General features: G+C 37.8%; 1 long non-coding RNA gene across 4 annotated transcripts; it reads right to left on the reverse strand.

Moving 5' to 3' along the window:
* Window positions 1-6,369: 6,369 nt before the first annotated feature.
* Window positions 6,370-22,642, reverse strand: LOC141278811 (uncharacterized). 4 transcript variants are annotated; one of them, XR_012332118.1, is made up of 5 exons: window positions 17,756-22,642; window positions 8,303-8,383; window positions 7,765-7,955; window positions 7,482-7,545; window positions 6,370-6,879 (listed from the first exon to the last, which is right to left on the reverse strand). It is a non-coding gene; the product is annotated as an uncharacterized lncRNA (long non-coding RNA). The 4 variants fall into 4 exon arrangements; XR_012332116.1 differs by having other exon boundaries at window positions 7,464-7,545; XR_012332119.1 differs by lacking the exon at window positions 7,765-7,955 and having other exon boundaries at window positions 7,464-7,545.
* Between the last annotated feature and the right edge of the window lie 49,447 nt (window positions 22,643-72,089).

Consider the following 72,089-nt stretch of genomic DNA (forward strand, 5'->3'; position numbering starts at 1 on the left):
TATGGGATATTTCTTTTTCAAAATTTTTGAGATATGTCCTCTAATTTTCATCCTAGCTATTTTGTATGTATGTGTCCTAAATTCTCTAGGTCAGTGTTTTCAAACCTGAATGAGTGTCAGAATCACATGAAGTGTGTCATGGACAAACTCTAATCCAGTCCCCAATTTTTCCTACATCCTGGTATTCAATCCCTTGTGTAATACGCTACTCTTGAGTGTGGGTAACATGTGAATTCTTCTAATCAGTAAAAGAAGGCAAAGGTGATGGGAGCTTTCTCCCATAAATCATAACTTCCTTCTTGCTAGCAGATGCTCTCCCTTACTAAATTTGATGAAGTAAACTTCCACGTAGAGAGGCCCATGTAAAAAGAGAGATAGAGGGAAGCTTCCAGGCAACAGCTAGCAAGGAGCTGCGCTCTCAGTTCCACAACCCACAAGGAATTGAATCCTGCTAACAACCAGCTGAATTTAAAAGTTGATCCTTTTCTGGTCGAGCCTCAGATGAAACCACAGCCCTGGCCAAGGTCTTGATTGTTGCCTTGTTAGAGAACTTGAAGCAAAAGACCTGACTAAATCATGCTACAATTCTTGACCCACAGAAACTGAGATAATAGATGTCTGTTGTGTTAGCTGCAAAGTTTGCAGTAATTTCTTATGCAGAAATATATAACTAATAAGGGAGATTGTTTAAAATATAGATTCTCAGTTTCAAGTCCCATGTGATTCTTTAAATTTAGGGTGGTAACCAGATATCTGTGGAGTATTTTAAAGCTATCTGTGTAATTCTCTCATTACGATCTGTCTGGACTGTGTATAACTGCTCTAGGTTGCACTCTTCCTTCCCCCCAAAACTTTTACATTGCTAACAGAATGTTCTTACTAAACTCAAAAATGACCACACTTTTTGTTGTTTTAAACCTTTCAATGACTACACATTATAAATACAATAAAATGCAACTACCTAACAGAGAGTTCAACACTCTAAATTATCTGGCTGCTATTTATCTCCCCATAAAATCTCCCAGTCACCCCACAAAAGGCATCTTAAACTATATGCAACTGGTCCTGCTTGTAGACCCTTTATTATCACCAAGCATTTGCTACTCTTGTTTCAACTACTTAGAATTTCGACCCTCTATTCTAACTTCCATCAAATTGTGAACTCCTCATCTACAAGATACAAATAAAATTTCATCTCCTCTGTGAATCACATATCTATTATGGGACATAAAACCTTGTGACATAATCAACTTTTATAATTTGTCTCTTGAGCAGTAAATTATGGGCTTTCACATGGCCTAGACCTGATTACATCAATCTTTGTTTACAGCAGCATTGTTAAAGATTAGATATCCATCATGTGCATAGAGCAAATTCATGCCACAAAATTGTTGTTCAATGAAATACAGAATGAATAAAAAATGTGTTCAGCCTTAGTTGCTCATAAAATGCTATACATACCCTTATTCTTAACATATATTTTTTCTTGTTAACTCAATATTTTATAAATCAAATAATATGGTTGACTTTCATTTAAAGGAATTCTTCAGTAACTCTTTTGTAAAGCAACAAATCCTTTTGAGAGCATAAAGTTATTTTCAATATTGCTTACACTTTCTTTCTCTTAAGTTATACTGAGCTATTTGTTTTTAAAGCAGAGCTCATGTGTATTTAGTCTTATCAAATTACATATTTAGACAAATGCTTTTTCTTTTATGTTAGACTCTGAATACACATCAGGGCCAATACTTCAATTTTTAATTCCCCAGAGGAAGAGAAGATACAGCTCAGGCCCATATGGAAATCGACATTTAAATATTTCTTGAAAACAATGCAATGACAATGTAAGAATTACATGGAAACACTTTAATTCAATAAAAATTTTAAAATCCTTATTTCAAGTTAAAGAAAAAGTTATCTTTCTGGCTCTCTTAACTGGTAGGGAAAAATGCTTTGAAAATTAAAGACTAGCACTCTAGTGCTTGGGGGTGGGTTAGATACCCATTTTCAAATATTATTTCCTTTAAGTGGAAGGGTCAAGAACATGGCTATTCAGATTTTTGAGGAAAGTATTGAAAACATGTTCTGTAATTATAAAGTAGATTAAATAACTGAGAGACTACTCAAGAATAAACAGGCAACATCTTTCATTGCCGCGGTCCTCTTATTTTTGGCCTTACCCTGCCTGTTTCCTATTGATGAAGAAGGAACAGATAAAGCTAAGTCAGATGGGGATGCTTGTTTTATGTATCTTTTCCTGTCTTAGATACTCCTATGTAGTTTTTAAATACACTTGAAATTCTTACTATCTATACAAAAGAATAGAGTTTAGGAATTAGGAAAATACAAAGAAACATTCCATGCATAATTAACCCAAAGATTCATTTAGTGATCTAAGCCTGGATTGCCAAATATCAATAGCAGTTTGACTGGAATTTACCTGAGTGCTTTTTCAGAATTTTAATATATGGGGTTATATCAACATTGATCAAATGAATAAAAGAAGCAGGTGGCTCAATATCAAAATGTCTTATTAAGGGAAAATGAAGCAAATTTGTATTTTTTCCCCCATATTGACTCTTTCATTGTTGTACAGAAATCATTAAAAAGTTATTATTGTTTGAATTTCTCACTAGATATTTCCATTTTGTGAACTTATTTCCATTTTCAGAATTTAAATCTTATATGTAAAAAGAATAATTGTTTCCTAATTATCACATAATTTTATAGCTAGAAGGGACTTTAAAAGTCATGTATTGCAGCGTTTCTCAACTAGGTAACTGTATATTCACTTGGGAGAGATAAAGCACCTTTGGTTTTACAGAAAACTTTAGAACGAGGGAGTAAAGGAACAAAAGGATGAGGCAAAGAAAAGAATGTAGATGCATCTCTCTGAAAGAAGTAGGAGGAAGGAGAAGGCATAGGGGTTTAAAACTGTGCCAAGTACACCATTAGAGGTAGATACTTGTGTTTTCTCTTCCCATGACTAATTGGCAAACTCTTACTCATTCTTCAAACCTTTGCTCAGATATTATCTCTAGTAAAGCACTTTTACTTTTCCCTGGGGAAATTAACCATGCATTTCTCTAGCTTTAATTTGTGGCTTGTGGACTTCTGGTACACTTATCACTTTGCAACCTAATTAATTTTTCATACAGTCAGCTCTTTAACTAGTTTATAAACCTTTTGGACAAGGATTGTAATTTTTTTATACTTTATTCCAGTGACTGGTAAGGTGACTGGCACACAGAACATACTCAGTAAATCTTTGCTAAACAAAACGTTGTTTGGTAATTTTTAGGGCTATTCCAGCAACCATTTATCTTTGATGAGTTTTAGAGTCATCATTTTATGCATAATAGGATGTAAGCCATCATAGTTAATTTTCTGGTGAGGCTTGTTAACTTTCATTTTGTATTTCCATGAATTCGTATTTCCAGCATTTTTCTTTAAGTTAAAGGTAACATTGGGCTCTCAAATTCATTGTGCATTAGTCATGAAATTGTGAAGTAATTTTGGATCACAAGTACTGTTGTTCAAAACAGGATTAATGTCATATTCAAGACAGCTGGCAGAGATGAATGCACTTGCTTTGCTTGGTAATATGACCCATAGATAAAACCTGTAATTTTATATTTAAAAGGCCATATAGAAAGCTTGAAAGTTTGTACCTCCTAGAACTTCTTAGAACTCCAAGAGTTTGCCAATTCTCTTTGAAATTATGCAAGGAGAAGTGTGTAAGACTACCACTTGCCTGATTTAGGGTGAATATATATATATATATATTCATGTTTGACAATTTTTATTATGAAGAATAAAATAAAGTTTAAATAATTTAAATTAAATTATAGTCCATAATGTTGTTGTATAGAGCTTTGCTATTCAGAGTTGTCCATGGACCAGCATTACCTGGAAGCCTGAAGAATAATCTCAGGCCTCACCCCAGATGCACTGAATCTAACATATATATATATATATATATTTTTTACATCTTTATTGGAGTATAATTGCTTTACAATGGTGTGTTAGTTTCTGCTTTATAACAAAGTGAATCAGTTATACATATGTTCCCATATCTCTTCCCTCTTGCATCTCCCTCCCTCCCAACCTCCTTATCCCACTCCTCCAGGTGGTCACAAAGCACTGAGCTGATCTCCCTGTGCTATGCGACTGCTTCCCACTAGCCATCTATTTTATGTTTGCTAGTGTATATATGTCCATGTCTCTCTCTCACTTTGTCACAGCTTACCCTTCCACCTCCCCATATCCTCAAGTCCATTCTCTAGTAGGTCTGTGTCTTTATTCCTGTCTTACCCCTAAGTTCTTCATGACATTTTTTTTCCTTAAATTCCATATATATGTGTTAGCATACGGTATTTGTCTTTCTTTTTCTGACTTACTTCACTCTGTATGACAGACTCTAGTTTTCCAGTTTAAGAATCCTTTTCAGAGGTCATGAAACAACAATTCTCCACTTCTTAAGAATAAATGAAAGTTGTTTGGACTTAGAGAGATTTTTTTCCCAAAAATAAATATTAGGAGATCATAGAGTAAAATATGGAATGAATGTGTAAGAGTATGTTTTTGAGAACTTATTTTTAAATGATATACTATCATTTATTTCAGAAACCTCAAGTAAGTAAAGGGTCTTACTTCCTGAGCATATGAAAAACTATAATTAATTCTATGGTATAATCTTCCTGAATAGGGTGAATATATATTAATAAAGACATTGTGAAAAAAATCCCAGTAGCTTGCTTGTGAACATGACAATCATTGCTTTGGATATTTGTAATACCCAATTTAATATTCTTGATCTTGATATTTCTGATAATTTTCTTTAAAAAATCCATTTTTATTCTTAAAGTCCTATGCACTTTTTCTGTAGATCTTGGTCCACTCTTAGTGTGTATTTGACATCTCACACACACACACACACACACACACACACACACACACACACCTCTTACATCTCAAAAATAATTGCTTTCATGTTTTTTATTGTTTGTTTTTTGAATTTCATTGAATTTATTTTTTATACAGCAGTTTTTTATTAGTTATCTATTTTATACATATCAGTTTATATATGTCAATCCCAAGCTCCCAATTCATCCCACCACCACCACCACCCCCGCCACTTTCTCCCCTTGGTGTCCATAGCTTTGATGTTTAATACTGTATCATTGTTTTTGAATATCCACCAGTAGGTAACCAGGTATCTAGTAAAGGTTTTAGGATACAGTATTGTCGATATCATCAGCACAGCAGACTTCACATGTTACATGATCTTGTCCTTGTTCTTTAGAATCGTGCTGATGGTTGAAGAATACATGTCATAAGAACAAGCAATGTCTACTATCTTTTTGCCTTGCTCCACTCTCTCAATTATTTTCACTTTTGTTTCCATCATTGTCACTTGACGTTTCTTAGCAGTACCAGCTACATCACCACTGCTTTTACGTTTGCTTCTGGACATCCTGGGCTTGAGATAAAGATACTGTACTACTGTACTCTATACAGTGCTGTACAGTAAAGTACACAAACACACAACCACTTGTAGAGGATGCACGCATGTGACAATGTACGCCAGACACATGAACTAACTTAGGTGATTGGACATGTGAACGCAGGTTTACATCTTTGAAAGTTCACAACTTGAAGGTTCGTATGTAGGAGACTTACTGTATAGGTCTCATACCTCTTTTATGTGTTAGGGGATCCCTACTTCACAGCTCAATGGAGGTCATTCTTGGCAGAAACAGTAAATACTTTGGATGATCTCTAGGAGAGAAAAATTCACCCAAATTTATGGATAGGTTGAGATAGTTTACCGGGCTTTGTTTCTTAGCCTTGAAATAAAATCAAATAACACAGCATCTTCAAAGTTCAACCAGAGATATCGTCAAACATTTCTAAGTAGAAGTTATTCCTCTGGCATCAGTAATCACTCAATACTCTATGGCTCTAATCTGGTAATAGATTCAAAGAACGACCTTTGGATTCTCAGGGTAAAGGAGACTTGAGAAAATGGGGGCAGCCACATTAAGCCATCTATCATGGGACTTAGCTGGGTATGAAAGGAGAAATATTGATTGGTGGCTAAAGGTGAGGTGCAGTGTTAAAAGAAGGTTTTTTTAAAGACTGATAGAACTTGACTGTAGTTAGGAAGGACCTGTAGAAAGGTCAAAAGGAATAATAGATGGAACCTGGTCTTAAATAAAATGGAACAAAATAGTCAAGAGCAGAGGAGAGGTATTATCCCTAAACTAGATGGACAGCTCTTAATCTAAGTCTCGAGTGGTGGCTAGAGGACGAAGGTTAACTTTATATATTTGTAGGTTACGGAGAGGATAGAATTCACTAAAGATACACCCTATAGTTTTTATTTTAATTGTGAAGTAAGGGGTGTGCTGATCTGTTTAGAGTGTAACTTAGGGGATTTGAGGATACAGTGTTTTGCAAAGGCAGTCTACATTGTTGAGTCCATGTGTAAATTTTATCCTTATAACTATTGGCATTTTGTTCATGAATCCAGTAAGTAAGCACTTTGCAGAGTATGCTTCTTATCACTTGATTATTGAGGGCCTTCAGGCTTTGAGAAAGTTTCACAAATGTCTTCAGTCCTGGCCCTTTCTGGAACATCCATGGATACCTTCCTCCTGCAAGCCTCCTTATCACCATTTCTATAGCTCCTTCAAAAAAATCATTAGAAATTGCCCACAAATATATGTAAGTCTATGATTTTGGCCATCTCTTCTTCCAGAAAAAACAGTGAAATCCAGATATTCCACTTGAATTGTGTCCGACTTGAGCAACTCATAGTTTTTATTCTCAGTCACATTGTCATAGAGAATTCCCACAAGAGGCTTTCAATGTGTCCTGAAAGAGAGGCATCAGTTTGTCAAAGTTGCAACAGCACATACAGAGTGCAAGCCAATTGCTTATGAAATGTGTATAGACATTACTTATTCAGGCAACAGGATTGCTTTTAACACATTTATTTGATGATGGAGTGCTACTAGGAAAATCTAACTTTGCGGTTTGGTAGATTAAGAACAAAAGACCTCATGATAGGAAGTTTGGATTGCATGTTCTCCTGGTGTGCCATGGTCAGATGGTCACTCTCTTCGTAGTTTCTATTGGAAACCAATGGGCTGTATCTCAAACAAAATTTTTTGACCAAAAAGACTTTTATTTAAAACCCAAAGGACTGTCATTGTGATTCTCCTGTTGGGGTTGTGAAAGGATCTGCATAGCATAGACACACCTAAAGCATCATTAGATCTGTTGGATCAACATTGCCAAGTGACATCAGTTTGTGGTGCTCTGTGATCAAGTCACAAATGCTTTTCTTTCCCTGGGCACGATTCAAATTGAATCCAGTTTCTGGATTGTTAGTATGTTAGCTGAGGGATATGACCAAATGCAGTTTTTTGTTACCTCTGAAATCCAAAGATACTCACAAATGATGAATCACTTACTCCTGAATAATTTTTCCATTTGATGGTGGCACTAATATCTGTGATTTCCTGGTGAAAGCAGTCACTTTGGACAAGAAAAGAAGGTCTCACACACTATTACTTAGCCCTTCAATATAGCCATCATTACACAGAAGGGACAGTCAATGTGGGGATTATGAGAGTTGCTGAGTAGACTAATTCTTACTGTACATTCAGGAATTGGGGTAATTGTTACATTTTGGAGTCATGGGCTATTACCTACATAGGCTATTACCTAAACTAAGTTACCCTAGTTAACCCTTACCGTGAATAATGGAACAGAGTGACTTCTGAGCCTCAGGGATCACTTTCTCTTCACTGAAGGAGTTATAGGTCTGTGAACTGACTCAGGTCCAAGAGATGAGAAAGAGTCTATGACTTTCTCTCATGATGACTAAAATCAGATCCAATCCAGCTTTCTTTTCCTTTCCTTCTTTTTTCTTTTTTTTTTTTCTCCTTTGGTGGTGGTGTTGGTGGGGTGGAAGCAGAGCAAGGTGACAGGAATCAAGAATTTATATGATTTAATTTAGACAGTAACTTAGAGGGAGGACAACTCTTTTGGTATTAAGTACCTCATGAGTAATTAACCATTAGCCATTAACTTATTAGGTGAATCAAATCATTCTGCTTATTATTCCAATTCTACTGCCTATTATGGAAAACATACCCACTTTTCCTCTGACAGTTAAATTTTATTTTTCAGCTTTCTTCCATTGGGGGTTCCATTATCTATTGAAACCAGGGAACCTGTTTTAATAGCAGCCTCTTCATATTTATCCTTGCTCTCAAAAAATATCCCTTACCATGTTTCTCAAAGAAGTTTGTGCTGTTCTCATCAAAGTTTTTCTCAATGTCCTGGTGAGGGAGGTTTTCTCTATGCTCTTCTAGGAAAGAGATTTAAGGGGATGGATGAATGGTTGGCACATTACACATGCACACTAACATTTATTTTTCCCTAACTCTGAATATTTCACACTGCTGGTAATACCATCCTAAACGGTATGTTTTGAAAATTTGTGAGGGATTTTCTGGAAGACACAAGGATGGGAGGATGCTACTACCATTTAGTGAGTGAGATCATGGGTAGAATTCTAGGCATCCTGAAGTATCAGAACAAGTCCTCAGTACAAAAAGTTATCCTGTGTACCATAGAGTTTCTGAATGTACTAAAGGCTAATTGTGAATGTAAAAACTTTGCTGAGCCTGGGAACTACCTCCATGTCATATAAAAATTAGAGTATTTTTTTTTTTGCAGTTTTAAAACATTCTGACTTTTCTAGTAATACAGAGACATAGAAGTTGAGGGAATACTTTAATTTGTTTATGTGCTCAACTTTATTGAGAGTTGCTCATCATTTTGGTAAGTTTCATCACCATTAGGCTGCTTATTTTATTTGAATTACCATAGCATAATTTTATCAGTTCAAATTTATAGGTGTTACTAAAACAGCACAACCCTGTGGGGATCCTGGGCACAAAAGACTTTCTGTGTCCCTCATTTCTTGATTACAGGAAATAAGCTTCATTCAGCCTCCATGACCTTCCCTGAGTTCCAACAGGCAGGTTCAAACAGTTGGTAATCGGGAAAGGGAGGGGATGCAGAGACAAGGGAAGATCAGTCAAGAAACAGTAGTGCAGCCTTGGGGCAGGGTCCTGGTTCCCTTGCAAGGGATACACATAACTATATCTTTGAGCTGTTCTGCATATACTGAAACCCCCACCAGATGAGAGAAGTTAACTGTATGCTGCCCACAGGCACATAGATCCCAGATAGGTTGGAACCAGAAGGTTGATGACGCTGACTCCTGATTACCTCCCCACCAACCAGTCAGAAGAATGTCCATGAGCTGATTATGCCCTCTTTGAACCATTACTATAACATCCCCTCCAGGTTGAGACACACAGTTTTGAGGTCATTAGCCTGCTGTGGCTCCATTTACCTGGCAAAGCAATAAAACTATTCTTTCCTACTTCACCCAAAACACTGTCTCCAAGATTTAATTCAGTGTTGGGGTACAGAGGCTAGATTCAGCTTCATTACTATCACAGATTATCTACTCTCTCTCTATCTACCTACCTATCTATCCATCCTTCTATCTATCTACCTGTCTGTCTATATCATATAATTTAAAATGTCAAATATAAAGAAAAATTGTCAATATTCAAGTGAATATTTAAAATTGGGTTTTCTAATTTTGCATAAAAATGGACAGGTACTAACATTCGTACTCTATTACCATGAGAACACAAAGCTTAATATTTTGCAAAGAAAAAATACTCATGAAAAATCAAATATGTGTATTGAAGTTCCCAGATTTAAAGACTTAGGAAGTAATTTTTCTCCCTAGAATATTAGAAATAAGCTTGTCAAAAGGATAAAGATTTCATTGTTTCTTAGAAAATAACAAAATCAGGAACTGTATAAACCATACAATTGGTGAAAAATTAATTTTGCCAGCTGTATGAGAAGTACAATGATGAAAGAAAAACCAAATAAAATAATTCTATCTACTCTAATGAGCAATTATATTGTTTCTAGATGAGGAAAAATGTAGAAAATCATCTGTGTAATGAATTGCATTCAAGCAAGTTTTCATGACAAGTGGATGTGAGCACCCTTTTTTGTTAAAAGAAAAAAAATACTTCCATATTGCACATGTAAGTCTTATAAGGAAGGTAACATTCATAGAGGAAATGTTATTTTCAAAATTACTGATAGCATTTCCATGTGAAAGTAGCAGAATTTGGAATTACCTTCCTGCTGTAAACAACTAGAAAATTAACCCCCCCCCCCCAAAAAAAGGGAAACAACTGTACTTACAGATTAAAAAATAGACAGTTCAGGACTGTGGTCCTTGATAGAAAGTGAACACAAAGGTAAGCACTGTGATCCCACCAACTTTCCTCCCAGAGAAAATTTCGACTGCTACAGAGGGAGTGAAATTGTTTTCACTGAGTTGAGAAGACAGTGATCAGGGTTTGGGGAAGCCAAGGGGTCAAGGATTTACAAGACAGAAAGTCATAAAAGAAGGAACATTGCAGTGAAAGAGTTATAAAATCTGCATAGGGACCTCTTGAGTCTATGAACACCAGTCTGTGTATGCATAGGGTGAGACCTCATCAGACTAGAAAAAGAACTTCTTTGGGAAGAACAATTACCAGAGAAATGAATCACTTGAGTTCCCACTAGTCAGAGTTGAGAGGACCCGCTAGATACACAGAGCAATCAATAGAGATCCTAAAATGGGTCATGTCTTAGAGGTGAGACTAAATTTACCCAAGAGTAGAGGATACTCTAGACAGGCCCCTAAAAAAAAGCATAAAAGTAAGTTTTAAATGACTCAGACTGTCCCACAAGTCACTCAACTACCTGCCAGAACAAACTCCAACAGTATTTAAAGGAATTCAACAAAATTAGGCACTCAACGATATAAAAATCATGATACCTGGCATGTAGTCAAATATAAGTAGCCAAAGAGATAGGAAAATGTGACCCACAAGCAGGAAACAAGTCAGTTAATATTAACAGACCCAGAAATGGCAAATATGATAGAATTAGCAGACAAGATTGTTAGCAACCACAAGATCATGTTCCTGATGCACAGTAAAGCCAAACAAACCAAAACGTCAGAGTTTGGAGCAGAGAACGGTTTATTGCAAGGGTCATGCAAGAAGATAGGTGGCTCATGCCCCACAAAACCCCAAACTAACTGAAGGGTTTCAGCAAAGTATTTTTAAAGGCCAGGTGAGGGAAGAGGGTCACAGAGTATGGGATCAGCTTGTGCACAGTTCTCTGATTGTTTGATGGGGAGGTAACAAAGTGGTGTCACAGGTGTTAACATTATCAGTCCTTAGGCTCCAAGAGTTTTGGAGTTATGTACTCATGGTCACCAAGTAGTTAACAACTTCCATTTGTTGTTATCTAGGTACTCGAGAGAGGAACTAAAGCAGAGGATATGGGGGAAAGACCTGCCTCAGGAAGGCCCCATAGGATCCTGCTCAGTTACAAGGACAATGACGCAACCATTTTAAGTATGTTGAATATTATCAGTAATTATCAGAAACACCGTAATGTTCATAATTAAGAGGGAGATGGATCATATGAAAAAGGTAACTTCTAGATATGAAAAATACATTATTCAAAATAAAAATTTTACTAGATGAGATTACCATCAAATTAGATCCTGCAGGAAAAAAAAGAATGGTGAATTTGAAGGTAAAACAATCAAAGCTAGCAAAAAGGAAGAATATATCTAAAAACACTAAACATGAATAGTAACTCAGTGAACTGTGGGTCATCAAGTTGCCTAACATTTGTGCAATTGGAATCCCAAAGGAGAAGGAGGAAAGACAGCAAAAAATTTGAAGGAATAATGTCTGAAAATTTTCCAAATATAATGAAAACTAATATCAGACGAAGCTGACTTCAGAACAAAGAATATGGGCATAAACAAAAAGGAACTCTTAAAATAAAGAGAAGAAATTATATTTATTAAGAAGTCTTGATAATCCTAAATGCCTATGTGTCTAATATGCTTCAAATAGGCTTTAAAATACAACCGTCCCTTGGTATCCATGGGGGACTGGTTCCAGGACCTCCACAGATACTAAAAATCTGTGGATGCTCAAGTCCATTATATAAAATTATATATTATTTGCATATAACCTATACATCATCCCATAAACTTTAAATTACCTCTAGATTACTTATAAGACCTAATGCAAGGTAAATGCTATGCAAATTGTCACCAGCATATGGAAAATTCAAGTTTTTCTTTTTGGAGCTTAGAAAGACCTTGCCTGAGAATGAAACCACACAGCTGAAAGCAGCACTGAGAGATGGCGGGAAAGAGGCACCACCCATTGTACTTCCCAGGTATATGACCCACTAAATTTTCTTTTTTTGCTTAAATGGGTTTGTGTTCAATTTACATTACTTGCAACCAATACAAACTAGTACACATCACTTTCTAGGGCATGTGACCCAAGCGTAACTAGTAGTTTACCATTTTGTCATTTTCATTAAAAGCTACACTTGAGACCAGGCTTTTAACAAAAATTATGCATAAAAACTAAGTGACTACCATCTAGATATTGCAATTAACTGTCATTATCAACATTAAAATCTAATATTCAAATTTGAAGCAAAAGGATCTCTCCACTTTCTCAGCAATACTGAGAAGACAGGTTATAAGATTTGGATAGTAAAAACATGATCAGACCCCAGAACTGAGGTTAGTTTTAATGCAGTTAGAACTATTTTCTTTATTGGGGTTTAATTGGTATTCACATAGATTAATCTTATTTTCCCCTTAGCTTTTAAAAACTTTGAAAATAATGCAGTTTTCACTGATTGCATTTCTCCTGTGCATTAACAAACACTTGGGCAAATTATACCAAACTTGGCATCACTTCTTTTTCTTTCTCCATACTCTTTTGGATTGTAATGTGAAAATCACACTCTGTTAACTGCAAATAGCTCTTATCTAACCAAATTTGCCTTAATGATAGCATAAAATTACTGCCCTACATTTCAGTCATATTCTGCACAAAACTTTCAAGCTGTGGGAAAATGATCATAGAATGAGGTATCTCTTCCCTTTCATATAGAGCATTAAGATCTAAATCCATTTTTAAAGATCTTAAAGTTTTCTATTAGAGAGTGGTTTCAGAATAACTCAGTTCTATTCTGTATAATTTCACATCCTTGTAATAAAAGAGTCATAATAAATAAGAATCAATCATGGCCAAATTTAGTATTGTGGGATAATTTTCATGTTATCATAAGTAATTATTTAAATCATGGCAATGCCCGAGTATCAGAAATTCCACATTTATATTCTTACTTCTCTTGAACTTTTCAAATTGTATTTCCTCAAGCAGACTCTTCCAGACTTTTTGCTCTTGTTCTCAGATTCCTTTTTGATTGTATCTCAGAGTTTTTAGGGATGGAGTAGAATATTCTTCATGGAATGTGTCAGTATAGTTTCAATTCCCAAAATGTATTTTCTTAACCTACAGTCTTCCTTTATGCTTTACATAATAAAAGTATTCTTCTTAGGCTGTGTACCTCATAAAATATATTTTGACTGAAAACACATTTGAAAATACGGATATGAAATATATTTTTAAAAGCATAGTCTGATATTCCAAATATCTCAGTCTAGATGTATCTGAGCTGTCACTCACTAGCTAGGAGACCTATGTTTTCTCACCTATAAAGTGGGAAATAATAGCTTTTGGAAAATAGGAATAAAATATTTGTGAGAAATAAATAAGATAATAAAAGTACCTAGCATAGTACCTGGTACATATATTTTAGTTAACTTGTAACTGGAGTTAATTATTTAAGGAAAATTTTGTTCTTAGTTTCTTCAAAATCAGTGACAGAAATTCACTAATTCAATGTTCTAGGCCTAGAATTTTCTTGAGTAATATCAATGTGAAACTTTTATCAGAAAGCCAGGAAAAATCTTTTATGGCTCAGAAATCAGGTAAATGAACCACCTATAGATGCCCTTAAAATTTCAGCTTGTGCTGACGTTTGAACAACGATTAATTTGAACTTAATCCCAAAGTGGTTTGAACAGTTTAAATCTCTGTTTTGTGAAGCGATTAGAACAATTATTAAAGCACATGAGCACTGGGGTTATAAAATATCCATGTGAAGACCTAAATAGACATTTCACCAAGGAAGACATACAGGTGACCAAGAGGCACATGAAAAGATGCTCAACATCACTAATTATTAGAGAAAGAAAATCAAAACTACAATGAGGTATTACCTCACGTTGGTCAGAATGGCCATTATCAAAAAATCTAGAGGGCTTCCTTTGTGGCACAGTGGTTAAGAATCCGCCTGCCAATGCAGGGGACATGGGTTTGAGCCCTGACCTGGGAAGATCCCACATGCCACGAAGCAACTAAGTCTGTGAGCCACAACTACTGAGCCCATGAGCCACAACTACTGAATCCCACATGCCTAGAGCCAGTGCTCTGCAACAGGAGAAGCCACCACAATGAGAAGCCCAAGAACCGCAACAAAGAGTAGCCCCCGCTCGCCACAACTAGAGAAAGCCTGTGCGCAGTAACAAAAGACCCAACACAGCCAAAAATAAATAAATAAATAAAATTTTTTTAAAAATCTAGAAACAGTAAATGCTGGAAAGAAAGATCTATTTTAAAAAAAACACTTTAATCTAAAAAAAAAAGAAAAGAAAAGAACATACCCATGTTTACTGGCTTGAATTAAGATCACAGGAGAAATGAAATCTTTATTTTAAGTAACACAGAGGAGATGAAACAAAATTAATCAAAACTAAAAAGATACTGTTGTAAAAAGAAAAATGCACATTCTGTTACTTGTTTATGTTTGATAGGTTTCCATGAGAATTTGTGTCTGAAGCTTATTCTGAATATGTTTCCCAAATACATAATATTTATGTCCTCTTAATTATGAAGTCTAAAAAACAAAAACAAACAATAAAAACAGGAGAAAAGTAGACATAACTAAGAGAATTGATGGAGTACTAAAATTTAGTGATATATGAGCAAGACAATGTATTGAAAAAAGCCCAGCTTTTCAACCCTTGTTATACATTAGAATCCCTGGAGTACTTTTTTTTTTTTTTTTTGCAGTACGTGGGCCTCTCACTGTTGTGGCCTCTCCCGTTGGGGAGCACAGGCTCCGGATATGCAGGCTCAGCAGCCATGGCTCACGGGCCCAGCTGCTCCGTGGCATGTGGGATCCTCCCGGACCAGGGCACAAACCCGTGTCCCCTGCATCAGCAGGCAAACTCTCAACCACTGCGCCACCAGGGAAGCCCTGGAGTACAAATACCTGAGTCCCAAGCCCTGGGATTGTAATTTAATTAGTCTTATATGTGGCAAAAATATTTATATTTGTTCAAAGCTTTAATGAGCGCCTGGATTGAGAAACACTGGATGAAGGTTTTACTGGGTCAAATTGCCAGGGTTTAAATCCTGGATATTTTTCACTTGCTGTGTACACTTGAGCAAATTGCTCAACCAATTCAAAATTTCATTTCCATGGTACATAATTTGTTACTCACTGCTTGGCATAATGCTGATTTTTTTGTAATGCTATTTATTTCTGAAATATTTACTTGCAAATATTTAATTAGGCAATCCTTCACTGCCCTATCAACATATATGTCTCCCATGGTCTGCGTACCACTGACACTCTCAGTGAAAGCTAGAATTAGAGTTATTGGTCATCACTCTCTGCTATTAGTTATTTGGGAAAAATACTGCAAAATATTTACTAATGAGTACTGTATCTTGGTGAGTGTTTTCCAAAATGTGTTATTTAGTCTACTAAAACCTTACTTTCTGACACTTATTTTATATTTCATAGAACTCAAATGGATAAAATGAGAAGAATTCACAAGGAATTTACTCCTCACGACTGCAGTTACCTAAGTGTGCCATTACATGATTTAAATCTAACCCAGTTAGTAATGAAATGCTTAGGATCAGGTAATCTCTCTCTCTCTCTCTCTCTCTCACTTTCCTTTTAGAAATGTGATTAAAAAAATTCAAAATCATGTTCTGAAACAAGGGTAATGAATATTTTAAATAAGTTCCATCTCTTGGTTTAAATATATCTTTGATATGTGAAACTGTATCACTAAAATGCACAGTCCTGTAACCAACATGAATATGTGAATAAAATACTAGAAGTCTCTGTTTTTCATTAATTTAATACAAATAAACCGACAAAAAATAATTTCAGGCTCAATTTTTTTTAATCTTGAGAGGGAATTTACTCCTTGTTTGAGTAGTAAGTAATATACTTACTCCTTGTTTGGGTTAAGTCCATTAATGATCTATTAAAAATGTATTCTTTCTCAGGTTTCTTTTTCTTTCATTTTTTTGGCCACACCATGCATCATGTGGGATCTTAGTTTCCTACAGAGTCTTAAGGACACAGGAAGGGGGAAGGGTAAGCTGGGACGAAATGAGAGAGTAGCATTGACATGTAAACACTACCAAATATAAAATAGATAGCTAGTGGGAAGCAGTCGCACAGCACAGAGAAATCAGCTCAGTGCTTTGTGACCGCCTAGAGAGGTGGGATAGGGAGGGTGGGAGGGAGACGCAAGAGGGAGGTGATATGGGGATATATGTATATGTATAGTTGATTCACTTTGTTATAAAGCAGAAACTAACACACCATTGTAAAGCAATTTTATTCCAATAAAGATGTTAAAAAAATGTATTCTTTCTAAAGTAGTTGAAAATATTTTCCCCTTTTGTAATATACTTTATTATGAAATTTTTGTTAATTATGAAATAATAAGACAACCCAGTAAAGGCAAATAACCTCAATTTCTAGATGCCTCAACTTGAATCACAGCTTCAACACATATAGATGGACAAATTATTTAACTCTGGGCCAGAGTCTCCTCATCTGTAAAATAGAGGCAATTATGGTACTTACCTCATAGAGCTATTGTGAAGAATAAACGAGATAACCCATGTGAATTGTACATATGGAGGACATACTCTAAGATAGACCCCGTAATCTCCACAAAGCTATTCATGACCTTCTATGGTACCCTACCCTTCAGTGTTGGTAGGACCTGTGACTTGCTTCTGGTTGAGTATAGCAAAGATGATGAGAGGGTGATTATATGTATATGATTATATTATATAAGGTTGTAACATCATCTTGAGAGGAGACTCTCCCTTCCCAGCTTTGAAGAAGTGGCCATATTGGAAAGTCCCACATAGCAAGGAACTGAAGGTGATCTCTGGCCAACAGCCAGCAAGAAACTGAGGCCCTCGATTTGTCAGCCTACAGGGAACTGAATGATGTGAACAAATACTTGAGCTTGGAATCAGATCCTTCCCGAATTAATCCTCAAATGAGACCACAGCCCTGGTTGACACCATGATTACAGCTCTTGGAGTCCTTGAAGCAAAAAACCTGAATAAACCATGCCCAAACTCTGACCTCCCCCAGAAACTGAGATAATCTATGTGTGCTGTTTTAACCTGCTACAGATAATTAACAGAGTACATGACATAGGGTAAATGTTAAAAAAAAATTGGCTATTATTGTTACTATTGTCACTGTTATTGAAGATTACTGAAATCTGAATTAACAATATTTAATTTTGATTCTTCTACAGACTCATGAACATTACATTTTTATTCTTACCAAAGCTTTTGACATTGTGATTTCTCTATTCTGAATTTTCTATTTGTCCATGAAAAAATATGTTACTTACTCAGTGACATTTTTTTCCTCCAAATTACTATTCACAACTGAAATGTGGGGAGGAGAAAATTGACAGGTAAGGATTTTCTTCCTTTTCAAACTTCATGTTCCAAATCCAAATATCTTTGGCCAGAGGAAAACAAGACCCAGCTTATGCTGCCAGCTGTACAGTGTACATTCAATGAATGTTACTTTCTTCCTGTATATGATAAAAGAAAACAAAAATATTTGTATTTGTGTAAGCAAATTTAAGTAAGCAAAGGGGATTATTGGAGGTAAAGTCTTTCCTTTTAAAAAAATTAATTTTTTAATTGAAGTAGAACATCCATAAAAAAGCATCAATTGTAAGGATACAGGTCAATGAACTGTCACAAAGTGAACACACTCCTGTAACCACCACCCATGTCTACACATATAACATTTACTAGAATCCCAAAAGTCTCCTTTGTACCCCCAAACTTGGCTATGATTCTGACTAATAATAATTTTACCCTTAAAAAATTATCTTCTATATTCTGACTCATTTTTTTCCCCTTTTTATTCCATCAGGGACTAGGAGCAGTGTACTAAAATCTACATTGTGAATTTTGATATGCATTTCCCCCTTTAGTTCTGTCAAATTTTGCCTTGTAGCTTGAGGTCAAGTTATTAGGTATGTACAGATTAGAATTGTTATAGATACATGATAGGTTGGACCATTTATTATGAAATATTTCTGTTTCTTTGATAATGCTTCCTGTCATTAGAACTTATATTTTCTCATTGGAAGCTAATAATCATAGGCTATAATTAGGAGGTTATTATTAATTTTTACTCAAGATATTTATATGGATTTCACTTTTAACAATGTATTTCCTTATTTGATATTTAAATATGTTCTATCCTTAAATGAAGTAACTCTTCACTAAATAGATGGTGAAAAAATGAGATGTGACTGGCTTAAAAAAATATACCCCAATCCCTTGAACATTTTAAATGTATCCTAAAACAGGGTTTACAGACCATGAAGTACTGCATAGGATTAGTCATCATAAACTACATGAAACTTACAATTAAGTAGACAGAAGTAACATATTCAAACTGCTTGCCTTCTATCAGAGAAAGACTCTGAATACTAACAGTGTAATTGAAACTGAATCCCAGAGCCACAGAGATATCAGCCCAAGACTTGAATTCCTTTTAAAAAAAATTTTGGTTGCATTGGGTCTTCACTGCTGCACGCAGGCTTTCTCTAGTTGGGGCGAGCAGGGGCTACTCTTCATTGTGGTGCACAGGCTTCTCACTGCAGTGGCTTCTCTTGTTGCTGAGCACAGGCTCTAGGTGAATGGGCTTCAGTAGTTGTGGTGCATGGGCTCAGTATTTGCAGCACACAGGCTATAAGGTGCACAGGCTTCAGTAGTTGTGGTATGCAGGCTTCGTAGTTGTGGTGCACCAGCTTAGTTTCTCTGCGGCATGTGGGATCTTCCCGGACCAGGGATCAAACCTGTGCCCCTGAATTGGCAGGTGGATTCTTAACCACTGAGCCACCAGGGAAGTCCCAAGACTTGAATTCCTGAACACTGTTCTTCCTACCCTGTCACCCTACCTTGTTACCCTCTCTTTGCCACCCCCACCCCCCAAAATATGCAAGGAAACAGAAAAACATTAATAGTGGGAGAGGCATTGTTAATCTTATCTTCAAGGTTTTCCATCCTACTTCCAGGGTAAAAATAAATGGATGTCTCTCTTTTGGGAGAATAGATACACTGAGAGTAGCACACTGGCAGACAAAATGACATTTAGATTTCAGAACCAACGTTTGTCTTTGAACATGGGACTGAACAAATCCCTTTCTCACAATCATCTCCCAACTGACTATCCCCCCTCCACCTCAGTTTTCTGCAAAGCTTAGAGACTGATGTCTCTAAGACTGGAGTCTTGTGCTGTTTCTGGATCTGCGTGACTCATAGGGCATTGTGGCAGAATGAATGTTGTGGGTCCACCCTTGTGGAATAAAGTGGAATTTTGTCATGCAAAGGAGCTTGAGATAAGAGCAGAGAGGCTTGAAAGAGGAATTGGTGGGCAAAGAACATGAACTTAAGGCTGGGAGTAAAGACAGGAGAAAAGGAGATGGTCATAGGGTATACCCTTCTTTGAAAGGACAAAAATCTTTTGGTGCTTTACTTTTTGTGATTCAAGGGAAAGTGCAGCATAGAATTTTAATCTCTTTTTCCTTATGTCATAATTTTCTTTTAAATTTACTCTAAACTTCCCAATAATGATGTTTGCCTCTCTCTGTACAGACTGTGTTGTTTTTCAAAGACTGAAAAGAATAGTGTGAGAAGAAGGATGAAAATAAACGATCTCACTAAGAGGATATTTTCTTGGTATTGAGTGAGATAACCTGGTACTTCAGAGTCATTACGATTTAAAAATATAAATGTTTTTCATTTCATTTGTTATTATACCTGAATTTTGTCCTCCCCAAATTCTAGAATTCTGTTGAAGTTCTAACCCCCAGAACCTCAGAATGTGACTGTATTTGTAAATAGGTCCTTGACAGAAGTAATTAAAGTAAATGAGGTCATATGGGTGAGCCCTAACCCACTGTGACTGGTGTCCTTATATAAAGAGATTAAGACACAGATTCACAAAAGAAACATCACATGAAGACACAGGGAGAAAGTGACCATCTACAAGCCAAGGAGAGAGGCCTCAGAAGAAACTATGTCTGCCAAGGCCATGATCATGGACTTCTGGCCTTCAGAAATGTGAGAAAAAATTTTTGTTGTTTAAGCCACGCAGTCTGGGGCTTTGTGGCAGTGGTAGCAGACTAATACACATGTTATTCAAGTTTGCCATGTTCCTAAGACAGAATGAAGGAAATAAAAACATTAATTTTTAAAATTATTTAAAGAATAATACTGGCCAGCAAGATAGTACAGTAGAAGGACATGAGTTCAGCCCTTCTTACAGAAACACTGAAATCACAACTAACTACTGAACAACCATTGATTAAAAAATATGCTAGAATCTACCAAAAGAGATACCCTACATCCAAAGACAAAGAAGAAGCCACAATGAGATGGTAGGAATGGTGCAATCACAATAAAATCAAATTCCATACCCTCTGGATGGGTGACCCACAATCTGGAAAATAATTATACCACAGAAGATCTCCCAAAACAGTGAAAGCCCTGAGCCCCACATCAGGCTTCCCAGCCTGGGGGTCTGGCAATGGGAGGAGGATCACCCAGAGAATCTGGGTTTGAAGGCCAGTGGGGAATTGCAGGAATTCCAAAGGACTCAGGGAAACAGAAATTTCACTCTTGGAGAGGCACATAAGGTCTAGTATGCACCAGGACCCAGGGAAAAAAGCAGTGACCTCACAAAAGACTGGGCCAGACTTACCTGCTAGTATTGGAGGGTCTCATGTGGAGGTGGGAGGCAGCTGTGGCTCACTGCAGGGACAAAGACACTGGCAGCAGCAGCTCCCGTGAATACTCATTGGTGTGAGCCCTCCTGAAGGACGCCATTTCCCCCTCCAAGACCTAGTCCTACCCAACAGCCTGTAGGCTCCAGTTCTGGGATGCCTCAAGGCCAAACAACTAACAGGGTGGGAACACAGCCCCACCTATCTGCAGACAGGCTGCTTAAAGTCTTCCTGAGCATAGCCCTGCCCACCATAGGGACAAGATCCAGCTCCACACACCAGCAGGCAGGAACCAAGTCCTCCCAACAGGAAGCCTGCACAAACCTTGTAAACATCCTCATCCACCAGCAGGTAAATAGCAGAAGCAAGAACAACAACCTTGCAGCCGGAGGGACAGGAACCACAATCACAGAAAGCTAGACAAGATGAGACAGGAAGAGCTGGCTGAGAGGAGACAGCCTGAGGGGACAGAAGGGAGGAAATACGCAGTCAAGAATGCTTTTGGAGGAAATCCAGACTGCCATAGAAGCAAGGTGTCACTGTTGAGTGATGCACAGGGGGTGGAGCTGCCATTGCAGCCTCTCTCTCCCCACTCACTGGTCACCTGCACCTCCAGGGGCTAGGGAAAGGCCCCACCAGTGTTAGCCTTCTTGCACCCACCACCAGGCACTAAGAAAAGCCACCACCAGGGCTTACTTTCTTACACCAGCCAACAGGTGCTAGGAAAAGCTTCCACTATGGCCAGATATGTCGCACCCATAGCCACCAGCTTTCCCACGCACCTGTCACTAATGGGGCCCCCACAAACCAGGCAGTCATACCAACCACATGCCATGTCCTCACCAGGGCAGAACCAAGTGCTCCAGAATAGCTTTGGGAGCAGACTACTGTGGGTGGCCCACACACAGAGGTGGGGCTAAAACCACAGCTGAGCCTCAGAGGCAGGGTGACTAAGGAAGAAGAACAAAAATCTTTTCATGCAGCTGAACAAACTGTAGATTAAATCCCCACAATCAGTTTGGTAAACCTGCATCTATGGAATATCTGAACAGACAATGAGTGTTCCCAAAACTGAAACCAGTCTAACTCTAGCAGCTTTGGACCTTGAGGACTAGTATACATAGGAGTTGGGCCAGGTCAGAGTCTGAGCTGTCCCACAGTGCCCACAGTGGAACCAGAGACCTAGAGGTTTTGGAGGGCTTTCCAGGGAGGCAGAGGTTGGCTGTAACTCACGGTGGGGGCAAGGGCACTGACAACTGAGACCCCATGAAAATATGATTATTACTATTTTTTGTGTTGTTCTATTGTTTTTTAATTATTATTTGTTTTTATTTTTAAAATATTTTTAATATACTTTTTATTTTTTAATGTTTCTATTTCTGTTACGTTTTTGCAGTTCTGTGTTTTTTTCTTTCTTTTGTTCTATTTCTTTAATCTTTTATTCCTGTGTTCTACTTGATCTTACCTTTTTTTATCTTTTATTCTTTTTATCATTTTTGTGTGTTTGTTTTGTTTTCTTTGCTTTTCCTTCACTTTGCATTCTGCTTTTGTTTTGCTTTTTATTTTTTCTTTTCATTAGTTTTGTTTTTATTTGTTTGATATCATTTTGGGATTCTTCTGTCTGTCTGGTGTTCTTTTGTTGTTTGTTTTCTCTGTTTTTGTTTTCGTTTCTTATTGTGTATGTGTTTCTTTGTTTCTTTTAGTTTTGTTTGTTTGGTTTTGCTTTTACCATTTCTCTGTGATTCTGTTTGTTTGTTTTTAATTGTTGCTGTTGCTGTTTGCTTCTTTTTATCTTTGCTATTTTTTCTTGAGTTTTGTAAGTATGTTTGTTTTCATTTGTTTTCTTCCACCATTTTTTTCTTTTCTCTTGTCTCTTTTTTCCATTTTTTGCCAAGCTGGTGGTTTGTGGCATCTTGGTACAGGGGTCAGGCCTGAGCCTCTGGGGTGGGAGTGCCAAGACCAGGATGCTCTAATGCCAGAGAACTCCTGGCCCCAGGGAATAGTAATTGGCAAGAAATCTCCTAGAGGTCTCCATCTTAACTCCAAGACCCAGCTCCACCCAACTGTCAAGAGGCTTCAGTGCTGAATGCCCCATGACAAACAAAAAGCAAGACAGGAACACAAACCCGCCTGTCAGAAGACAGGCTGCCTAAAGTCATACTAAGCCTATAGACACCACAAAACACACCACCTGATGTGTCTTGCCCATTCAAGGGGAGAGATCCAGTACCACCCAAGAGAACCCAGGCACCAGTCCCTCCTATGAGGAAGCCTACTGGTCCAAACTCACCCACTGGGGGCAGACACCAGAAACGAGAGGAACTATGAACCTGTAACCTGTGGAAAGGAGACCTCAGGGTGAGGTCAGAGAAGATAAAGAAGATAAAGAAATATGTTGCAGATAAAGGAGCAAGGTAAAAACCCACAAGGCAAATGAATGAAGAGAAAACAGTAATCTACCTGAAAAAGAATTCAGAGTAATGATAGTAAAGATGATCCAAAATCTCAGAAATAGAATGCAGAAAATAAAAGAAATATTTAACAAAAACCTAGAAGAACTAAAGAAAAACCAAACAGTGATGAGCAACACAATAACTGAAATTAAAAATACACTAGAAGAATCAATAGCAGAATAACTGAGGCAGAAGAAAAGATAAGTGAACTGAAAATCAGAATGGTGAAAATAACTGTTGCAGAGCAAAATAAAGAGAAAGGAATCAAAAGACTTGAGGACAGTCTTGACTTCTGGGACAACATTAAGTGCACCAACATTCAAACTACAGGGGTCCCAGAAGAAAAAGAGTAAGAGAAAGGGTCTGAGAAAATATTTGAAGAGATTATAGTTGAAAACTTCCTTAACATGGGAAAGGAAATAGTCAACCAAGTCCAGGAAGCACAGAGAGTCCCATACAGGATAAACCCAAGGAAGAACAGGCCAAAACACAATTAAACAAACTGTCAAAAATTAAATACAAGGAAAAAATATTAAAAGCTGCAAGGGAAAAACAACAAATAATATACAAGGAATCCCCATAAGGTTATCAGCTGATCTTTTAGCAGAAACTCTGCATGCCAGAAGGAATGGCAGGATATATTTAAAGTGATGAAAGGGAAAAATCTACAGCCAAAATTTCTCTACCCAACAAGGCTCTGATTCAGATTTGATGGACAAACCAAAAGCTTCACAGACAAACAAAAGCTAAGAGAATTCAGCACCACCAGACCAGCTTAGCAACAAATTCTAAAAGATCTTCTTTAGGCAAGATACACAAGAGAAGAAAAAGACCTACAAACACAAACAGAAACCAATTAAGAAAATGGTAATAAGAATATATATATTGATAATTACCTTAAATGTAAAAAATTAAAGTGCTCCAACCAAAAGACACAGACTGGCTGAATGGATACAAAAACAAGACCAGTATAGATGTTGTCTACAAGACACCCACTTTAGACCCAGGGACACATACAGACTGAAAGTGAGGGAATGGAAAAACATATTCCATGCAAATGGAAATCAAAAGAAAGCTGGAGTAGCAATACTCATATCAGATAAAATTGACTTTAAAATAAAGGCTGTTACAAGTGACAAGGAAGGACACTGCATAATGATCAAGGGATCAATCCAAGAAGAAGATATAACAATTGTAAATATTTATGAACCCAACATAGGAGCACTTCAATACATAAGGCAAATGCTAACAGCCATAAATGGAGAAATTGACAGTAACACAATAATAGTGGGGGAATTTAAGACTCCACTTTCACTGCTGGATGGATCGACCAGACAGAAAATTAATAAGGAAACACAAGCCTTAAATGACACACTAGACCAGATAGACTTAATTGATATTTATAGGACATTCTATCTGAAAGCAGCAGAATGCACTTTCTTCTCAAGTGCACACAGAGCATTCTCCAGGATAGATCACAACTTGGGTCACAAATCAAGCCTTGGTAAATTTAAGAAAACTTAAATCATATCAAGCGTATTTTCCAAACACAACGCTATGAGATTAGAAATCAGTGACAGGAAAAAAAACTGTAAAAAACACAAACACATGAAAGCTAAACAATATGCTACTAAAAATCCAAGAGATCACTGCAGAAATCAAAAGAGAAATAAAAAAAAAACCTGCAAAAAATGACAATGAAAACACAATGACCCAAAACATATAGAATGAAGCAAAAACAGTTCTAAGAGGGAAATTTATAGCAATATAATCCTACATTAATAAACAAGAAAAATCTCAAATAAACAACCTAACTTTCACCTAAAGCAACAAGAGAAAGAACAAACAAAATCCAAAGTAGGTAGAAGGAAAGAAATCATAAAAATCAGAGCAGAAATAAATTAAATAGAAACAAAGAAAACAATAGCAAAGATCAATAAAACTAAAAGCTGGTTCTTTGAGAAGATAAACAAAATTCATAAAACTTTAGCCAGACTCATCAAGAAAAATAAGAGAGGAATCAAATCAATAAAATTAGAAATGAAAAAGGAGAAGTAAAAACTGACACTGCAGAAATACAAAGGGTCATGAGACACTACTACAAGCAGCTATATGCCAATAAAATGGACAACATGGAAGAAATGGACAAACTTTTAGAAAGCTACAACCTTCCAAGACTGAACCAGAAAGAAATAGAAAATATGAACAGACCAATCACAAGTAATGAAATTGAAACTGTGATTAAAAATCTTCCAACAAACAAAAGCCCAGGACCAGATGGCTTCACAGTTGAATTCTATCAAACATTTAGAGAGGAGTTAACACCTATTCTCCTCAAACTCATCCAAAATTTTGCAAAGGAAGGAACCCTCCCAAACTCATTCTGTGAGGTCACCATCACCCTAATACCAAAACCAGACAAAGATATTATGAAAGAAATTACACACCAATATCACTGATGAACATAGACGTAAAAATTCTCAACAAAATACTAGCAAACTGAATCCAACAATACTGTAAAAGGGTTATACACAATTATCAAGTGGGATTTCTCCCAGTGATGCAAGGATTCTTCAATATATACAAATCAATCAAGTGAAACACCATATTAATAAATTGAAGAATAACAACCATATGATCATCTCAAGAGATGCAGAAAAAGCTTTTGACAAAATTCAACACCAATTTTTGTTGAAAACGTTCCAGAAAGTGGACATAGAGGGAACCTACCTCAACATAATACAAGTCATATATGACAAATCCACAGCAAACATCATTCTCAATGGTGAAAAACTGAAAGCATTTCCTCTAAAATCAGGAAGAACACAAGGATGTCCACTCTCACCATTTTTATTCAACATAGTTTTGGAAGTACTAGCCATGGCAAACAGAGAAGAAAAAGGAATCCAAATTGGAAAAGAAGAAATAAAACTGTCACTGTTTACAGATGACATAGTACTATACATAAAAAATCCTAAAGATGCTACTGGAAAACTACTAGAGCTCATCAATGAATTTGGCAAAGTTGTAGGATAGAAAATTAATACACAGAAATCTCTTGCATACCTATACACTAACAAAGAAAGATCAGAAAGAGAAATTAAGAAAACAATCCCATTTACCATTGCAACAAAAAGAATAAACTACCTAGGGATAGACATACATAAGGAGCCAAAAGACCTGTATGCAGAAAACTATCACATACTGATGAAAGAAGTCAAAGATGACACAAACAGATGGAGAGATATACCATGTTCTTGGATTGGAAGAATCAATATTGTGAAAATGACTATACTACCCAAAGCAATCTACAGATTCAATGAAATTCCTATCAACTTATCAAAGACAACCCTCAGAATGGGAGAAAATATTTGCAAATGAAGCAACTGAAAAAGGGTGAATTTCCAAAATATACAAACAGCTCATTTAGCTCAATATCAAAAAAAAAAAAAAAAAATACAACCAAATCAAAAACTGCACAGAAGACCTAAATAGACATTTCTCCAAAGAAGACATACAGATGGCCAACAAACACATGAAAAAAATGTTCAACATCACTAATTATTACAGAAATGGAAATCAAAACTACAATGAGATATCACCTCATAGCAATGAAAATGGCCGCCATCACATAATCTACAAACAATAAATGCTGGAGTGTGTGTGGAGAAAAGAGAACCATCTTGCACTGTTGGTGGGAATGTAAATTGATACAGTCACTATGGAGAACAGTATGGAGGTTCCTTAAAAAATTAAAAACAGGAGTACCATGTGACCCAGCAATCCCACTACTGGGCATATACTCAGAGAAAGCCATAATTCAGAAAGACACATGCACCCCAATGTTCATTGCAGCACTATTTACAATAGCCAGGACATGGAAAAAACCTAAATATCCATAAACAGAGGAATGGATAAAGAAGATGTGGCACATATATACAATTTAATATTACTCAGCCATAAAAAGGAATGAAATCGAGTCATTTGTAGAGATGTGGATGGACCTAGAGACTGTCATACAGAGTGAAGCAAGTCAAAAAGAGAAAAACAAATATCATACATTAATGCATACATGTGGAATCTAAAAATTTGGTATAGACAATCTTATTTAGAATGCATAAATAGACACAGACATAGAGAATAAACATATAAATACCAAGGGGGAAGGGAGGGGTGAAATGAATTGGGAGAGTGGGATTGACATATATATGCTATTGATACTATGTATAAAATAGATAACTAATGAGAACCTACTGTATAGCACAGGGAACTCTACTCAATGATCTGTGGTGACCTAAATGGGAAGCAAATCCAACAAAGAGGGGACATATGTATACGTACAGCTGATTCACTTTGCTATACACTAGAAACTAACACAATACTGTAAGGCAACTCTATTCCAATATAAATTTTAGAAAAATGTTGAGACAGCAGAAGAATATATCTCAGATGAAGGAAAAAGATAAAATCCCAGAACAACTAAGCCAAACCGAGATGGCCAATCTACCAAAAAAATAATTTGGAATAATGGTAGTGAAGGTGACCCAAGATCTTGGAAAAAGAATGGAGGCACAGATTGAGAAGATACAAGAAGTGTTTAACAAAGACCTACAAGAACTAAAGAACAAACAGAGATGAACAATACAATAACTGAAATGAAAAATACACTAGAAGGAATCAATAGCACAATAACTGAGGCAGAAGAATGCATAAATGGGCGCTTCCCTGGTGGCGCAGTTGTTGAGAGTCCTCCTGCTGATGCAGGGGATATGGGTTCGTGCCCCGGTCTGGGAAGATCCCACATGCCACAGAGTGGCTAGGCCTGTGAGCCATGGCCACTGCGCCTGCGTGTCTGGAGCCTCTGCTCCACAACGGGAGAGGCCACAACAGTGAGAGGCCCGCGTACTGCAAAAAACAAACAAAAAACAATGCATAAATGACCTGGAATACAGAATGTTGGAAATCACTGCTGCAGAACAGAATGAAGAAAAAAGAATGAAATGATATGAAGACCACCTAAGAGATCTCTGGGACAACATTAAATGCACCAACAATTGCATTATAGGGATCCCTAAAGGAGAAGAGAAAGAGCAAGGACCTGACAAAATATTTGAAGAGATTATATTTGAAAGCTTCCTTAATATGGGAATGGAAAGAGTCACCCAAGTCCAGGAAACACAGAGAGTCCCATACAGGATAAAGCCAAGGAGGAACACTTTTAGACACATAGTAATCAAACTGTCAAAAATTAAAGACAAAGAAAAAATATTAAAAGCAACAAGGGAAAAGTAACAACATACAAGGTAATCCCCATGAGGTTATCAGCTGATTTCTCAGCAGACACTCTGCAGGCCAGAAGGGAGTGGCATGATACATTTACAGTGGTGAAAGGGAAGAACCTACAACCAAGAATCTCATTCACATGGGGTTCTGTTATATGTTGTTGTTGTTGATTCATTTATATTTTTATTTTTTCTAACAAATCTTTTCTTTTTCTAATTTTATTTTATTCTTTGTACTTCATTATTGTTCTGTTCCTTTTGACTTGTTCCCTTTTTTTCTGTTCTTTCCTTTTTCTGCTGTGGTTTTGTTTTATCTAGTTTCAGTTGTTATATTTTTCCAAATATGTTTTCTTATCTTTCTAATTTTATTTTATTTTTTATTCTTTGTTATTGTACTGCTCCTTTTTTTTCTTTTTCTTTTTTTGCCACACTGTGTGGCTTGTGGGATCTTGGTTCCCAGGCCAGGGTTTGGGCCTGAGCTCCTGTGGTGGGAGCAGTGAGTCCAAACTGCTGGACTAACAGAGAACCTCAGATCCCAGGGAATATTAATTGGAGTGAGGTCCCCCAGATGTCCTCATCTTTGCACCAAGACCCGGCTCTACACAACTGCCTGCAAACTGCAGTGCTGGATGCCACAGGCCAAACAACAAGTAAGACAGGAATATGGCTCCACACATCAAAAAAAAATAAAATGAAATGACAAAAAATATATTACAGATGAAAGAGCAACGTAAAAACCTACAAGATCAAATAAATGAAGATGAAATAGGCAACGTACCTGAAAAAGAATTCAGAGTAATGATAGTAAAGATGTTGCAAAACCTCTGAAAAAGAAAACAGAAAATAGAAGAAATGTTGAACAAGGACCTAGAAGAACTAAACAGCAAACAAACAGTGATGAACAACACAATAACTGAAATTAGAGGGGTGGGATAGGGAAGGTGGGAGGGAGATGCAAGAGGGAGGAGATATGGAGATATATGTATATGTATAGCTGATTCACTTTATTATACAACAGAGACTAACACAACACAACACTGTAAAGCAATTATACTCCAATAAAGATGTTAAAAAAATACTCTAGAAGGTATCAATAGCAGAATATCTGAAGCAGAAGAACAGATAAGTGAGCTGAAAGATAAAATGGTGGAAATAACTGCCATGGAGCAGAATAAAGAAAAAAGAATGAAAAGAATTGAAGACAGTCTCAGAGACCTCTGGGACAACATTAAATGCACCAATATTTGAATTACAGGGGTCCCAGATGAAGAAAAGAAATGGTCTGAGAAAATACTTAAAGAGATTATTGTTGAAAATTTCCCTAACATGGGAAAGGAAATAACCATTCAAGTCCAGGAAGGTCAGAGAGTCCCATACTCCCATCTCCTAGGATAAAACCTAGGAGAAACACACAAAGACACATATTAATCAAACTAACAAAAATTAAATTCAAGGAAAAAATATTAACAGCAGAAAGGGAAAAGCAAAAAATAACATACAAGGGAATAACCATAAGGTTATCAGCTGATTTCCCAGCAGAAAATCTATAGGACAGAAGAGAGTGGCAGGATATATTTGAAGTGATGAAAGGAAAGAGCCTACAAACAAGATTACTCAGCAAGGATCTCATTCAGATTCGATGGAGAAATCAAATCTTTGCAGACAGACAAAAGATATGAGAATTCAACACCACAAAACCAGCTTTACAACAAATGCTAAAGGAACTTCTCTAAGTGGGAAACAAAAGAAAACAAAAGATCCACAAATGCAAATCAATTAAGAAAATGGTAATAGGAACATACATATTGATAATCACATTGAATGTAAATGGATTAAATGCTCCAACCAAAAGAAACAGACTGACTGAATAGAGTCAAAAAAAAAAAAAAAAAACCCTTATATATGCTGTGTACAAGAAACCCACTTCAGACCTAGGGACACATACAGACTGAAAGTGAGGGAATGGAAAAACATATTCCATGCAAATGGGAATCACAAGGAAGTTGGAGTAGCAATTCTCATACCAGACAAAGTAAACTTTAAAATAAAGACTATTACAAGAGACAAAGAAGGACACTACATAATGACCAAGGGATCAATCCAAGAAGAAGATATAAAAACTGTAAATAGTTATGCACCCAACAGGAGCACCTCAATACATAATGCAAATGCTAACAGCCATAAAAGGAGAAATCAACAGTAACAGAATAATAGTGGGAAACTTTAACACCCCACTTACACAAACAGACAGCTCATCTACACAGAAATTAAAATAGGAAACAGAAGCTTTAAATGACACAATAGACCAGATAAACTTAATTGATATTTTTAAGACATTCCACCTGAAAGTGGAAAAATACACTTTCTTCTCAAGTGCACACGAAACGTTCTCTAGCATAGATCATATCTTGAGTCAAAAATCAAGCCTTGGAAAATTTAAGAAAATTGAAATTTTATCAAGCATCTTTTCTGACCACAACACTATGAGATTAGAAATCAGTTACAGGAAAAAAAAACTGTAAAAAACACAAATACATGGAGGCTAACCAGTGTGCTGCTAAATAACCAAGAGATCACTGAAGAAATCAAAGAAGAAATTTAAAAATACCTAGAAAAAAATGACAGTGAAAACAAGACAATCCAAAACCTATGGGATACAGCAAAAGCAGTTCTAAGAGGAAAGTTTATACCAATTAAAGCTCCCTCAATAAACAAGAAAAATCTCAAATAAACAATCTAATCTTACACCTAGAGCAACTAGAAAAAGAAGAACAAAGAAAACCCAAAGTTAGTAGAAGGAAAGAAATCATAAAGATCAGATCAGAAACAAATGAAAAAGAAATGAAGGAAACAATAGCAAAGATCAATAAAACTAAAAGTTGGTTCTTTGAGAAGATAAACAAAATTGATAAACCATTAGCCAGACTCATCACGATAAAAAGGGAGAGGACTCAAATCAATAAAATTAGAAATGAAAAAGGAGAAGTTACAACTGACACTTCAGAAATACAAAGGGTCATGAGAGAGTACTACAAGCAACTATATGTCAATAAAATGGACAGCCTGGAAGAAATGGACAAATTCTTGGAAAGGTATAACTTCCCAAGATTGAACCAGGAAGAATTAGAAAATTTAAAAAGGCCAATCACAGGTAATGAAATTGAAACTGTAATTAAAAATCTTCCAACAAAAAAAAGCCTAGGACCAGATGGCTTTACAGGTGAATTCTATCAAGCATTTAGAGAGGAGTTAACACCTGTCCTTTGCAAACTCTTCCAAAAATTTCAGAGGGATGACACCACCAAACTCGTTCTATGAAGCCACCATCACCCTGATACCAAAAACAAACAAAGGTATCACACACAAAAAAAGAAAATTACACACCAATATCACTGATGAACATATACCCCAAAATCCTCAACAAAATACTAGCAAACAATCCAACAGCATATTAAAAGGATCACACACTGTATTCAAGTGGGATTAATCCCAGGGATGCAAGGATTCTTCAATATATGCAAAACAATCAATGTGATACACCATATTAGCAAACTGAAGAATAACAACCATATGATCATCTCAAAAGATGCAGAAAAAGCTTTTGACAAAATTCAACACAAAACTCCAATGAAAACTTTCCAGAAAGCGGGCATAGATGGAACCTATCTCAACATAATAAAAGACATATATGACACACCCACAGACACATCATTCTCAATGGTGAAAAACTGAAAGCATTTCCTCTAAGATCAGGTAAAGACAAGAATGACCACTTTCAACATAGTATTGGAAGTCCTAGGCCTGGCCATCAGAGAAGAAAAACAAATGAAAGGAATGCAAATTGGAAAAGAAGTTAAACTGTCACTGTTTGCAGATGACATGGTACTCTACATACAGAATCCTAAAAATGTCGCCAGAAGACTACTAGAATTTGGTAAGGTTGCAGGATAAAATATTAATGCACAAAAATCTCTTGCTTTCCTATACACTAACAACAATGGCAACAAAAAGCATAAAAAATCTAGGAATAAACCTACCTACAGAGGCAAAAGACCTGTACTCAGAAAACTATAAAACACTGATGAAAGAAATCAAAGATAACAGCAATCCCACTACTGGGCATATACCTTGAGAAAACCATAATTCAAAAAGATACATGTACCACAATGTTCATTGCAGCGCTAATAATTGCCAGGACATGGAAGCAACCTAAATGTCTTAGATGTCTTTATCCATTTATCAATGGATAAAGAAGATGTGGCACACATATACAATGGAATATTACTCAGCCATAAAAGGGAATGAAACTGAATTATTTGTAGTGAGGTGGATGGACCTAGAGTCTGTCATACAGAGTGAAATAAGTCAGAAAGAGAAAAACAAATACCATATGCTAACACATATATATATGGAATCTAAACACATATATATGAAATCTAAAAAAGTGGTAGTGATGAACTTAGTGGCAGGGCAGGAATAAAGATGCAGGTGTAGAGAACAGATTTGAGGGCACAGTGGGGGGAAGGGGAAGCTAGGACAAAGTGAAAGTGTTGCATGGACATACATACACTACCAAATGTAAATGGATGGCTAGTGGGAATTTGTTGCATAGCTCAGGGAGATCAACTCAATGCTTTATGATGACCTAGAGGGATGGAATAGGGAGGGTGGGAGGGAGGCTCAAGTGGGAGGGGACGGGGATATATGTATACATATAGCTTATTCACTTTGTTGTACAGCAGAAACTAACCAACACTGTAAAGCAATTATACTCCAATAAAGATGTGAAAAAAAGAGAAGGGAACCTTCCTACACCGTCAGTGGGAATGTAAATTGATATTGTCACTATGGAGAACAGTATGGAAGTTCCTTAAAAAACTAAAAATAGAGCTACCATATGATCCAGCAATCCTACTCTTGGACATACATCCAGGGAAAACATGGTTTGAAGGGGTACATGCACCCCAATATTCATTGCAGCACTGTTTACAATAGTCAAGACACAGAAGCAAACTAAATGTCTATCGACAGATAAATGGATGAAGAAGATGTGGTACATATATACAATGTAATATTACTCAGCCATTAAGAAAGAGTGAAATGATGTCATTTGCAGTGACATGGATGGAGCTAGAGATTTTCATACTAAGTGAAGTAAGTCAGACAGAGAAATACAAATATCATATGATATCAGTTATATGCGGAATCTTAAAAAAATGAACTCATTTACAAAACAGAAACAGGTTCACAGAGTTAGAGAGTGAACTTATGGTTACCAGTGGGGAAGGATGGGGGAGGGACAGATTGGGAATTTTGGATAGACATGTATACACTACTATATTTAAAATAGATAGCCAACAAAGACCTACTGTATAGCACAGGGAACTGTGCTCAAGATTCTGTAATAACCAAATGGGAAAAGAATTTGAAAAAGAATAGATACATGCATATGTATAACTGAATCACTTTGCTGTATACCTGAAACTAACACAACATTGTTAATCAACTATGGTCCAATATAAAATAAAGATTAAAAAAATAAAGAATAATACACAGAGTACTAAATCAAAAAATAAAACAAACCTAAAACCCCCACTGAAACAATATTTGCAATATTCTCCCTACAGAGCATTTTTCTAGTTGATAGAAATGTGTAGAAATCAGTATTGTAAAGGAAATGCTGAACAGATTTTTGACTATTCCAACTAGCAATTAATATTTTTATACTCTTTTTCTTGTGTGATTATTTGTCCTGAGAAAAAAGTAATTTAGCACAAAGATGCATTTTAAATACACAGTAACAACATTAAAAATCTTGATTCAAGCTGGGTCTGTAGAATACTCTGTAAAATAATCCTATTTTTACTGAAGCAAACAGCATATCATAGCAATGTCACACAACTCTATAAAACTGGATATCAGAATGTGCATCCATTTTATTAGTTTAATGGGTTCCACATAAATTTGGGGGAAAATTTGTTTTAAGTTGTTACATTACCAAATAGAAAAAGTTTCGTTCAACAATATTGTCATGAAACACCTTTACTTAGATGGAGAGAAAATATGCTTTATTCTAGGAATATAATCAGTTCTGCTATTATGCTCATTTTAAAAATATGACTTTGTTCCAATGTGATTAATGTATCAGGAAACAGATTGACCATACACTAATTTCATGTTTGCTTATGCATGTTATTTTCCAAAAGAAACACGAAATGAATACAGAAAATTGTACCTAGTTGAATAGAGTAGAAGCACACACACACACAGAGGCATGTTCTAGTAGAGAAAGCTGAGAAAGGGGTATCAGGCAGACACAAATATTAATTACTATAGTCACTAAAGCATGAGTCCTGTCCCAGCATCAGAGCCAACTCTCACCTTTTCATTCGAGTCTCTTTGAATTCTTGTGACTCTCCTGGAAGGGATGAGAAGGATAGGCCCTCTTCCCCTAAACTTATGCCAACCCAACTTGGTCTGTGCTGGGCTTGTCTACTCACACACTTGGCTTCTTCAACCTTTGTTAAAGACGCTAGTGGAATTTGAGAAATTCCCTTTCTTCTGGACCATCTTGATCCTGTAACTGGAGGTGGGGATGTTTTTCTACACAAACTCCACCTGTAAAAACTTGACCTCATTCACCTCTATACTTTCCTATTATATTCATAATGTAATATCCTAATCAATAATTGTGTCTCTACTATTAAACCATAAACACCTCAAATTGCAAATTTCCAAACAAGTAAACACATTATACAGTAAAGAAAATGAGACTGTCACATTGCCTTTTAGAACCTGCCTTAATAGAAGGCAGATGATCAAGTTCTACCCCTGAGAATTTGGAAATTAAAAAAAAATCAAAATCTCTATTTTTTTCATAATATTTTAAAGCCAATGGTTCAAATTATACTGTGAAATGTAACAACTTTAGGGAGCGAGGGTTCACATATTATATAAAACTATCACATAGAAAGACTTTATAATCAGAATATTTCATGAGTATGACACTAGAAAGTGGTGAATTAAATGATCTAATGTTTAATATAATCAAAAATGGTGGGCAGATAAATTCATCTCCTTAGAGGGTTCTTCTGAGACCAGACAAATAATGTCTTTTGATCAGAGTATCATATTGTGAAGTTCTTATGTGGTAAGGAAACTGACAGTTTCACAGAAAATAATTGGCTTTCCCAAGATGACCCAAATAGTACTCAAGTCTTCAAACCTTATTAGACCCTGTTGTCTTATGATATGGAGACTCCAGACCTTGTTTCACAGGGAAAGACTCACAAGAAACAATGTTACAGCATTGGTAACCCTAAAAGAGCATCACTATGTAGGTGTTATGGGTTGAATTGGTAACCCTGAAAGAGCATCACTGTGTAGGTGTTATGGATTGAATTGTGTTCCTCCAAAAAGGTGGGTTAAATTCCTATCTTCAGGGACCTGTAAATGTGACCTTATTTGGAAATAGGGGGCTTTGTAGATGTAATAAAGTTAAGATGAAGTCATTAGGTTAGGCCCTAATCTAATATGACTAAGTCTTTATGAGAAGAGAAAGCAGAGACATACAGGGAATAGTCAGCCATGTGATAATGGAGGCAGAGATTGAAGTGCTATATCTACAAGCAAAGGAACACCAAAGATTTCCAGCAAACACAAGAAGCAAGGAAGACAGCATGAAGGAGTCCTGGGCAGATTTTAGAGAGAATATGGTCCTGTCAACACCTTCATTTCAGACTTTTAGCTACCAGAACTGTGAGACAATAAATTTCTGTTGTTTTAAGCCTGCTAAGTTGTGATAGTTTGCTATGGCAGCCCTAGCAAACTAAAATAGCAGTTATTTTTGTGTTAGAGCAGACATTGGAAACTGGCACAAGAGGGCTATGGCAGACATTGTTGGTAACCTAGTCAAAGTTCATCCCTGTCCCATCACTTTTCTTCCCTGTTTAGACAATCGTAAACTTGCTCAGATATTAAATATTCATTTAGCCAATGTGTACCTAATAATTCATGGTGATTCCATCTCCTTTATCAATGTTTTTTTTGTCACATGGACACATTGGTTACTATCCAATGAGTTGTCTGCTATTGCATAAATCTACTGTGTGGCTTCTGGGAAAGTTTTACTCTGTCTTAATAAATAACACAAGAAAGTATTTGGGGTGGGGGGATCTTCAATATGGTGGAGGATTAAGACGTGGAAATCATCTTCCTCTCCACAAATGCATCAGAAATACACCTACATGTGGAAAACTCCTACAGAACACCTACTGAACACTGGCAGAAGACCTCAGACTTCCCAAAAGCTCTGTGGCTGACAGGGACTTGGTGCTCTGGTCAGGTGTCAGGACTGTACCTCTGAGACGGGAGAGCTGAGTTCAGGACTTTGATCCACCAGAGACCTCCAGGATGCACATAATACCAAACAGCAAAAGCTCTCCCAGAGATCTCCATCTCAATGCTAATATCCACCTCCACTCAATGACCAGCAAGCTACAGTGCTTAACAGCCTATGCCAAACAACTAGCAAGACAGGAACACAACCCCACCCATTAGCAGAGAGGCTACCTAAAATCATAATAAGGTCACAGACACCTGAAAACACACCACTGGATGTGGTCCTGCCCACCAGAAAGACAAAATCCAGCCTCACCCACCAGAAAAAAGGCAGCAGTTCCCTCCACCAGGAAGCCCACTGAACCAACCTTAGCCACAGGGAGCAGACACAAAAAACAAGAACTACAAATGTGCAGCCTGTGAAAAGGAGACCCCAAACATAGTAAGTAAAACAAACTGAGAAGACAGAGAAACACAGAGAAGATGAGGGAGCAAGGTAAAAACACACCAGCCCTAATAAATGAAGAAGAAATAGGCACTCTACCTGAAAAAGAATTCAGAGTAATATAGTAAAGATGATCAAAAATCTTGGAAATAGAAGGGAGAAAATGCAAGAAACATTTAACAAGGACCTAGAAGAACTAAAGAGCAAACAAACAATGAAGAACAACACAATAAATGAAATAAAAATTCTCTAGAAGGAATGAACAGCAGAATAACTGAGGCAGAAGAATGGATAAGTCACCTGGAAGATAAAATAGCGGAAATAACTACTGCAGAGCAGAATAAAGAAAAAAGAATGAAAAGAATTGAGGACAGTCTGAGAGACCTCTGGGACAACATTAAATGCACCAACATTAGAATTATAGGGGTCCTGAAAGAAGAAGAGAAAAAGAAAAGGACTGAGAAAATATTTGAAGAGGTAATATTGAAAACTTCCCTAACGTGGGAAAGAAAATAGTTAATCAAGTCCAGGAAGGGCAGAAAGTCCCATACAGGATAAATTGAAGGAGAAAAACCTCAAGACACATATTAATCAAACTATCAAAAATTAAATACAAAGAAAAAATATTAAAAGCAGCAAGGGAAAAGGAACAAATAGCATACTAGGGAATCCCCATAAGGTTAACAGCTGATCTTTCAGCAGAAACTCTGCAAGCCAGAAGGCAGTGGCAGGACGTATTTAAAGTGATGAAAGGGAAAACCCTACAACCAAGATTACTCTACTCAGCAAGGATCTCATTAAGATTTGACGGAGAAATTAAAACATTTACAGACAAGCAAAAGCTAAGGGAATTCAGCATCAGCAAACCAGCTTTACAACAAATACTAAAGGAACTTCTCTAGACAGGAAACACAATAGAATGAAAGACGTACAAAAACAAACCCAAAACAATTAAGAAAATGGTAATAGGAACATACATGTTGATAATTACCTTGAATGTAATAGGATTACATGCTCCAACTAAAATACATAGACTGGCTGAATGGATATTAAAACAAGACCCATATAGACTCACTTCAGACCTAGGGAAACATACAGACTGAAAGTGAGGATATGGAAAAAGATATTCCATGCAAATGGAAATCAGAAGAAAGCTGGAATAGCAATTCTCATATCAGACAAAATAGACTTTAAAATAAAGAAGACAAGACACAAAGAAGGACACTCTATAATGATCAAGAGATCAATCCAAGAAGAAGATATAACACTTGTAAATATTTATTCATCCAACATAGGAGCACCTCAATACATAAGGCAAATGTTAACAGCCATAAAAGGGGAAATCAACAGTAACAAAATCATAGTAGGGGAGTTTAAAACCCTGCTTTCACAATGGACAGATCATCCAAAATAAAAATAAATAAGGAAACACAAGCTTTAAATGATACATTAAACAAGATGGACTTTATTGATATTTATAGGACATTCCATCCAAAAAGAACAGAATACACTTTCTTATCAAGTCCTCATGGAAGAGTCTCCAGGATAGATCACATCTTGGGTCACAAGCCAAGCCTTGGCAAATTTAAGGAAATTGAAATTGTATCAAGTATCTTTTCCTATCACAATGCTATGAGACTAGATATCAAATACAGGAAAAAATTTGTAGAAAATACAAACACATGCAGGCTAAACAACAAACTACTAAATAGCCAAGAAATCACTGAAGAAATCAAAGGGGAAACAAAAAAGTAGCTAGAAAAAAATGACAACGAAAGCATGATGACCCAAAATGTATGGGATGCAACAAAATCATTTCTAAGAGGGAAGTTAATAGCAATACAATCCTACCTCAAGAAACAAGAAAAATCTTAAATAAACAATCTAAGCTTACACCTAAAGCAATTAGAGAAAGAACAAAAAATACCCCAAAGTTAGCAGAAGGAAAGAAATCATAAAGCTCAGATCAGAAATAAATGAAAAAGAAATGAAGGAAATGATAGCAAAGATCAATAAAACTAAAATCTGGTTCTTTGAGAAAATAAACAAATTGATTAATCATTAGCCAGACTCAACAGGAAGCAAAGGGAGAAGAATCAAAACAATAGAAATAGAAATGAAAAAGCAGAAGTAACAACTGACACTGAAGAAATGCAGAGGATCATGAGAGATTACTACAAGCAACTATATGCCAATAAAATGGACAGCATGGAAGAAATGGACAAATTCTTCGAATAGCCCAATCTTCTGTGACCGAACTGGGAAGAAATAGAATATATAAACAGACCAAACACAAGCAAGGAAATTGAGACTGTGATTAAAAATCTTCCAACAAACAAAAGCCCAGGACCAGATGGTTTCACAGGGAATTCTATCAAACACTTAGAGAAGAGCTAACACCTATCCTTCTCAAACACTTCCAAAATATAGCAGAGGGAGGAACACTCCCAAACTCATTCTACGAAGCCATCATCACCCTGATACCAAAACCAGACAATGATGTCACAAAGAAAGCAAACTACAGGCCAATATCACTGATGAACATAGATGCAAAAATCCTCAACAAAATACTAGCGAAAAGAATCCCACAACACATTAAAAGGATCATACACCAGGATCAAGTAGGGTTTATCCCAGGAATGCAAGGATTCTTCAATATATGCAAATGAATCCAAGTGAAAAACCATATTAACAAATTGAAGGAGAAAAACCATATGATCATCTCAGTAGATGCAGAAAAAGCTTTCAACAATATTCAACACCAATTTCTGATGAAAACTTTCCAGAAAGCAGGCATAAAGGAACTTACTTCAACATAATAAAGGCCATATATGACAAATCGACAGCCAACATTGCTCTCAATGGTGAAAAACTGAAAAGATTTCCTCTAAGATCAGGAACAAGACAAGGTTTTCCACTCTCACCACTATTATTCAACATAGTTTTGGAAGTTTTAGCCACAGGAATCAGAAAAGAAGTAAAAAGAATCCAAATCAGAAATGAAGAAGTAAAGCTGTCACTGTTTGCAGATGACATGATACTATACATAGAGAATCCTAAAGATGCTACCAGAAAACTACTAGAGCTAATCAATGAATTTGGTAAAGTAGCAGAATACAAAATTAATGCACAGAAATCTTTTGCATTCCTATACACTAAAGATGAAAAGTCTGAAAGAGAATTTAAGGAAACACTCCCATTTACCACTGCAACACAAAGAATAAAATACCTAGGATTAAACCTACCTAAAGAGACAAAAGACCTCTATGCAGAAAACTCTAAGACATTGATGAAAGAAATTAAAGATGATACAAACAGAAGGAGAGATATACCATGTTCTTGGATTGGAAGAATCAACATGTGAAAATGAGTATACTACCCAAAGCAATCCACAGATTCAATATAATCCATCTCACACTACCAATGGCATTTTTCACAGAACTAGAACAAAAAATTTCATAATTTGTATGGAAACACAAAAGACCCTGAATGGCCCAAGCAATCTTGAGAAAGAAAAACAGAGCTGGAGGAATTAGGCTCCTGAACTTCAAACTATACTACAAAGCTACAGTAATCAAGACAGTATGGTACTGGCACAAAAACAGAAATATAGATCAATGGATCAGCATAGAAAGCCCAGAGATAAACCCACGCACATATGGTCACCTTATCTTTTTTTGTTTGTTTGTTTGTGGTACGCGGGCCTCTCACTGTTGTGGCCTCTCCTGTTGCAGAGCAACAGGCTCTGGACGTGCAGGCTCAGCGGCCATGGCTCACGGGCACAGCTGCTTCACGGCACGTGGGATCCTCCCGGACCAGGGCATGAACCCGTGTCCCCTGCATTGGCAGATGGGCTCTCAACCACTGCGCCACCAGGGAAGCCCCACATTATCTTTGATAAAGGAGGCAAGAATATACAATGGAGAAAAGACAGCCTCTTCAATAAGTGGTTCTAGGAAAACTGGAGAGCTACATGTAAAAGAATGAAATTAGAACACTCCCTAACACCATACACAAAATTAAACTCAAAATGTATTAAAGTCCTAAATGTAAGACCAGACACTTTAAAACTCTTGGAAGAAAACAGCAGAACACTCTATGACATAAATCACAGGAAGATCCTTTTTGACCTACCTCCTAGAGAAATGGAAATTAAAACAAAAATAAACAAATCAGACCTAATGAAACTTAAAAGCTTTTACACAGCAAAAAAAAAAAAAAAAAAAAAAAACAAAAAACATAAATAAGATGAAAAGACAACCCTCAGAATGGGAGAAAATATTTGCAAATGAAGCAATTGACAAAGGATTAGTCTCCAAATTTTACAAGCAGCTCATGCAGCTCAGTATCAAAACAAAAAAAACAACCCAATCAAAAAATGGGCAGAAGATGTAAATAGACATTTCCCCAAAGAAGGTATACAGATTGCCAACAATCACATGTAAAGATGCTTAACATCACTAATCATTAGAGAAATGCAAATCAAAACTGCAATGAGGTATCACCTCACACCAGTCAGAATGGTCATCATCAAAAAATCTACAAAAAAAAAATGCTGGATAGGGTGTGGAGAAATGGGAACTCTCTTGCACTGTTGGTAGGAATGTAAATTGTTACAGCTACTATGGTGAACAGTATGGAGGTTCCTTAAAAATCTAAAATTAGAACTACCATATAACCCAGCAATCCCACTACTGGGCATATACCCTGAGAAAACCATAATTCAAAAAGAGTCATGTACCACAATGTGCTTTGCAGCTCTATTTACAATAGCTAGGACGTTGAAGCAACCTAAGTGTCCATCGACAGATGAATAGGTAAAGAAGATGTGGCACATATCTATAATGGAATATTACTCAGCCACAAAAAGAAATGAAATTGAGTTATTTGTAGTGACGTGGATAGACCTAGAGTCTGTCATACAGAGTGAAGTAAGTCAGAAAGAGAAAAACAAATACTGTATGCTGACACATATACATGGAATCTAAAAAAAAAAAAAAAGCTTCTGAACAACCTAGGGCAGAACAGGAATAATGATACAGACGTAGAGAATGGACTTGAGGACACGGGGAGGGGGAAGGGTAAGCTGGGATGACGTGAGAGAGTGGCATGGACATATATAGAGTACCAAATGTAAAATAGCTAGTGGGGAGCAGCCGCTTAGCAGAGGGAGATCAGCTCGGTGCTTTGTGACCACCTAGAGGGGTGGGATAGGGAGAGAGATGCAAGAGGGAGGAGATATGGGGATATATGTATATGTGTAGTTGATTCAGTTTGTTATAAAGCAGAAACTAACACACCATTGTAAAGCAGTTATACTCCAATAAAGATGTTTTTTAAAAAAGAAGGTATTTACACTCTTTTTCTGTCTTTAGACATTTTAATGTGAGAACACTATCTGTTATCTATACAGCTGCTTCATCTAGCTTATGTGGTTGTTTGTGTTTTTCAGCCGGATTACAACTGTGAAGGGACAGCCAAAAAGAATCACAGAGAATTTGATGCCTGACAGCATTTGCCACTGAATCCACCAAACCTGTAAATGCCTTATTGTGGCTTTTTTTTTATATATACAACATAGAACATATCTTTATTTTTTGTTTGGTTTTCTTACTTGTTCCGGAAAGTATGCTAATTGATACCCATGTGAAGACAACAGGAAATCCTAGATTTCCACATCCTCATTCTACTGTCCACAGGCATAGTACCTGGGAGTTGTCTCTCAGTCAAACTCTGAAGTCCCAGAAACTGGCTGTGTACTCTACTAGAGGATGCCAATTGGACTGTATAAATCCAAAGAGTGTTTCTGCATTTTGGGTTATTCATTTTTTGCAAAATGTATTTGGCAAGGGTTTTACGTTATTTAGTAAAAGGAGCAGCATAGGAAATACAAATAATACATTTTGGTTTATAACAAATGGGAACATGAAAGTACTTAAGTTTTTTCAACTATTTCTGTTGCTACAACTGCCTTTGTAACCTATAATGATTTCTAACAATCATATTCTCTCTATTCTTCTGTCGACTGAAAATAAAATGCACAACCTAAAAGTTGAGAATTATGTTTGATTTGGCAGAATTTCTGAGAACTTCAGCCTGGGAGATAGGACTCTGAGATAGCTTTAAGGTACTTCTCCAAAGAGGTAAGGGAGGGGCCAGGATATATAGCAGTTTTTGCAACAAAGACCAGGTAGTCAGAACTTCAAAAGATTACTGTTAATTAAAGAAAACCAGATATCTCATGTTAATGAATTGAGTGCTTTTCTTATGGGAAAATGGAATAATCTTCCCATATGATTCTTCCCTCCCTCCCAATGATTCCCAAAAATCATTGAAATCATTCCTTTGATATGCAGCTCAACTCTCTGGGGCCAGTATCCTGTTCTTTCCCTTCGTGAGTCCCCTCAGGGTGCACTATTGGGGATGGCTGCAGTGGCTGAGGGTTTGGTATGCAGCCTGTTGGTCTCCATCTTGAGTTCCCTCAGGCTCAGTTTAGGGGGTGTGTAGTGGCTGATAGCTTGATGGCTGCAGCATCCTTTGATTGCTGATAATGGCTGGCAACACTTTTCATTCACACTTCAAATTTTTTTCTGATTCCCCACATGGTTCAAAACTAAAAATTTTTAAGAATAACAGGTTTGGGAAAGATTAAAAATTCAGTTGACCCCACTACCCATCTGATATTTGAATTTCCCTTATAATATACTCACTGCAAAACCTCAATGTTTTTTATTAGCCTCCTAGTGATAGGGAACTCACTTCAATTTGGGGAAGCCTACTCTGTTTTCAGAGCATTTTGATGTATAAAAAGTTCTCTTTTCCTAGTAAATATACTTCTCCTTGTATATCTCATAAGTGGCCTTATTCTATCCACTGGTACCACAGAGAAGATCAATTCCTTCTCCATGTAAGAGACCTTATTGTTTGAGACAGCCACCTAAGGTCAGTCTCTTTCTTCCCAGTCCCCCAGTTCTCACCTACAGATAAAAATACTCCATTCCTTCCAATTGTTCTCCGTATAGAGGGTAGCTATGTAAAACCTGCCATTGCTAGAACAACAGGTGTTAATGGAACTGCCCTGAGCTAATCAGATTTATGGTGTATGGTTGTATTGTTACTGACCAGGATCCTTGGTCCTTTAATCAATAGAAATTGATAGGAGGCCAGATGAGGAATTCAGGCAAGGTTTTATTGGGACTCCTGATGCAGCAAGAGGGAATGAAAACAAAGAAAACAAGTAACAGGTTCCCTTACTTCCTCACTGAGGAAGGTGGGCTGGTTCTTTAAATGGGGTGAGGGTGGAGATGGATTGGTGGGTCAAGCTTAGGTGGGCATAGCTTAGGTGGTCTGCCAACCCCCTTAGTGGTGCTGTGTGCAGGGATTACACACAGTGCCCTGCTTTTGCTCCTGGCACTCAGAAGTGGCAGTTTATTTTCTGTCTTTTTGTATTTTATTATTCATCATTGCCCCAGCTGCACATGCGTACAGTTATTTTTAGTCCCTTACAGTTTCTTTCTATTCTGTTGCTCCGGGGACATTTATCCAGGTGCAAGCACTGAAGCAAAGGGTCCCAGGTCCAAGGTCCCAGCTTGTCTCAATATTATTCATAGAATACTGGATCCAGTTAATTTTTTTTGAATTCTTGTTACATTTCTCTGAACTCAAACCAGTTTAGAGCAAATTACATTACAAATAACTACCATCTCTCTCTTTCTCTCTCTCTCTCTCTCACACACACACACACACACACACACACCCTCCAAGATTATTTTATCTGTGCAGTTGATAAGGGTCATCCCCTTTCTTTAGTCATTATAATTTATTAATGAATTGTAAGGTCTATTGAAACCTTTAGCAACTTACATTTTCTGCAACTAAGCCCATGTGATCTACTGACTATTTATATTGTACACACATTATTCCCATAACATATTATATTGATGGTTTGGGTCCATAGTTCCAAAAATTTATTACTTTTTGATCCCAGGTCAACCACCCAAACATTTACTATCTCACCCAGCTTCATTCTTTTCTTAAATTTGATATGCATCTACAGGGTGAGTGTGAGCCTCTGTTGTTTTTGTCACTCAATTTAACTTGCACCTTTCCTCCAAATAGACAAAGTTAATCTTTGTAAATTTAAGATCCATATTTGACATTTACTTAGAATTGCTTTTAACAATCCAGGAAAGTTTGAATGATGTCAGTGAGATGTAAAGGCAGATGGTGGTGGGTGGGAGCATCTGCTCAGGTTATCATCTGACCATGTTGCAATCTGCTGAGCCATCCTCATGCCCATGTGGACTTTGTCTTATTACATGCAGGTCCTGCCATGTTATTCTCTGTTCCCTTCCAAAAGTCCCCTTCCAATCCAGCTCTCTCTGTGACACACTGGGCACACAGCTCATGCTGCTCTCTCTTGCAAACATGGAGCTCAAGGACTCTGTGGGGTGATTTCCTGACCATCTGCCTAAACGCTTTAGGTAGCCATAGCTACTCTACTGACATCCACTTAATCCAGGAGAGGGCACACAGTTCCCCACTGCCACATCCTCCTCCATTCATCCTGGTGGGGTATGAACTCAGGGCACAGGCACTATTTATCAAGAAACTGTTACCGGGTTGGCATGAATTGTGTCAAATAGTTTCAGCCGAGGAGATCAATGGAAGACACAGACCAGCAAAGAATTGCAGACTACCACTTCAGGCTTAAGAGCAAAGCAAAGTTTATTAAAGCATAGTTACACTCTCAAAGAGAGAGTGGGCTGTTTCTCTGATATGAAACCAGTACTCCTGTACAGGCTTAAGGATGTTTGTAAGGAGTGTTCTGTGAGGAGGTGGGGCGTGATCATGTGAGTGGCAGGGGATCATTATTTGATTGACAGTCCCGAGCCATGTAACAAGTTCATTATTGTGCATGCCCTTACCGTTGATTCACTAAGAAAAGGCCACTGGGGGCAGGAGGGCTAAACCACATACAGATTTTATTATAGTGATGGTATAATGGGTTTGGGTTTACTGTAGGTTATATGCCTGTCTAGCCTGGGCACCTGCAGCCCAGGGAAGCTCCCTCATGTTACCATGCTCCCTCTTTATTAGGACAAGTTGCCCACCACCCTTTGCTGCCCATAGTTTTGCTTATTCTGTATGGGGTCAGGGAGAGTCCTAAGATGGTTGGGGTGTAACTTGATTACTCCCCTATTGTCCTTTCACCTCCTTGTTGCTAATGTCAGGGGAGGGTCTCCAGATGGTTGGGGTGTGACTTGATTATTCCCCTCTTGTCTTTCTGCCACTGTCATCTCCTCTGCTAATGTCTAAATACCTAACATTCCCCCCTCAAGAGTATGGGACCCAATTCTTTGGGACACCACTCTAGCTGCTTCTTGCTGGTAAGGGGCAGAGTTTTGACTGGGTCCCTCCTCTTGCTATCTTTCAGCTAGGAGGTGGGCTGGAGTGATGACCATCAAGGGGTCCCATGTAGATCTCAGTCTCAGGGTCAGGCTGAACAGGCTGGTAACCACCTCACAGAACCATTTGGAATCAAACAGCCTGTATGCATTCTGAAATGAGTTAAACAAGGTTTATGATCCAAGGGCCTAACAACAACAAAAAAGGCTGTCAGGACTAATGGTCCAAACAAAGACCCCAGCCATGTCCATATCTGGGTCACCATAGAGGAGAGGAGGGTAGGAAGCCAGTTAGGGTCCTGTCTTGTTCTCTGTTTCAGATCTTATATTAGTTTGATGCTTTTATTTAAAACCAGAAGGTTTTCTTCAACCTGGCCAGAGGTATTAACATAGAAGCAGCAGGTTTCATTTAGCAGGGCACAGGCACCCCTGGCCTTAGCTGTTATAACACTGAGGGCCCTCCTATTTTGTAAAACGACCTTGGCCAGAGAATCTATGGCTGACTGTTGCTCTTCAATGGCTGCTACTATGGACTTTCAGGATTTCTGGACCGTGATGGTAAGATTGAAAATGTTCCTCTCTAAGCGGGGTATACCTACAAACCAAAATAATTCCTCTAAAGAAATCGTGGATTGCTTTGAGCTGATCAAGAATTGGGTTATCACGAGCATGTCCCCCCCCAGCCCCCCAACCAGTGGTTCTTTTTTGTCTCTTCTAGACTGTTCTCAAGGCTTCTTTGAAGAATGACCTAAGGTTGGGAATGCCTCCTGAGGAACCTAAGTCCTTTGTAGTCATAATGGTTTTCTCTGGGACAGCAGCAATGATCATGTAGGTGCCCCTCCAAAGTGTAGGAAGATCTAGATATACCCTGGAACCACGTAGAAATGAAAATCTGGTGCCCCTCAAGGATACCCCCATTGGAGGTATCCCCACTGGGTGTTTTCCTCCAGAAGAAGGCTGGGGTCCCATGGCCAAAGATTATATTTGGAAGGCCAAACTCTGAAGAAGTAATCATCTATACACAGAAGGGAGAATCTGAGTTCTGACTGATTATGAGTGTGACGGGGGGATTGATATAACAAATTTCTGAATATTAACTAGATTATATTTTTGAGGAGGATCTTGCTGGGAGGTTAGGTTAGGTAGGTGTCCAGTGGTCACACCAGTCCCTACATATTCAGTTCCCAGGGCTGAGCTGTTTATGGGGATATGGTCCTCATTAATATATTTCTTAGTTGCATTCTTCCTTGAGTTTCCTCAAAGAAAGTGTAATTACCTTCGTGTACATCGTATTCATCCTCTTCTGACCAGGGATCCCACCCCAGGCTAGTCTGATTAAAGTTGAGGGTATAGTTACAAAAGGAGTCATTTAACCAACCCAAGGTGGGTGCCCATCCATCCACGTTCTTGAAATAAAGCTGTGCCTTTCCTAGAAGCTCGGAGGTTGTACCTACGCAGACTAGGCTTGAGGCAAAAGAGTCAGGGTCCACTTGCCTTTGGCCCCCATATAAAAGGTAATCCATCCCATAATATTGACCCAATAATTTATACAACTGTTCAATGGAGGTAGGGAAGGCCAATAAGTAGAGTTCCTCTAGGTTTTGGGTTCCCTTGGGGCATATCCAACAGTCAGTTTTATTGCTTAATTTTTCAACTTGATATATAGTGCATGTTAGTGGATGGTGAAAATATGAAGAAATGAAGGTAAAGGAGCAAAGTCCAATAACTGCAAGGAGAGATGCTGTATTAGGGAAATAAGAGGCAGTGTGTGAATTCATTTTGTGACAATATGCAGAATAGAATGAGAGCTAGCACAGTGAGAAAGGTCAGGAGATACAGTAGGCCTATTACTTCTGCCAGCTGTGGGAATGGTGAGTTCATGGATTTAGAATGTACTTATCTTGCGGTTTTCATTTGAACAGGAGCTGGAGGCCCTCCAAACATTCACAGGAGTTCTCAGCTGGGAAGATGTCCTTGGGTTCGGTGGCTGTCCAGGGCTTTACCCGAGAATGATAAATACAATTGGTGATCCCTGGTACTTTAACAGCTGTAGGAGAAAAGAGCAAGACTGGATAGGGTCCCTTCCAGGTCGACTGAAGTTGAGAACCAGGAGAGTCATCCTTCCAAGTTTTGATGAACACTTGTGTTCCTGGAGAGTAGAGGCAAGGAGGAGACTCTGGGAAAGGAAGCCTTTTTACCCCATATTTCTGGAGGGATTGTTGGAATTGCCCAAGGGAGGTGACATAAGATGTAATGGCAGAGGTGTCAGAGTCCATCAGTAGGTCCCCTTTTAAGAAAGGCCTACCATACAGCATTTCATAAGGGCTAAGGTTAAGTAAGGCCATTGGGGTTGTTCTGATCCTTAAAAGAGCAACAGGTTGGGCTTCCTTCCAACTGAGGGAGGTTTCCTGGGTTATTTTTCTTAAGGTATTCTCTAAATGTTGGTTGGTTCTTTCTACCTTTCCTGAGGATTGGGGTCTCTAGGAAAAATGAAAGTGATACTCAATATCTAGACCCTTGGATATCTGCTGAGTAGTTTGGGGAAAAAAGGTAGGACCATTATCAGTCTGAAGAGACAATGAGAGCCCAAACCTAGGGATGATTTCAGTTAAAAGCTTCTGGGCTACCTCCAAAGCTTTTTTCTGTCCTGGTGGGGAAAACTTCCACCCAGAAAGCAAAGGTGTCCATGAACACCAAAATCCTCAGTAGGGAGGAACCACTGTAAAGTCCATTTGCCAATCTTCCCCTGGATATGTTTCGTGTCTCTGAGCCAGAAGAGCCAATGGGGGTGGCTTAGTTCCCTGAGAATTGTTAGTCAGAAAAGTAGCGCATGATGAGGTTACCTTATTAACTACATTGTAAAGTCCCTTTTCAGGTAAATAGAAGAAACAATCTGTCATAAAGCATCTCTCCCTAGGTGACAGGCCTCATGCAAAGATTTAATAATTTTCCATTGGAGCGATGGGGGCAGGTGAGTTAAGCCCTCTCTCTCGTACCATCCATCTGGGTCAAGGTGGTACCCATGACTTATGGCCTATTTGATTTCCTCAGGCAGGTAAGATGGGGAAGGGAAATAACTAAGGGAAGGAACTAAGGCACTCTCTATCACAAAGGGCTGAAGGACTGCCTGTCAGGCAGCCTGATGGGCTAGCTGATTTCCTTTTATTTCATCTTCACCCTTCTGGTGACTTCTGCAATGAATCACTGCTGCCTGGGAAGGCTTGAGGACTGCCTCCAAGAGGGAAAGAATTTGAGGTCCGTACTTAATTGGGCTGTTTCTGGCCGTCAGGTAGCCTCGTTCTTTCCAGATAGCAGCATGAGCATGTAGAACCAAAAAAGCATATTTAGAATCAGTATATATATTAAGGGTCTTATTTTCAGCTAAAGTTAAGGCTTGGGTTAAAACAATTATTTCTGCCAATTGAGCTGAGGTCCCTGGGGGAAGAGTCGGGCCTCAGTAACCTGTGTCAAGGAGACCACCGTTTCCTGCCCTGTTTCCTTCGGAAAACAAAATTACTTCCATCAGTTAACCAAACCTCCTTGGGGTTTTGTAGTGGAATTTCAGTTAGATCTGGTCAGGGCAACAAGGAATGAGATATTATATCTTCACATTGGTGAACTGGTAGACCTTATTCAGGTAGGAGGAGCAGGGTAGCTGGATTTAAAGAGGAGCAGACCATCACGCATAGATCTGGATTCTCCAACAGTAATTCTTGATATTTGAGGATCCTGCTATCCGTGAGCCAGAAATGGCCTTTCCCTTCCAAGAGAGAGGTAACCTAATGGGAGGTATATACAGTTAGGGGTTGCCTCAATGTAAGCTTAGAGGCTTCTTCCACCAATAAGGCCAAGGCAGCAACTACCCTAAGACAATTGGGTCATCCAGTGGCCACCATGTCCAGTCTCCTTGACAGATATCCTACAGGTCTGTGGACAGGGCCAAGTTCCTGAGTTAAGACTCCTAAACCATCCCTTGTTTTTCTGCCATGAATAGTTGGGAAGGTCTATCAGTTCTTGGGATTCTCAAGGCTGGGGACTGGTATAGTAATTTCTTTAGTTGTTGGAAATCTCGGGTTTGGTTAGGGCTCCAAAGCAGAGGTTTAGAGTCAGATTTTCCTTTTAAGCCTTCATAAAGCGGTTGTGCTTTTAGTCCATAGTTAGGAATACATAGTCTGCAATACCCTGTGAGACCTAAAAAGGCTTGGAGCTGTTTTCGGGTAGTTGGTTCACAGATCTAAAATCCCTTGTATTCTATTGGGGGAAATCCTTTATTCCTCTGGGGAAAGAATTACTCCCAGATATTTGACTTCCTGCTGTGCCGATTGGACCTTGGACTTAGAGACTTTATAGCCTCTTTCAGTCAAAAAATTGAGGGTCTGGGTAGCATGAGTTAAGGCTCTCTTGTGGTCCAGGGAGCAAATAAGAAGGTCATCCACATACTGGGTGATAGTCCCTTCCTCCAGGTGTAGATATTGGAGGTCCTTTGTCAGGCCCTGGTCAAAAAGTGGGGACTGTCTCGGAACCCTTGGGGTAGGACTGTCCAGGTAAGTTGTTGTCCTCTATTCCCTTCCTCATGCCACTCAAAAGCTCTTAAGTCTTGGACCAGTCTATATTCTTTGTTTAGCTTCTTAACAGGTAAGATAGGGGTGTTGCAAGAAGAAGTGTAAGGAATAAGTAGTCCACGTTGTAAAAATGAGAGGCTGCAGTTCCCTTTGGGCTTCTGAGTGAATTGGATAGTTTCTGATTGGGGAACGAGTCTGGGCCTTTAAGGTGATAAGTACTGGGGAGGCTGTTACAGCTCTCCCTGGCATTCCACTGGCCCAGACCTGGGGTCTACTGGTAACTCAGCTAAGGCTGGTGTGCCAGTACTCAGACAGGGCTGTGTCTCTAAGACTAAGAACTGGAGGTGTGTTACTGGGTTGGTTCCCCCAAGTACCAGTCTTGTTCCCAGCTTGTTCATGAAGTCCCTACCTAACAGCAGGTATGATAACTCAGGTATGACCAGGAAGGAATGAGAGAAGATATATCCTTCCCAGTAACAACACAAAGGGACAGTAAAAGGTCTAGTAGTAAATTTACCTGAGACTCCTGTAACCTGAAAGGAGTCAAAGGAGAAGGGTCCAGAGAAGGAAACTAGGACAGAGTAAGCAGCCCCCATACTCAATAAGAAAGATATGGTCCTACCTGCCACATCCAGGTTTGCCCTTGGCTCCAATAATACTGATGGTAAACAGGGGGGACATCTGAAGCAAAGGGTCCTGTCAATCCAGGGACATCCAAGGGTCTTCCCCTGGCCCCCTGGGCCCTTTGGCCCAGGGGGCAGTTGGCTCCTCAATGGCCACTTTTTTGGCACTTTGGACAGGGCGTCTTAGGAGGCTTGTCCTTGTTGGGGCATTCCCTCGTCCAGAGGCCAGGCTTTCTGCACACCCGGCATTGGTCTTGGCTTTTGTTGGGATGGGTCAGGGTTTCTCTAGATGGGGGTTGCCCCTGTAGGGCTGCCAATAATTGGGCCTGCTTATTTTCTTTCCTCTTTTCCTTTTCCTGATCCTTGACTTCCTCCTCCTGGTTCCAGTTATAAAAGATAGTGGTGGCTGTAGCTAGCAGTTCAACACTGGGTTCCTGCGTAAGTTTTGGAGCTTCCTCCTGATGTCCGGTGCAGACTGGTTAAGGAACCTATCTTTTAAAATGGTTTTTCCTTCAAGGGAGTCCAGGCCTAGTTTAGTATATTTAATTATTGCCTCCTTGAACCTTTCCAAGAAGGCTGTAGGGTATTCATTGTGTTCCTGGCTGATGGCCGAGACCTTTGAGAAATTAATGGGTTTCCTTCTGCTTACTTTGAGTCCAGATTTTACACAAATTATAAAATATTCTTTTCCCATTCCTCATTGGGGTTATTGCAATCCCAGTGAGGGTCCATACCGGGAAAGATGGTTTCCCCCACAGGGTATTTTGAGCTGGATAAATGGAGGCAGTCCGCAAGTTGTGGACCTCCTTCAGGACATTTTTCTTCTCAGTATCTGGTAGAGTTTGCCCCAAGATTATCATGACATCCTTCCAGGCTAAGTCAAAAGCCAAGGTTAAGTATTGGAAGTTGTCAGTGTAGTGGTCAGGATCATCAGAAAATTTACCTAGTTCCTGTTTGATCTGCTTCAACTCTAGAGGGTAAAAGTCTTCTGAATGAGTTGGGGTCTGAATTCGCCTACTGCCTCCACCAAAGGGCAAATTCTAGGGGGAGGCCTTGTGAGAGTCAGATCTCCTGGGTAAGGTGGTAAGGGGGCTGTTGGTAGCAAAGGGGAATAGATGGAGGATGGGGTGGTTTTAGTGCCATCCCCAGGTTTAAAGATTTTCTCCCTTTTGCTCTCATCTGGCTCAGATTTCTTTTTGGCATGGCCTGGCTCAGGTGGATCCTCTTGAGGAGAGGATGGGGGCAGTCCCATCAGGGCCAGCACAGCAGAGTCAATTTTACAAGTCTTGCAGAGGTCTTACCTATCTCTAAGAATGAAAAAGACTCGAACATAGGCAATCTCGCTCCATTTTCCTTGTCATCCGAAGAATAGATCTAGTTGAAGGATGGTATTAAAATTAATGCTACCATTTAAGAGCCACTCTTCTTGGTCCCCCAGCTTATACTGGAGCCAAGAGGTATTGCAGAAAAAGATTATTCTATTTTTCTTTAGGGTGTCAGTGTCAAAGCCCTACCAGTTCTTGAGGATGCAGCCTAAGGGAACGTAGGGCAGCAGGAGGCCAGGGGTTTTGTTACCCATCTGGAAAGAGAGAGAATACAAAGCACTGAGGTCAGGGGAGTCTCAGCATTCTGATATCCGTGACTGCCTGCAGGAGAGGGAGTCCCCTTCTCCTGATATCAGTGGAGGGCCCTGGCCATAGGCCCTCCAGGACTATTGTCTGTTCCCTCTGGCCCCAAAGGCAGTGTCACCAATAGAGATCCCTATGCCTTATGGTCAGTGAAGACACACAATGTTCAGGGAGAGTAACAGACCATGTGCCAATGGTTGTGTCAACAATAGGGATCCTCTCACCTGGATGAACAATTTGTCTGGTAGAGGGAATATACAGCATTGAGGCTGTGTCACCAGTAGAGATTCCCTCACCTTAACGAGCAGTTTGTTTGTACTCTCTGGCTCCTCAATCTCATAATAACGTGGTTATTCCTCCTTTCCCATTGCCAGTGGGCCAGGGGTCCTATGTGGGTAATCAGGACCATAAAGGCAAGTCCCAGGAGATTCCTGACAGGCTGGCAATTGGCAAGGTCTGGGTAGTGATGGAAATTGTTCTGGGTGGCCAAGTGGAGAAAGAGTTGGTTCCCCTTAGGGACTGTGTAAAACAGATGTTTGAGACAACAAGGAAAAGAATGAGAGGATCTCAAATAAGTGTCGTTTGGCCAAAAGGAGGCCTCTCCTCGAGGTTGGGGTGCATGGAACTGCTGAGAGTCCTCACAAATACAACAGATTGGGTGTTTTGGGCAGCCATCAGCCTGCTCTCTCAATAGAAGAAAGCTCCTTCGAGTCTCAAAAGAGGAAAGAAGGGCCCAGAAAAGAAAGTAGAAAAGCCTCCCAGAGTCCTACGACTGAGCTTGGTTCCAGCCAGTGATGGAAAAAATGATTAGGAGGTCTCAGTAGGTTGAGCCAGAGAGGGGTTTGAAGCCTTCTCAATAACCATAATTCAAGGAAGCTTGTCAGGGAAGTCGGTTTGACAAGAGGTGTGTAAATATTTAACAGAGTCAGAAGGTGCCAGTTTGTCCAATGTCGCTGCTGGCAGTGGCAAAGGACGCAAGCGAGAGGTTGGAGAGGAGACTTGTGAGTAGGAAAATAATGGGGAACAGCATTTGGGTCTTCTCACGTTAGCACCGGCACACCCACAGCAGCCCTTTCTCAGGCATATTAGACAAGGAACAGAGGCATGTAAGATAAAGGAGATAAAGCCAGGAGGAGCAGTTGTCATGCAATGGTCAAAAGCCGGAGGAAGCTGCAAGGCGGGCGGCTCAAACATAACTTCAGAGATCTGAGTAATGGTGCCAAAGATGTTACTGGGTTGGCGTGCATTGTGTCAAATAGTTTCAACCGAGGAGATCAACGGAAGACCCAGACTAGCAACCTTGGTCCCTGTGATAGCAAGCAAAGAATTGCAGACTACCACTTCAGGCTTAAGTGCAAAGCAAGGTTTATTTAAAGCACAGTTACAATCTCAGAGGGAGAGTGGGCTGTTTCTGTGAAGTGAAACCAGCACTCCTTAACCAGGCTTAAGGGTGTTTATAAGGAGTGTTCTGGGAGGAGGCCGGGACGCGATCATGGGTGAGTGACAGGGGATCATGATTCGATTGACGGTCCCGAGCTATTTAACAAGTTCATTATTGCTCATGCCCTTACCCTTGATTCACTAAGAAAAGCCCACCTGGGGCAGGGGAGCAAAATCACATGCAGATTTTATTATAGTGATGGTATAATGAGTTTGGGTTTACTGTAGATTACACACCTGTTTAGCCTGGGCACATGCAGCCCGGGGAAGTTCCCTCGTGTTACTATGGTCCCTCTTTATCAGGATAAGTTGCCCACCACCTGACCATAGGAACATCCCCAGATGGCTGGGGTGTGACTTGATTATTCCCTTCCTGTCTTTCTGCCACTGTCACCTCCTTGCTGCTAATGTCTGACTAATTACCTAACAAAACTACCATCACTGAAATTCTCATCACTAGTCTTCTTCTCCAACGAGGAAAACCTTTATCTTAGACTCAGGACTTCATGTTCTCTTGTTTATTCATACAAATGTATTCTCTTACTAGAATCCTTCTCATTTCATGTAAGGCCTTAACTTTAAACCTAGGAGCCAAGAAAGAATACTTTTTCTCTGTTCTACACTCCCTCCTATAGCAATGAATTCAGGATGACCTAACTGGATGAAAAAAGCATCAATAGAAAAATGGAGATAGCAGATGCAAAATACCTAGCTAATATTTCAAAATATTATAATAATGCCTATCTTTTATGACTAATAAATAACAGTACAGAGATCAGAATTGAGAACAGAGACCTCTGACATATTATCAGAAACCAGAAAACGTCCTTGAAGTCAAAATAATTCTTGAATTTTCAGTTATTTTTAAAGTTTTGATGTTTACAAAGTTATTTTTCAAAGTTAAAAGATATCTTTCTCCTTGTGCAACTGATCAAATGACCCTAATTCTGCTCATGGGGCTACAGAAATTTAATATCCCTTAGCTATAAGGCAGTCTTGGTTTGGAGCAGCTAGATGCTCTTGATGCTCTTGATGCATCTAGCTTCTCTCTTCACCAACCCTTGGCTGAACGTCCCTCTTAATTAAGGTTACAATTTATAATACTGCTCAGAACACCTACATCAGAATATCTAGATTGATTGGTAAAATGCGGCTTTCTGGGTATTACCCAAAACCTACTGAATCCGTAAATGAAGCAGCCAAGGGATTCCAGACATTTGCATTTGTAGGCTGCATCCTAAGTAATTCTAATGCACAATATAGTTGCATAACTTAGAAGTTTTCATTCTACTTTTTACCGGTTGAAAATAATTTCCTTCAGCAGAAACAATATACCATTTAAGAAACATTTCAATGTTAAACACAGAGGAAACCATAAATATGGTTGCTCAATCTCCATATTTCAAATCGAGGAAAGGAGCTAAAAAATGTTAAGTTGATTTGCCCAAGTGAAAAGCAGAAAAAAAATAGCAAGGATTAGAACACATGTATCTTAACTATAATTCCAGTACACTTGCTTAATCTTTCTATTTAATACACACTTGTTCCCAAAAGTGTGATTTTTATTTCCTTTCTCTGGAGATCAGAAATGTTAGTGTAGTTTTTGTACTTTTTATAGGAATCACTTACTAGGGCTTTAGCAGCCCCCTTACAAGTCACTAATATTTATCCTTGGTCACACCCTTATAGTTTTTTCTTATAAAATGTTTCTTTTAAGACTGCCTCCATCCACCCAAAAATATATATAGAGAGAGTCCATTCAGTTCTGGGTGACTGGGATATAGCTTTAAATAAAACATAAAAAATCTCCTACATCATGAATGCATAAAATGATCTCATAATATGTTCTTCTCTAATTCTTCATATGAATTTCTAATATTTAACTACATTTACACTAAGTAGTTTAACATTTTTACTTTTAATATACTTATTTTTCTCCAAACTTTATGAAATTCACCTTCCAAGTGTTAAGGGAAGGAAGAGATCTAACAATATTTTCTACCTAGTCTCTATCCCTTTTAGTAGCACCATATCTAAAAATTCCAAAGAAATTATCATTTGTTTGTTGAATTTTAAGAGTGAAGAATAACTAACCACAAAGGACTGTTATGCCATTCACTGAGAATAGAATGCTGACTAGAAGAGCACATTTTAGATCCAAAGATAAATAGGTTGAAAAGAAAAGGTAGAAAAATACTTACCATGAAAAAATTAGTCATAAGAGAAATGGAGTGGGTATATTAATAATATAAAACAAGACTTTAAAACTGCTACTGAATGCAATTGTGTGCCCAATGCACAGTGAGGCCAAACAATACCTAAACGTTGGAGTCTGGAGCAGAGAAATGTTTATTGCCGGGCCAAGCAAGGAGATGGGTGGCTTATGCCCCCCAAAACCCTCAAGTCCCCAAAGGGTTTCAGCAAAACATTTTTAAGGGCCAGATGATGAAAGGGGGTCTCTGGGTATGTGATCAGCTTGTACACAGTTCTCTGATTGGTTGATGATAAGGTAACAGGAAAGTGTCACAGGGATTAAGATTATCAATCCCTAGGCTCCGGGAGGGCTGGGGCTATGTGCTCATGGTCATCAAGAAGTTAACATGTTCCATTTGGTAGGGGTTTTTCACATCTGTAAAACAACTCAGGAAATGTCCATCAAATACTGTTACCTAAGTACTTCAGAGAGGAGATAAAGCAGAGGATGTGGGGGAAGGGCCTGCCCCAGAAAAGCCCCATAGTGTTCTGCTCGGTTACAAAACAAGAAATATTACAAGATAAATGAGGGCAATTTCATAATAAAAAGGTTGATATATCAGGAAGGTATACCCACTATAAATGCATATACATACCAAGACAAAGCCCCAAAATATATGAAGAAAAAAATGACAAAATTAAAAGGAGAAATATACAATTCAACTTTATAATTGGAAATTTAATATTCTGTTCTCAGTAAATGGCATAAAAGATAGACGGAAAATCAGTCAGGATATAGAACACTGGAACAGTATTATCAACCAGCTTGACTGAACTGACATGTATGGGACACTCTACCTCACAAAAACAGAATATATTTGTCTTATACATAGAACATTCACATATAGAACATTCTCCAGTATACTTCATACATGAGGACATAAAACAAGCTTAAATACATTTGAAAAGACTGAAATCATAGAATGTATGTTCTCTGACCACAACTGAATCAAATTAGAAATTGGCAACAGAAAGAAAATTAGAAATATATCAAATATTTGAAAATTAAACAATACACTTCTAAATAACTCATAGGCTAAAGAAGAAATCACAAAGGAAAAAGAAATTATAGTCAACTGACTGAAAATAAAATATAACATAAAAAAATTTATAGGATGAAACTAAAGCAGTGATTAAAGGGAAAATTATAACATTGAATGCTTACGTAAGAAAGGAAGAAAGACCTAAAATTCATAATCTTGGTTTCTACTCTAAGAACCTAGGAAAAGAAGAATAAATCAGATTCAAAGTAGCAGAAAAGGAATCAATATTAGACCAGAAATCAATGAAATAGAAATTTAAAAATTAGGAAAAAATAATACCAAAGCTAGTGTTTTTAAAAACTCCACAAAATTCATAAACGTTTAGTTGGATTGACCAAGAAGAGACATAAAAGAACTGCAAATTACCAAAAATGGGAATGAAATAGGGAGCATCATTATAGAGTATAAAGCAATTAAAAGATTGTAAGAGAATATTATGAACAAATTTCTGACAACATATTAGATCACTTAGGTAAACTGGACAAATAGCTACAAAGACAAAAACAAAAAAACTCTTTTAAAAAGAAATAGAAAATCTGAATAGACCTATATAAAGTAAACAAACTGAATAAGTAATTGAAAACCTTTTCCAAAGAAAAGCCCAAATGGCTTCACTGGTGAATTATATCAAACACTTTTTTAAAAAAATGCCAATCTTACATAATTTATTTCAGAATATAGAAGAGGGAATATTTTCCAAGTAATATTAGGGCAATATTACCCCATGAAGACCAATATTTGTTATTTAATCTAGATGCAAAAAATGTTAACAAAATTTAGCAAAGAATATTTGCTGCAACATATATAAAGATGTCTAAGTGGGATTCATTCCAGAAATGTAAGGATAGTTTAACATTCAAAATAAGTTAATGTAATATACCATATTAATAGAATAAAAAGGAAAACAAAACCATGTTTTATATATAAATGCAGAAAACATATTTGAAAATATTCAACATAATTTCAAGATAAAAACTCTAAACTATGAACAGAAGAAAGCTTCCAAAACCTGATAAAGGGAATCCATGAATAACCTGCAGCTAAGGTCATACATAATGGTGAAATAATTACTGTTTTCCCCCTAAAATGAGGACAAAGTAAAGTATATACACTTTCACCACTTCTATGCAACTGGAAATTTTTGCCAGTGTAATAAGTCAAGGAAATGAAATAAAATTTCTTAGAATTAGAAAGGGAAGAAGTAGCATTGTCTTTATCCACAGACAGTAAAATCACATATGTAGAACACAGAAATACTACTAGAATTGATGAGCAAGATTAACAAGGTTACAGAACATAAAATCTATGCCAGAAGATTATTTGTATTTCTTTATGTAAGCAATTAACAATCTGAAAATAATATTAAGAAAACAATTTCTTCTGGAATATATGATAAAGAATAATATAAGAATAAATTTACCAAAATAAGTGTAGGACCTATACACTGACAACTACAAAACAAAAACAAAACATTGTTGAGAGAAATTAAAGAATATACAAATAGAGAGATATTCCACGTTCATAAATTGGAAAATTCAAAATATTAATAAGGTAATTTAACACAAAGTTTGTCTATATTGCATGCATATACAACCTTTGTCAAAATCCCAGAATACTTTTTTGGAGAAATTTACAAGCTGATCCTAAAATGTACATGGAAATGAAAAGAACTCAGAATAAAACAATTTTGAAAAAGAAAAAATAAATTGGAGGGCTAACCCTTTGGTACTGACATATGGATAGACATATGGATGGATGGAACAGTATAGAGAGTCTAGAAATAAATCTTTGTATTTGTGATCAACTGATTTTAAATAAAGTTGCCAGCCAAGAAAGGACAGTCTTTTCAAAAAATGGTGCTGAAATAATGTATAAACAGATGCCCCCACCCATCCCCCCACAAAAAAAACATATCAGCTTAGACTCTGTGATGGATAAGCCCTAGGATAACTCCCAAGATTTCTCACTTTGTCATGTCCATGCCTTTGTTTAATCCTTTCCACTTGTGTGCTGGTGGAGCCTATGACTGTGTCTAACTAAAAAGAAAAGGCAAAGGTAATGGGATATCAATTTTTTTTTTTTTTTTGCAGTACCCGGGCCTCTCACTGTTGTGGCCTCTCCCGTTGCGGAGCACAGGCTCTGGACGCATAGGCTCAGCGACCATGGCTCACGGGCCCAGCCACTCTGTGGCATGTGGGACCTTCCCAGACCGGGGCACGAACCCGTGTCCCTTGCATTGGCAGGCGAACTCTCAACCACTGCACCACCAGGGAAGCCCAGGATATCACTTCTTGATTAGGTAATGTATACAACAAAAGTGATGAGATACTGCACCCATAATTACAGTATATTTTTTAAAAAGACTGTGTCTTGGCAAACTGGAGTGAGAGATTCTCCTTGCTAAATTGATGAAGTATTCAACTCTGTCAAGAAAGCCTAAATGGCAAGGAGCTGTAGGTGGCCTCTAGGACCTGAGGTCAGCCTCCAGCAGACAGCCAGAAGAAAGCTATTGTCTTCAGTCATACAGTCACAGGAAATGCATTCTGCCAACAACCTGAATGAGCTTGGAAGTGAATCTTTCCCTAATTAATCCTCCAGATGAGAATGCAGCCCAGTTGATACTTTGACTGCAACCTTGTGAGATCCTGAGCAGAGACTCCAGCTAAACTGTGAGCTGGAAATGGTGAGACAATAAATGTGTGTTGATTTAAGCCACTAAGTTTCTGGTAATTTTTCAGGCAGCAATAGAAAACTAATACAGACCTTTACCTCATATCATATACAAAAATTTACTCAAACTGGATTGTAATCCTAAATGTAAGTGCTAAAAACATAAAACTTTTACAAGAAAATCTTTTTGACCTTTGGTTAGGCATAGATTGCTTACATATGACATTAAAAGCATGATCCATATGTGAAAAAGATATAAATGGGATTTTATCAAAATTTAAGGCTTTCGTTCTTCAAAGTCATCATTAAGAACTGAAAATATAAGCCAAAGACTCATAGGATATATTTATAAATTGTTTTTCTGATAGAGGACTTATATCCAGAAAATATAAAGTACTCTTATGACTGAATAATAATAAGAAAAATAACTCATTTTAAAAAGGGCAAAATATTTAAATAAGCATTTCACCGAAAAGTATAAATGACTAATTAATAAGCACATGAAAAGAAGTTCAACATCATTATCTATTAGTGAAATGAAAATCAAAGTATAATGACATACCATATTATACATTTATATACACATAATATAATGGGTATAAAAATGACAATACCAAATTTTCATAAAGAATGGAAAATCTGGGATCCTCATAAATTGTTGGAATGATTATATTAAAATACCACAGTTACTTTAGAAAGCAGTGTGGCACTTGTTGTTTTTTTTTTTAATGTAAACATACATTGCCATATGTGGTAGGCAGAATTCAAAACTGATCACCCAAGATTTCCTGCCCCAAATCCCTAAACTGTGAATATAATGACATACCATACTTATTTAAGTTAGGTTACGTCTTAGTTAGTTTGGGTTGCTGTAACAAGGTACCGTAAACTGAAGAGCTTAAATAATGGAAATTTACTTATCTTAGTTCTGGAGTCTGGAAAATCCAAGATCAAGGTCCTAGGATATTCAATGTCTGCTGAGAGCACTCTTCCTAGTTTGCAGATGAACACCTCCTTACATCCTCACATGGGCAAGAGAGCAGAGAAAGGAAGCAAGCTCTCTTGTGTCTCTTATAAGAGCACTAATCCAATCAGGAGGGCTCAACCTTCATGACCTAATTAACTCTCAAAGACTCCTCCCTCAAATACCATCATACTGGGGATTACGATTTCAACATAGGAATTTTAGGAGTACACAAACATCCATTCTGTAGAAGATTACATGCCAAAAGAGTTTTTGCAGATACAATTAAGTTTACTAATCAGTTGACTTTCAGGTCCAAAGGGAGGTTGTAAAGGTGGGCTCAATTTAATCACATGAGCCCTTTAAAAGCACAGAATTTTCTCCAAGTGATAGAAGGGGATTTCACAGAGATCTGAAACAAAAGAAGGATTTGACACGCCACATTTGGCTTGAAGATGGAAGGGACTACTTGACAAAGAATACTGGCTGTCTCTAGAACCTGAGAGAAGCTCCTGGCTCCCAGCCAACAGAGATATAGAAAGTTCAGTGCTAAAACTGCAAGGAACTGAATTTTGCCAATCTGAATGAGCTTGGAAGTAATACATCTCCAGAGTCTCCTGGTAGGAACCTAGCAGACCTACAATTTGACTTTGGTCTTATGAGACCCTAGTCAGAGAACCCAAGTCAGGCAGGCTGGACTTCTGACCTGTAGAATTGTGAGAAACTAAATGAGTGCTCTTTTAAGTCACAAAATTTTGTGGTGATTTGTTATGCAGCAATAGAAAACTAATATACTATACAACCCAGTAATTCCACTCCTAAGGATCTACCTGAAAGAAATAAAAACCTTTCTCCACATACAGACTTGTACATGAATATTTATAGCAGCATTATTTGTAATTGCCAAGTTGTAAATAATCCAAATGCCCATCAACTGATGAATGGATAAAACAATGTGTATACATACAAAGGAATACTACTTAGCAATAAAGAGAAACAACTACTAATACACAAAATGTTATGGATGTACTTCAAAGCATTATGCTAAGTGAAAGAAGACAGACACAAAGGACTACATATTGAATGATTCAATTTACGTACACTTTTGAGAAAGAGCAAATTTTAAAGACAGAAAGCATATCAGTGATTTTTTATTTTTAGTTTAGCATAAGTGAAAGGATTGATTGCGTACAGGCATGAAAGAACCTTTTGGGATTATGAAAGTGTTTAAAATTGAAATATTGAGATTGTTCTAACACTGTAAATTGACTGAAAATCATTGAACTATACACATACAGTGGGTTATTGTACAGTATATAAATTAAATTTCAATAAAGTTGTAAAACAGTGTGAAAACAAAGAAGAAAATGAGATGCCCTGACACATTCTCCAGAATACTCTACCAAATATTCCCAAGTTGTGGAGCAAATGGAACTTTCATACATTGCTGGTGGGAATATAAATTAGTATAACCACTTTGAAAACAGTTTGGCAATGTATTGTCTTAGTAAATTTGAGCTGTTAAAACAAAAATGCAATAAACAGGATGACTTTACCAACAAACATTTATTTCTCACAGTTCTGGAGGTTAGGAAGTCCAAGATCAAGGCACTGGCAGATTTGATGTTTGGTGAGAGCCACTTACTGGTACACAGATGGCTGTCTCTTATTGTATCTTCACATGGCAGACAGCAGAGACATGAAGCAAAATCTCTTGTGACACTTATAAGGGCACTGATCCCATTCATGACCTGGTCTAATCCCAATCGCCTCCCAAAGGCCTCACTTCCTGATGCCATCACACTGAGGCACAGTTTCAACATGAATTTGGAGGGCAGGGGATTCAAACATTTAGTATAAAACACCTACCAAAGCTGAAGATAAACATAACTTATGACTGAGTAATACTTCTCCTACATATATTATCAATAGCAATAAGGGTGTATTTATAGCAAAAATAATACAGAAATATTTTCATAGTAGTTTGTTACAGCGTAAAACTGGAAAAGCCCATCAACAGTAAATGGGGGAAATATACGTTATATATTCATAAAATGGAATATTACCCAGTGATGGAAATGAATAAACATATATCACACAACAAATTTTTAACATCTTTATTGGAGTATAATTGTTTTACAATGGTGTGTTAGTTTCTGCTTTATAACAGAGTGAATCAGCTATACATATAGATACATCCCCATATCACCTCCCTCTTCCATCTCCCTCCAACCCTCCCTATCCTACCACTCTAGGTGCTCACAAAGCACTGAGCTGATCTCCCTGTGCTATGGAACTGTTTTCCATTAGCTTTCTCTTTTACATTTGGTAGTGTATATATGTCTGTGCCACTCTCTCACTTTGTCCCAGCTTACCCTTCCCACTCCCCATGTCCTCAAGTCCATTCTCTATGTCTGTGTCTTTATTCCTGTCCTGCCCCTTTATTACTGTCCTACCCCTGGTTCTTCAGAACCCTTTTTTTTTTTTTTAGATTCCACATATATGCGTTAGCATATGGTATTTGTTTTTCTCTTTCTGACTTACTTCACTCTGTATGACAGTCTCTAGGTCCATCTACTTTGCTACAAATAACTCAATTTTGTTTCCTTTTATGGCTGAGTAATATTCCATTGTATATATGTGCCACATCTTCTTTATCCATTCATCTGTCGATGGACAGTTAGGTTGCTTCCATGTCCTGGCTAATGTAAATAGAGCTGCAATGAACATTGTGGTACATGACTCTTTTTGAATTACGGTTTTCTAAGGGTATATGCCCAGTAGTGGGATTGCTGGGTCGCATGGTAGTTCTATTTTTAGTTTTTTGAGGGACCTCCATACTGTTCTCCATACTGGCTGTATCAATTTTCATTCCCACCAACAGGGCAAGAGGGTTCACTTTTCTCCACATCCTCTGCAGCATTTATTGTTTGTCGAAATTTTGAAGATGGCCATTCTGATAAGTGTGAGGTGATACCTCATTGTAGTTTCAATTTGCATTTCTCTAATGAGTAGTGCTGTTGAGCACCCTTTCATGTATTTGTTAGCAAACGATATATCTTCTTTGGAGAAATTTAGGTCTTCTGGCCATTTTTGGATTGGGTTGTTTATTTTTCTGATATAGAGCTGCATGAGCTGCTTGTATATTTTGGAGATTAATCCTTTGTCAGTTGCTTCATTTGCAAATATTTTCTACCATTCTGAGGGCTGTCTTTTCATCTTGTTTATGGTTTCCTTTGCTGTTCAAAAGCTTTTAAGTTTCATTAGGTCTCATTTGTTTATTTTAGTTTTTATTTCCATTTATCTAGGAGGCGGGTCAAAAAAGATCTTGCTGTGATTTATGTCATAGAGTGTTCTACGAATGTTTTCCTCTAAGAGTTTTATAGTGTCTAAACTTACATTTAGGTCTTTAATCCATTTTGAGTTTATTTTTGTAGATGGTGTTAGGGAGTGTTCTAATTTCATTATTTTACATGTAGCTGTCCAGTTTTCCCAGCACCACTTATTGAAGAGGCTGTCTTTGCTCCATTGTATATTCTTGCCTCCTTTATCAAAGATAAGGTGACCATATGTGCGTGGGTTTATCTCTGGGATTTCTATCCTGTTCCATAGATCTATATTTCTGTTTTTGTGTCAATACCATACTGTCTTGATTACTGTTGCTTTGTAGTATAGCCTGCAGTCAGGGAGCCTGATTCCTCCAGCTCCATTTTTCTTTCTCAAGATTGCTTTGGCTATACAGGGTCTTTTGTGTTTCCATACAAATTGTGATATTTTCTGTTCTAGTTCTGTGAAAAATGCCATTGGTCATTTGATCAGGATTACATTGAATCTGTAGATTGCTTTGGGTAGAATAGTCACTTTCACAGTGCTGATTCTTCCAATCCAAGAACATGGTATATCTCTCCATCTGTTTGTATCATCTTTAATTTCATTCATCAGTGTCTTATAGTTTTCTGCATATAGGTCTTTTTTCTCCTTAGGTAGGTTTATTCCTAGATATTTTATTCTTTTTGTTGCAATGGTGAATGGGAGTGTTTCCTTAATTTCTCATTCTGATATTTCATTGTTATTGTATAGGAATGCAATAGAATTCTGTGCATTAATTTTGTATCCTGCTAATTTACCAAATTCATTGGTTAGCTCTAGTAGTTTTCTGATGGCATCTTTAGGATTATCTAAACATGTATAGTATCATGTCATCTGCAAACAGTGAAAGTTTTACTTCTTCTTTTCTGATTTGGATTCCTTTTACTTCTTTTTCTTCTCTGATTGCTGTGGCTAAAACTTCCAAGCTATTTTGAATAGTAGTGGAGAGAGTTGGCAACCTTGTCTTGTTCCTGATCTTAGTGGAAATGGTTTCAGTTTTTCACCATTGAGAACAGTGTTGGCTGTGGGTTTGTCACATATGGCCTTTATTATGTTGAGGTAAGTTCACTCTATGTCTACTTTCTGGACGGTTTTTATCATAAATCGGTGTTGAATTTTGTCAAAAGCTTTTTCTGCATTTACTGAGATGATCACATGGTTTTTATCCTTCAATTTGTTAATATGGTGTATCACATTGATTGATTTGCATGTATTGAAGAATCCTTGCATTTCTGGGATAAACCCCACTTGATCATGGTGTATGACCCTTTTAATGTGTTGTTGGATTCTGTTTGCTAGTTTTTGTTGAAGATTTTTGCATCTATGTTCATCAGTGATATTAGCCTGTAGTTTTCCTGCTTTGTGACATCTTTGTGTAGTTTTGGCATCAGGTGATGGTGGCCTCGTACAATTAGTTTGAGAGTGTTCCTCCCTCTGCTATATTTTGGAAGAGTTTGAGAAGGATAGGTTTTAGCTCTTCTCTAAATGTTTGATAGAATTCACCTGTGAAGCAATCTGGTGCTGGACATTTTTTGTTGGAAGATTTTTAATAACAGTTTCAATTTCAGTTCTTGTGATTTGTCTGTTAATATTTTCTATTTTTTTCTGGTTCAGTCTTGGAAGGTTGTGCTTTTCTAGGAATTTGTCCATTTTTTCCAGATTGTCCATTTTATTGGCATATAGTTGCTTGTAGTAATCTCTCATGATCCTTTGTATTTCTGCAGTGTCAGTTGTTACTTCTATTTTTCATTTCTAATTCTGTTGATTAGAGTCTTTTCCCTTTGTTTCTTGATGAGTCTGGCTAATGGTTTATCAATTTTGTTTATCTTCTCAAAGAACCAGCTTTTAGTTTTATTGATCTTTGCTATTGTTTCCTTCATTTCTTTTTCATTTATTTCTGATCTGATCTTTATGATTATTTTCCTTCTGCTAACTTTGGTGTTTTTTTGTTTTTCTTTCTCTAATTGCTTTAGGTGTAAAGTTAGGTTGTTTGAGATGTTTCTTGTTTCTTGATGTAGGATTGTATTGCTACAAACTTCTCTCTTAGAACTGCTTTTGCTGTATCCCAGATGTTTTGGGTCATCGTGTTTTCATTACTGGGTATTTTTTGATTTCTAGGTACTTTTTAATTTCCTCTTGGATTTCTTCAGTGATCTCTTGGTAACTTACTATTTTCCTGTAATTGATATCTAGTCTTGTAGCATTGTGGTCGGAAAAGATACTTGATACAATTTCGGTTTTCTTAGGTTTACCAAGGCTTGATTTGTGACTCAAGATATGATCTATCCTGGAGAATGTTCCATGAGCATTTGAGAAGAAAGTGTAATCTGCTCTTTTTGGATGGAATGTCCTATAAATATCAATTAAGTCCATCCTGTTTAATGTGTCATTTAAAGCTTGTGTTTCCATATTTATTTTCATTTTGGATGATCTGTCCATTGGTGGAAGTGGGGTGTTAAAATCCCCTACTATGATTGTGTTACTCTCGATTTCCCCTTTTATGGCTGTTAGCATTTGCTTTATGTATTGAGGTGCTCCTATGTTGGGTGCATAAATATTTACAAATGTTACATCTTCTTCTTGGATTGATCCCTTGATCATTATGTAGTGTCCTTCTTTGTCTCTTGTAATAGTCTTTATTTTAAAGTTTATCTTGCCTGATATGAGAATGGCTACTCTACCTTTCTTTTGATTTCCATTTGCATGGAATATCTTTTTCCATCCCCTCACGTTCAATCTGTATGTGTCCTTAGGTCTGAAGTGAGTCTCTTGTAGACAGCATATATACAGGTCTTATTTTTGTGTCCAGGCAGGCAGTCTATTTCTTTTGGTTGGAGCATTTAATCCATTTACATTTAAGGTAATTATCAATATGTAAGTTCCTATTACCATTTTCTTAATTGTTTTGGGCTTGTTATTGTAGGTCTTTTCCTTCTCTTGTGCTTCCTGCCTAGAGAAGTTCCTTTAGTGTGTGTTGTAAAGCTGATTTGGTGGTGCTGAATTTTCTTAGCTTTTGCTTCTCTGTAAAGATTTTAATTTCTCCATCAATTCTGAATGAGATCCTTGCTGGTTAGAATAATCTTGGTTGTAGGTTTTTCTCTTTCATGACTTTAAATATGTCCTGCCACTCCCTTCTGGCTTGCAGAGTTTTTGCTGAAAGGTCAGCTCTTAACCCTATGGGGATTCCCTTGTATGTTGTTTGTTGTTTTTCCCTTGTTGCTTTTAATACTTTTTCTTTGTATTTAATTTTTGAGAGTTTGATTAATATTTGTCTTGGCGTTTTTCTCCTTGGATTTATCCTTTATGGGACTATCTGTGCTTCCTGCACTTGATTAACTATTTCCTTTCCCATATTAGGGAAGTTTTCAACTATAATCTCTTCAAATATTTTCTCAGTCCCTTTCTTTTTCTCTTTTTCTTCTGGGACCCCTATAATTCGAATGTTGGTTCATTTAATATTGTTGCAGAGGTCTCTGAGACTGTCCTCAGTTCTTTTCATCCTTTTTTCTTTATTCTTCTCTGCAGTAGTTATTGCCACTATTTTATCTATCCATTTTTCTGCCTCAGTTTTTTGGCTACTGCTTCTTTCTAGAGAATTTTAAGTTTCATTTATTGTGTTGTTCATCATTGTTTGTTTGCTCTTTAGTTCTTCTAGGTCCTTGTTAAATGGTTCTTGTATTTTCTCCATTCTATTTCCAAGATTTTGGCTCATCTTTACTATCATTACTCTGAATGCTTTTTCAGGTAGACTGCATACTTCCTCTTCATTTATTTGGTCTGTGGGTTTTTACCCTGCTCCTTAATCTGCTGTGTGTTTCTCTGTCTTCTCATTTTGCTTAACTTACTGTGCTTGGCATCTTCTTTATTCAGGCTGCAAGTTTGTATTTCCTGGTTTTTTTGTGTCTGTCCCCAGTGGGTAAGGTTGGTTCAGTCAGTTGTGTAGGGTTCCTGGTGGAGGGACTAATGCCTGTGGTATGGTGTATGAGGCTGGATCTTGTCTTTCTGGTGGGCAGGTCCACGTCTGGTGTTGTGTTTTTGGGTGTCTGTGACCTTATTATGATATTAGACAGCCTCTCTGCTAATGGATGGGGTCATGTTTCTGTTTTGCTAGTCTTTTGGCATATGGTGTGCAGTACTGTATCTTGCTTGTCATTGAATGGTGCTGGGTCTTTGTGTGGAGATGGAGATCTCTGGGAGAGCTTTTACCTTTTGATATTATGTGGAGCCAGGAGTTCTCTTATGGACCAGTGGCTGAACTCAGCTCTCCCACCTCAGAGGCACAGGCCTGATACCCAGACAGAGCACCAAGACCCTGTTAGCCACATGGCTCATAAGAAAAGGGAAAAAGAAATAAAGAAAGAAAATAATAAAAGAAAAGAAAAGAATGTTATTAAAATAAGAAATAATTATCAAAATTTTTTTAAAAAAATTAAAGAGTAATAAAAAAAGGAAAATATAAAAGAAGAGAGCAACCAAACCAAAAAACAAATCCACCAATGATGACAAGAGCTAAAAACTATACTAAAAAAACAACACAAAACAAAAAAAATGGGTAGACAGAACCCTAGGACAAATGGTAAAACAAAGCTATACAGACACAATCACACAAAGAAGCATACACATACACACTCACAAAAAGAGAAAAAGGAAAAAAAAATATATCATTGCTCCCAAAGTCTACTGCCTCAATTTTGGGATAATTCATTGTCTATTCAGGTACTCCACAGATGCAGGGTACATCAGATTGTTTGTGGTGATATAATCTGGTGATCCTGAGGCTGCTTGGAGAGATTTCCCTCTCTCTTCTTTGTTTGCACATCTCCTGGGGTTCAGCTTTGGATTTGGTCCCACCTCTGCGTGTGGGTTACCTGAGGGCATCTGTTCTTCACACAGACAGGACAGGACTAAAGTAGCAGCTGATTAGGGGGCTCTGGCTCACTCAGCCTGGGGGAAGGGAGTTGTACGGAATGCAGGGCAAGCCTGCAGTGGCAGAGGCCTGCTTGATGTTGCAACAGGCTGAGGCATGCTGTGTGTTCTCTCCGGGATGTTGTCCCTGTATCACTGGACCCTGGTAGTTACGGGATGCACAGGCTCCCATCAGGGGAGGTGTGGATAGTGACCTGTGCTTGCACACAGGCTTCTTGGTGGCTATAGCAGCAGCCTTAGCATCTCATGTCCGTCTCTGGTGTCTGTGCTGATAGCCGTGGCTCTCACCTTTCTCTGGAGCTCATTTAGACGGTGCTCTGAATGATCTCTCCTCGTGCATCCCAAAACAATGGTCTTTTGCCTCTTAGGCAGTTCCAGACTTTTCCCCAGACTCCCTCCTTGCTAGCTGTGACACACTAGCCCCCTTCAGGCTGTGTTCACACAGCCAACCCCAGTCCTCTTGCTGGGATCTGAACTCTGAAGTGCAAGCCTCAGCTCCCAGCCCCCACCCGACCTGGTGGGTAAGCAGACAAGTCTCTCAGGCTGGTGAGAGCTGGTCAGCGCCGATCCTCTGTGTCATAATCTCTCTGCTTTGCCCTCTGCCCCGCTGTTGCAGTGCTCTCCACTGTGGCTCTGAAGCTTCCCTCCTGGCCACGCCCCCATCTCCACCTGTGATGGGGCTTCCTAGTGTGTGGAATCTTTTCCTCTTTCACAGCTCCCTCCCAGTGGTGCAGGTCCCATCCCTATTCTTTTGTCTCTGTTTGTCATTTTTTCTTTTGTCCTACCCAGGTGCGTGGGGAGTTTCTTGTCTTTTGGGAAGTCTGAGGTCTTCTTTCAGCGTTCAGTAGGTGTTCTGTATGTGTTGTTCCCCATGTAAACGTAGTTTTGATGTATTTGTGGCAAGGAAGATGATCTCCACTTCTTACTTCTCCACCATCTTTAAGGTGCCTGACCATCCCTTTTTCTTAATGGATCCACAGAGCTACTTTAAAAACAAATATTTTAATTGCAATATAGTTGAGGTACAATATTATGTTAATTTCAGATGTACTGCATAATGACTGGACATTGTCATAGATTATGAAAATGACCACCACATTTAGTCTAGTAAATATCGTCCCTATACAAAGTTATTACACTATTATCAACCATATTCCTTATGCTATATATTATATTTTATATAATCCCTATTATATATCACAAACATTATTCTTAATGTATTTAGGTATTAACCCTTATCAGATATATCATTGCAAATATCTTCTCTCATTCAGTAGAGTGCTTTTTCATTTTGTTCATAGTTTGCTTCACTGTGTAAAAGCTTTTTAGTTTGATGTAGTCCCAGTTATTTATCTTTGCTTTTGTTTTCCTTCCCTGAAGAAATACATCCAAAACAAAATTGCTAAGGCTCATAACAAAGAATGTACTGCCTTCATTTTTTCTATGCATTCTATGGTTTCAGGTCTTACATTTAAGTCTTTAATCCATTTTGAGTTTATTTTTGTATGTGCTGTAAGATACTAATTT

Source organism: Tursiops truncatus, chromosome 5 (assembly GCF_011762595.2).
Source record: "Tursiops truncatus isolate mTurTru1 chromosome 5, mTurTru1.mat.Y, whole genome shotgun sequence".
NCBI classification, from domain to species: Eukaryota; Metazoa; Chordata; class Mammalia; order Artiodactyla; family Delphinidae; genus Tursiops; species Tursiops truncatus.